Here is a 55,544-nt window from a genome sequence, read left to right as displayed (position 1 = left end):
ATGAGGAAACCAGTGGAAACCTGCTGGGAACTCTCCCCAGGTGGGGGACTTTGTGTGCTGGACAAATTATCGTTTTTTTATTAGACCTTTCAATTACTGCTAAGAATGAGCGGCCTAAGACGCTGGAATGGAGTAAGATCCAGGAGCGACACCTGAGTTCAGAGGGTTGGAAGGGGCCAAAGAAAGGAGCTGGAATGCCAGGGTGGTAATGAACGTCTTTGGTAATTAAGACCTTTCTTTTTTTCCCATTAAGCAGAAAACAAGTGAAAACCCCTGCAGCAGCGATGGTTCAGGTGCCTGTCTGGTCAGCCCCCAGGGAGGTGCCCGTGAACCTGAGCAGCAGCACCCAACCCGTCTGGCACTTAGAGTGGCCCTAAAAGCTTCAGGTTTGTTCTCTAATGCCCTCCTGTTTGGGGATTACACAGGATCTGTGCCACAGCATCCTCCGAGCATCCCTGGGCTCAGCTGTGCCTCATGGCTCTGCCACCGCTCACCCTCATCTCTCATTTCCATTCGTTGGTCATAGTTGAGGTGCATTTGGGTTTTTAGGGTGGGTTTTGCTTTCTTTTGTTGTGTGGGTTTTGTGTTTTTGGGTTTTTTTTGTTTTTGTTTTTGTTTTGTTTTTTTTTGTTTGTTTGTTTGTTTTTGTTTTTTGTTTGGTTTTTTTTGCTTTTTTTGTTTTTTTGGGTTTTTTTCCCCTCTAGATAATCCTCTGCAGCATTTTACTGTGGGCATTTTGGCAAAACACCAATCTTGGCAAATCCTTCAGCCCTGCAGAGATGCCCAGGTGCCTGATGTGTGACATTCCTGGGGCTTTGAGTTATTCTATTTTCCCAGAATTCTGGCACATGGCAAGCCTAATGCTTTGGAATGCAGCAGTGAATTAAGGCCAAAAATGTTCAGAAGGGTTTGTGAACCTTCATTTTCCAACCTTTACAGATCAAGAATGGTTCTTGGACATCTATAATGCATGAAATACTGTGTGACCCCAAGTGATACAAAACTGTACCTCCATGGTCTTGGCAACACCCAAAGAATAGGTGTATTTGTATTTTCTGCTCTGTCTAAACACTCAGTTTATGTTATATCAAACTAATCCACTTTGTTAATCACAGAATCACAGAATCACAGAAGTTCAAGACTGGAAGAGACCTATAAGATCATCAAGTCCAGCCGATGTTCTAACTGTTCAACTAGATCATGGCAGCAAGTGCCACATCCAGTCTTTTTTTGAATTCTTCAAGGGATGATGCCTCTACCACCTCACTGAGTAAATGATTCCAGTATCTGACCACTCTTTCTGTGAAATATTTCCTTCTTAATTCTAACTTACATCTCGCTTGACGCAGCTTGAGACTGTGTCCTCTTGTTCTATCCGTTGTCGCCTGGAGAAAGAGGCCGACCCCCAGCTCACTACAGCCACCCTTCAGGAAGTTGTAGAGAGCGATGAGGTCGCCCCTGAGTCTCCTTTTCTCCAGGCTGAACAACCCCAGCTCCCTCAGTCGCTCTTCCTATGGCTTGTGCTCCAAGCCCCTTATTAGTCTCGTTGCCCTCCTCTGGACACGCTCAAGTAACTCGATGTCCCTCCTAAAGTGAGGGGCCCAGAATCCCCAACTGAAACCTTTTTGGGGGTGAAAAGGGGCAGGTGGAGGAGCAGAACTAGGAGCAGTCTGTCACAGCACAGCTAGTCTGTGGCTGAACAAGGTAAATCTGGCCATAACAAATCCAATTCGTCTGGCCGGGCTCATTCTAGAAAAGAGGTAACAAAGGCCTCAGCCAACCCTGTTCAAGCTCAGATGCAGATATACCCTATTGGAATAAGGCTCCCAATATTCCCAGTTAGATTGTGCCTGGGCCAGTCTGACCCTCGCTGCCGGGCCAAAGGCAGCAACTGCAGTGTATCACCCCAGAGATACCTTGGCTTGCTGGTGGTTGCAGCTGGGCACTGAACAAGTCCAGGCTTGTTAGGAACCCCGTTTACCTCAGGAGGAATAGCTTCAGGCGATGGTGAAGAGAAAAAGGAGAGGATTCTGCTGGAGGGTTTAATGTCCAGAGGTTTATTCCATGGTTACAGAGGTCTGAACGTGAGCAACTGCTCCAACAGAATCCCGGCCGCATGGTCTGATGACCTTTTTAAGCTCAGGGACGGGGAGGGGAGGTACAGGTGAGCCACCAACCAGGTGAGAGGGGCAGGGTCTCAGGGGAAGATGACACCCAGACAGGCCAATGACCCCCAGGCCTGAGGGGCATCCTTTGAACTTGACCAACCACACGACGCCTTGCTGGAATGTTCAGCCTGATTGACAGGACTCACTCAGCATGGGGGCAAGGGGGAAGGGAGAGAGGCATAGGCACACCTAGGGAAGGAAGTTTACAACACACTGCAACAATACCCCTGGCCAGAGAGCTGGGGGAGAGGTGCCATCCAGTCAGCTCTCCAAGCCGGGAGGTTCAGACACCCCACAGAAGGGGCAGCGCATTCAGCTCAGTGCTCAATGACTCTGCGCTGTGTCGTGCGTCTGTCTCCCACCCACGACTCCACATAACAGTGGTCCAATGATTAAGCTCCTTTCCCGGGGTAATGACAGTGAAAATCGGATCTTGGGTTTGCAAAAAAAATTTCAGCTTGTCAAAACGATGAGGTTTGTCGCAACCACGTGTTAAAAACGTGCTGGCAAGACCCAAACCTTGAACTTCAGCAAATATTTTACTAAAAAAACCTGCTGTGGCTGGAAGGGGGAAAAAAAAGAAAGATGTTTTCTGAGATGGGATGATCTCAGAGGACTAGAGAGGACTCAGCAGATGTTGTAGGGGCAGGACAGTGAATAAGAATTATTAAAATCACCACCAAATTCAAACAACCATGTCCTAGATGTGTGAGAAAAGCCCTTCTGCATGCCTATGTGTGGGGGTAATTTTCCCTTTTCCCTCATTTCTGCCTATTTTAAAAATGACTAAAATTTAAAAATTATTTCACAGGGCTTTGGCTTAAAGCAAGAGGTATGACCCAAAACCTCAATACTACTCATTAATCGGGTGTGTTTGTTTGAAAGACAGGTGTCTGCCAGGGAAGGCAGGAGCCTCCCTTGGAACGGAGAATGTAAACCCCCGACCCCTGGATTATTATAATTTTGAAATCAAGGGGCTCTCAGGCAGATATGAGGACAGGAATAACAATTCTTTACTAGTATGTATAACAAGGCAAACAAAACAATAACATTAACAACAAACAGAACCAGGGACGCAGCAAAAGCCTTCTGGGCTGCTGGCACTTTCCACTTTGGTGCAGTTACCGTCACAGCTGGCAGAAATGAGCAAAAATAATCCGGGGGTGGTGGACTAGATGTATTAGGAGTTCCACAGCGGCAGCTGGAACTCAGGGACGGCCACAGCGTGGAGAAACCGAAAAAGCAGCGGGGCCAGGGCAGCGGGGCCCAGAGGCGAGGCTCGGGACTGCCAGGGCACACGGGCAGATGGTGACCGGGCCTTCGGTGCCGGCAATTCTCTCTTGCAGGAAGGGAGAGCCCGGCTGTCCTCCTCCGATGCCAATGAGCGAGAGCACCCAGCTGCCTCCAGCCCCGTCTGTTTTACCTGGCCCCGTTCTCTCCCCCGGAGAGAAACTCCCCGAGGGAAAAAAGCTATACCCAGATGCTCCACTCCTCTCCCGACTTCAGACACGGTTTTTGTCTTTCTTAAGCACCCCTAAGTATCCATAAGTCCCCAGTAGTTAGTTTCCTAGCAATTAATGGGAAAAAGAAAAATCTGTAAGTAAAAGAAAAAGGAAAAAAATCCCAACTCCCAACAACTGGTTTAATGACTAAGTGCGTTGGAGGGGGGGAAAGCGTTTCAGCCTGCCTGTGCTGTGAGCAAAGGCAGATCCCCCTCTCTGATGTGCTTCCAGCCTGGGTGTCCATCCCCAGGAAGCCTTCAGGTGACTACTGGAGATGTCGCAGCAGCCACCAAGGACAGCAAATCCCTGGGTCTGAGGTGGGATGGGATGTATTTCTGGACTAGACGCAGGAGGCAAGACGAGGATGCTAAGACGACACAGCAGCCATGCAAAAACCTGGATGGAAAACATGTCCTCTAAAGAAAAACATGCACAGCAGGGGCCACGTCCCACATAGGGGAATAAAAATCGGCTTAAATTAGTAAATACCCAATTAGGCACAAGTCAGCTCTGAATTAATGGCAAAAGGGAGAAAACAGGAAGACTTCAGCTATGAGGGTTCCTAAGAGGGCCTATAAGTGGAAGATGCTGGTGGCATTTCAGCCTTGGGAAGAGACTTGTGGAGGGGTCAAGCTGGATTCCCAAGGATTTAATCTGAAGAAATTTGTAAGAACACATCCCCACCTTTGAGAGCAACACGTGGCAAAAGATGCAATATATTTAGCCAGGAGGGCAAGAACTATTGAGGATGGGGGAAAGGCTCCTGCCACGCTGCAGAAGTGGCTCTGAACCAGCACTGGAGGGGACTGGTCCAGATGGGGAGTGAGGGGAGGTCAAAGAGACAGTTCCAGAAAGATGCTCATGATTTAAAATATTGTAATACCACCAAGTCACAATTTTAAGTACAAAAAAATCCAAGGCCATGCATCCCAAGGGAAAGTTAATGAAATTTATATTAATAGAATAAAAAACATTCTTTACACTGAAATATAAAAAGGCCTTTTCAGTGTGTGGGGTTGTTTGTTTTTGCTTTTGGTTTTTTTTTGGGGGGGGTGTGTTTTTGTTTGTTTCTTTTAAAGCATAAGATTCCTTTTCAATCCTTACTGCAGTGGCTTTGGTTGTTGTTTTTCGAACCCCAAAATCTGGGTTCAGCACCTGATGGGTGATGCCAGCCTAGAAGCACTGCTCTCCCATGAGGTGTGCAGGACAGCTTTGCAGGGGGACTGCAACTTAAAAGAGACAAAGGCAGTTCATGCCAGGGAGAAAGAGAGAAATCACGCGCCCCCTCGGGGAAAAAACAGCATTGTTTCTCCTCCAGCACAGCCAGGGACCCAGACCCGAGCGTGGGCATAACATCAAATAGAGGGAAAGGAAATAAAACAGGAGGAAAGAAAATAAAAATGAGAAAAGCAGAATAAAACAAAATAGAGCAAAATAAAATAAACAAAATAAAATAGAGCAACCCAAAATTTTTTAAAAATCAGCTTTCTCTTCATATTTGGGTTTAAAGATAAAATTTAAAAATAGATTATGAAGCTGTTTGGATAATTTTCAGTGTCGTTCCCTGTGGGTTGGTGGGCACAACACCTGCAGCAGGGCTGGAGGGATGGAGTACAGAGAGTTTGAAGGATTTACAGATTAAATTGGAGCTTTGGCAGTTGCAAAACAATTAGTAGCAGTAGAATAGAGGTACAAACTGGTGGAGGCAATTAGCAGGTTGTATTTGGAACCTTCACTGTCTGCTCTAGGGGATCTTGGCAGGGGAAGAGGGATTTGGACCCAGCAGGGAGGCACCAAAATTCAGGGCTCTGTCCATCTGTAACCAAAAACAAGTAATTTATGTTCAGACCCTCTTTTTGCTGCTTTAATTTGCCCAAACCCATTCATTGTTTAACAAGGCACAGCCTGGTCCTGGACAGGAATGAGTCCAAGGCAGGTTTGGGCTGGCAGAGCTCAGCTGGAGCAACTGGCCTCCAGGAAGGAATCAATAATAATTAATAATAATTTTAAACTGTTGCTTTTCAGTAGCAATGAGGAAGGGCAATGCTGCATCCTAAAAGCATCCCTCTGCCAAGAACGGGGCTTAGGGATGCTTGAACCCCAAGTTGGGCTGGTGCTGTTAGAAGTAAAAACCTCATCCAAGGAAAACCAAACACTGGCTTTCCTCCCCACTTGCTCCTGAAAACAGGATGTGAGAAAGGGGTGGCCATGGTACAAACCCCTTCTGTGTGGCACACCCCTGTGGGATTGGCCAACTGGCTCTCTGCCCCTTTGCCACTGGCATCAGCCTCCCTGCAGCACCCCCAGAGAATCCCTGTGACAGACAGAGATGGTGTGGCCACAATGTGGGGCTGGGGGTAGCACCCCGCCCAGCTGAGAACACAGCAATGATGGATATGACAGGTGTGACACTTAAAACCTCTGCTTTGGAGGCTGGCACTGAAAATGGTGCTGAAACACGGAAGATAAGAAGGAGAAAGGTCTCACGGGACATTCAGGGTCCAGGCAGGGTGGGAACACCGGGGTCTTGCCTCTTTTTGGGAGGGAAGGGAGGCACTGGGCAGCAGGAGCGTAGGGCGAGGGCTCAGACATAGTCCTGGGCTGTGGAGGGCTGTGACTGCTGCTGGTACCGCTGTCCTCGGCGCTCCTTGGCAGGGCAGGAGCAGCACAGGAGGGACCCCCCCAGCATGGAGAGGCTGGCGGCCCCCCAGCCCACGAAGAGAGCAGAGCCAAACTCGTACCTGTGACGAAAGGGGTAAGGGCGCATCAGGGAGGGGCAGAGAGGCACAGGTGCACACTTGTTATGGTGTGCTGTAATGTCCCATTTTGGCCTTCCAGGTCACTTCCCCAGGTGTGCCTATACCTCTCTCCCTTCCCCCTTGCCCCCATGCTGAGTGAGTCCTGTCAATCAGGCTGAACATTCCAGCAAGGCGTCGTGTGGTTGGTCAAGTTCAAAGGATGCCCCTGTGCCCAGAGGTCATTGGCCTGTCTGGGTGTCATCTTCCCCTGAGACCCTGCCCCTCTCACCTGGTTGGTGGCTCACCTGTACCTCCCCTCCCCCTGTCCCTGAGCTTAAAAGGTGATCAGACCATGCGGCCGATATTCTGTTGGAGCAGTTGCTCACGTTCAGACCTCTGTAACCATGGAATAAACCTCTGGACATTAAACCCTCCAGCAGAATCCTCTCCTTTTCTCTTCACCATTGCCTGAAGCCATTCCTCCTGAGGTAAACGGGGTTCCTAACAAGCCTGGACTTGTTCAGTGCCCAGCTGCAACCACCAGCAAGCCAAGGTATCTCTGGGGTGATACACTGCAGCTGCTGCCTTTGGCCCAGCAGCGAGGGTCAGACTGGCCCAGGCACAATCTAACTGGGAATATTGGGAGCCGTATTCCAATACAAACTGAGATGGGCAACAGGATACTTGAAGCTCCGACGAGGTGATCAAGGTGATGTCAAGGCAGATTTTAGTTCTTCCCTCTCCATCCTCATCTTTCCTGTTGGCTGTATCCAGCTACCACATGTCCCCAGCTTATAATCCTCCCCTGGGCTGAAATTCCACACGTGCACCACTACCCAGTCCCAGCTGGTAACAGCTAAAGCTTTAGCATCAGCGACATCTTCTGCAAGGTGGCAGCCAGGGCTGGCAGAGGTCCCACCCGTGGGGCACACTGGGCCACAATGCTGTGCCCCACCAAAACCAGAAAGGAAAGGTCCAATGGGAAGTGCAGGGACAAGACAGGATTCAGAAGGGCACCTCCTGAGCCAGGGTCTTACCTGGTGTTGATGGGGATGGTGGTCTCTCTGAAGAACTCATAGGTCACCTGTGTTGCATACAACGACACGGCAGCCAGTGTGCACAGACCTGGGCACAGAATCGTGGAATCACAGGATGTTTTGGGTTGGAAGGGACCTTTAAAGATCACCTAGTCCAAAGCCCATGCAGTGAGATGGTTGCTTAGCTGTTCCACTAGACATCAAACGTTGGCTGTCAGTGACATCCAGCCCTCAGCAAACTGCTCCCCTTCCTCTATCAGCGTTGAAAGGTGTTTGAGGATTCCTGCACTAGTGATGTATGAAGGCTAGAGCTGCCTTACCAGAGAGAACGAAGAGAACACCTCCAGCAACAGCTATGCGGCTTTTGGTGACAGGATCCTCCTCCCCAACTTTAGTGCATTTCATGCCCACCACGCTCACGATGATGCCAAAGAAGCCCAGGAGGAGAGAAATGACCATGAGAGCCCGGCATGTCTGGATGTGAACTGCAAGGGGGGAAGAAAAACTGCTCCCAGCAGGTGCCTTTGACCACAGCCGGGCACTGGAAGCAAGGTCACTGTGTTCCATGCTGGTGATGGATCTGTCCTTAACCCTGTCCTTGCTGTGTAGCTCCTGTGTCATATCCTCCCCACTTGGTAGATATGGGGACCTCAGCTCAGCTCAAGGCACTGCTCCCAATGCCTTCCCTGACTTTCCTCCCTTCCACCCTCATCCTGGTCATGACTGTGCTGGGCTAGGAAACTACCTTGCCAGGAGCAGCACCAGTCACCAAATGCCAAAAGGGTGATGCACGGTCATGGAGCAGGGGTGGGGGGGAGTGTTTGATGTCCCCATGGGGCACTGTTGGTATCTAAATTTGACGCCCACATTGGGGCTCAGACCTGCTGGAGCCAGGAGCATCCCAGCCACACAAATGGGCTCAAACCCACAGGGCCAAGAGAGGCTCAGTCCTGAGAGGGGGCCCAAGATTCACAGATGGAGAGGGAAGCTTGGACCCACATCAAGGCTCAGCTCAGTGGATGAGTGGACTCAGACCCTTCTGATGGGGGGTCAGATCTACAATAGGAGTGGGGGCAAGAAGGACTTGGACCTGAAGGTGACTCAGGCTCCAGGAAGAGCCAGGGGAGCTCAGATGCATAGGGGAAGGAGGCATCCAGACGTGAAGAGGGTACAGACCTGTTCGGGATGTGTGTTCAAACTCATACAGGTGGGTTCAAACACAGAGAAGGGCTCAGAGCCATACGGGGGAGGGTCAAGCCCACAGCGGGACTCAGACTTACAAAGGGGCAAGGGCATCTCAGGATCCCAGGGGAGCTCAGACCAAGGCAGAGTCGGGGAGCGGAGACTGCACCCAGGAAAGTAAGCGGGGCTCATCCTACGGGGCCCCGGGCCCCCGTACCCACCTTCGAGGGAGAGCAGCGAGTCGTGCAGGCGGCACTGCACCTGCCCGGTGCTCTGGGCGGCGCAACTCATCCACAGCCCCTCATGGAGACCCACGGCCGTGATGATGGCGTCCCCGGCGTACGAGCTCTGCCGCCACTGCGGCAGCACGGCGGCCGCCAGCCCCGCCACCCAGCCGGCCAGCGCCGCCAGGTACCCGGCCAGCTCCCGCGCCCCGCCGCCCATCGCCGCCGCCGCGCCCGGGCCCGCCCCGGCCGACGGAGAGCGGCCGTGGGAGGAGGGACAAGGCCCGAGGGGCGGCTCTGAGGGGGAACACGGGTCGGGGCGGGGGGAGGAGGGCAATGTCGGGGAGGATTTGAGGTGAAGGGAGGGACGTGGGTCTTGCGCGGGGAGATTTAGGTCCCAGAGGGGATTTTTTGAGTTTCGAGTGGGAGAGTTGGGGCCAAGGGGGTGGGTTACCTGGAGCTTCGGGGGAATTGGGTACCGGGAAGCGGGAATTAGAGGCCTGGAGGGGCACTGGGGCCCAGGGAAGAGCATTAGGTCTGAGGGGGAGAGATTTGAATCTGAGGAGAGTGATGTGGGGTTGGAGGCAAGGGATTTGAATCCTAGAGGGAAGAATGTGGTCTTAGGGGAAAGATTTGGGGCATGGAAGATATTTGGGTCCTACAAAAGAGATTTAGGTCTGGAGAGAGATGGAAACCACTCAATGACAGTGTTGGGACATGTGAAAATGGGGCTCCCTGACAGGAGGAGCAAGGGGGTGAGTGGGAAGTTACCATCCTTGACCCCCTGCTGAAGATGGGGAGCCCCCAGGGGTCACTCCAGGAATTCAGCAGGGAGCAGGGAAACAGTTCATTCAGTGAGGGAATTCAGGCACACCATGCCACCATGGCACCAACAAGAGAAGCCATTGTCAGTGGTGTATGCCTGCGGGGGTGTGGGGAACATGTGTCACCACCCTGGTGACACCAAGCCCATTGCAGCCCCAGGACCTGGCAATCGTTAACTGCCATGGCCTCATCAGCAGTCTGCTCACGAACTCAGGCAGCTGGGGGTGGACACTGGGACGGTGGGCAGCCTACACTGGGACTGTATGTTCATCCTGGAGAAAACATCCTCCAGATCCCCCCTTGCCCACCCCAATGCTGAATGGCCCTCCAAATGAAATAGGGGTGCTGGGTGGCTGCACATGGGGCAGGATTTTTTTGCCCACATTCCCGGGATGGTTATGGTAATGGCGAGACATCTGCAGGAACAATTGAATGCCCTGTCCGGGAGTGCCAGGGTGCTCAATGTCCTTCTTGTTCAAGGACGGTTCCCTCCTCACTGGAATGGTGGGTTCCTTCCCACGTTATGGGAGCGAGGTCCAGGGGATGCTCAGCCAGAGATTGCATTGCTACTACTGCCCCTGGGACACCTTGTCTCCCATAAACACCTTTGTGAGGCTTAGAGGGCTACAATGCTCCTGGGTAGATACTTGCCAGGAGGGAAGGTTGTACCCCAACACTGACAACAGCCAAAGGGTGACACCAGCCTTCAGTCCCCACCTGGAAAGCAACAGCTTAGAAAAAAAATACCTTTATTCACCCATTTTCTGCAGAAGGCACTTACATACCTCCAAGTTCAGGAAAGGCACACATCTGCACCCATTGGCACCAGGACCCCACCCCTAACAGAGCATCCCTCCCTTGTCCCCATGTCTCCCACCCTTGAGCCTCCGTCACACACCCCAGGTCAGCTCCACAGGGGAATACTGGATGCTGCAGGGGTAGTACACAGCACTCCCCAAAGCCCCACTCCAACTGGGTTGGGGGCAGAGGGGATCCCCTATGTTACCCTTGTGACTATGCAGCTTGAAGCCACAATGCTGACATGACTAGACCCAGCAAAGACGTCCTGGTCCCTGTAGGATGTCACAGCTCATCCTTCCCGACCGCAATGGCAGCTGGTGATTCCTTCTCTGGCTCCAAATCCCCCTCTTCCACACTGAAAAGCATCTTCACCAGGTCATCTGCCTGCACACGCTCCTGTGGGCAGACCCATAGTGGTAAGCACAGCCACCGTCCCAGCCAAAACCCCTACGCACTGCTGGCAGGGAGCTTACCCGCTCACTGTGCCGAGGGTCCAGGGTGAACCAGAGGGCAATAGCGCAGCGCTGACCCTTGGTCACAGCTTTCACCCCGTGGGGGTTCTCTGAGCCAGAGGAGAAGCCCACAGCACGGCCACACTGCGGCTGGACCTCTGCCTGTCAAGGGTGCGAGACCAGGAGACCCCAGTCAGGGGTGAGTTGGTTCCCCTCAACCCAAGCTCATCTTTTGCAGTGGCTCAGGGGATGTTCCCAGGGCACAGGGCCAACAGGCAGGGGCTAGATTTGGTGCTGCACATGGATCCTTGGAGCTGAGCTACTCACGGTCTCAGTCTTGGCATCCAGCTCGGTGAAGTAGAAAGCTCCTCCTTCAAAGTCCCCATTGAGGTAGAGGATTGCACTAAAGGGAGCAGGGGACAAGTGGAGGTGACAAGTAACCATCACCAGAGCTCTCCAGCACCATGGCAAGAGCCAGAGGCAAGAAAGCCCAGGTCTGGTGTACCTCCTACCTTGCTCCTCCCAACTCAGGTGCCACCAAATCATGGTACCCTTAGGTGGGGAAGGTGCAGCTGACAGCCACCACCAGTACCTGTAATCCCGGAAAGTGTAGGCTGGGGGTTCCTTCACGCACAACAGTGCCTCTGCATTGAGAATGCAGTTGTCCACATGCACCTCATGGCTGTTGTCACTCCGGCCTTCTTGCTTCTCTAGGGTAGAACAGGGCACGTCAGGAGCCCTCTGTGCAAGAACAGGGTCCATCCCCAAGTATCCCGTGCTTGTAGATGACAAGAAAGTCATGCGTTAGCCTAAAGCACTTCCACTTGCTGGAGCGTGGATCGTGCAAGGCCATTTGGGTGGCATAAAACACTGTTGACTTGTCCCATGGCACTTCCATGGCCCTCCAGGTACAACCTCTCTCAGCGCCCATCCCAAAATGCCTCAGAATGATGAAATCCTGTATAGCATGAGGCCATCTGCCCTGTTAGAGGCAACCAGCAGAGCTGCTGCTCATCTTCCCAGACTGGGCTTAGGGACAAGCTTCCTACACCCTCCTGGGAAGAAGAGTGGGTTAGGGAGCAGCAAGGAGGTCTCCAAAGAAAGGTCCAAGACTACACCACTCCAGCTGTTAGAGGAGATCCAGACAGGAAAAGACAAAAGACTTGTTCCTCTGGGCCACACTCACCATCAATGGCTGTGCGGCACACTAGGTGGGAGTAGGAGAAGTGGAGTGGGACCTCCAGGCGGAAGTAGGACGCAATCATGTGCCGCACCTTCTCTGTCACGTTGTAGTACAAGTAGGCACTGTGCAGGGGCACCTTCCCCTCCTGCCCCAGCTGTGGAGGACAGACAGGACAGGGACTCAGCCCCATATGGGCATGGGCAACCATCTCCCCCAAAACTACCCTACCTTGTCCCCACAGCCTGTTTCTCCACACAGCCACCCCAACCTTGAGGGCCTTGAGGACAGTCACGCCATAGAAGGTCTCGCTGGGAGTGTGAGGAGAGGTCTTCCCCCGATAGCCATCTCCAGCCGAGGCAGCTGCCTGTAAAACCCGATTTGTGTTACTGGTGTGATGTGTGAGCTGCAGGATGGGACCCCTTGATGGACAGATGGGATCCTCTATCCATCCCTGCCTTCTCTACCTGTTCTTGCACTCACGTTAGTGAGTCTCTGCAGTTCTCGGCACTCCTCAGCAGACAGGACTCCATCCACCACGACACGCTGGGAGCCATTCAGGGCCTTGGAGTTCATGGTGACACTGGCTCCTTCGTACACCAAAGGGCCACCTGTGGCACAAGTGGGATTGGTGGATGTGGGGAGAGATGCCACCAGCTCTGGTAGGGCTGGGGGAAGCTGTGGTCCCTCCACCTGCTCCTGCTGCCACCCATGTGTAGAGGGACTGTGAACTAGCAGCAGGGGTCACAAAGGTCTCCATCCCACCTCCCCTCCTGGCCTTCTCCACCTTCTCGGATGAACTTGCTCATGTCGGCAGACTCTTTGGCCTTCTCCTCCACCAGTGTCTCAATCTCCTTCATGAGGTTGCCGATTTCCTCAGAGATGCGTGCTGCAGTCTCCCGCTCCACCCTGGGCATGCGGCAGCCATCAGCACCACCACCCCACTGTCCCCACACCAGAAATGAGGGCCACTAAGACAAGGGCAGGACAAGCTGTCTCAGGTGCTCGTAACAAAGCTCACACCTAGACTGGAGAGTCACCTCAATGCATCCCTCACTCTGAGGTGTCTGGGGTGACCTACACATGCCCATCATCCCATGGGCTGATGGCAAATAAAGTTCTGCCCTCCAGCAGCCTCTTCCAGTCCCAGCATCAAAACATCCCCTGGCAGGAGCTCTATGCTATGTCCTTTGGCCCACAGCCCACACTGGAAGAAAGGTTTGTCCTGTCAGACCCCCATTGGGTGAGCTTGGCTGGGGACAGCACTCACTTCTGTTTCTCTCGCAGTCTTTTTGGTATCACCTCTTCAGGTGTCCATGTGTCCTGCCACCAGAAGAACAACATCAGGAGCTGGACAAAGATCTGGCCAGGACACAGATCCCTCATCTGCATTCCATCTGGCCACTGCGTCACCCTGGTCTCACATCACCCACCGGGTCCACAAAAGGGATGCCAAAGACGTCATAGCTGAAGAAGAGCAGCTCCTTCTCCATCAGACTCTGCTGGTAATATGCCTGGATCTCCTGTGGCAAGGGGCAGAGGGATGGGGTGAGGTAGAGCAGGATTCTGAAAAACCCCGAATGTGGGCAGGAAGATGCAGGTTTACACCATTCCTGTGGTCCTTGCTCCAGACCCGCAGCCTTGTTTCCTGCTCTATCTGGCAGCTGGGCAGCAAGTGGCATTCCCCATCCTGTCTGAACTTCCCTGTGGACAAGCCCTGGGGAGATGACAGTTGAGCAGAGGCACATGTGTGTCCCTTATGCAGGAAGCTCTTTAGGAGCAGTTTCCCTTCCCCTACTCCAACTGGTGTGGGGCAGATACTCCCATCCATGCCTATCACATCCCAGGCAGGACCTGGCCATCCAGATTTGGCCATTTTGAAGCCAAATCCTCTCCTTTTTAAGCAATTTCACTTCAGCTGTGGAAAAGTGCAACAGAGGTAGCCTCAGATCCTCCTAAAAAGATTGTCCACCTGCCTCTCACAGCCCCCTCTACCAAGAAAGGGTCCATGTGTGCCTGTCATCCAACTTCACTTGGCCTAAGACATTTTGCCAGTGATGTTTTTCAGCTACTTTCCAGGTTGTCTGACCTTAAATCCACCCATTCCTGTCCACCTTAGGTATCTGGTACGGAAGAGAACCTACAGCTTCTGCAAAGGTCCCCAGTGAGAGGAGAAGATGTCCCTGCAATCATTCCTCCTTCTGACTGCTCACCTTCCGCGGCTGGATGGGTCTGGCCAGGTTTTCCCCCAGGACAGCAGTGTAATAGGCCAAATTCTGGTTCATCACCTCATCATGTGGGAAGAAGAGCAAATAGGTCTTGGCGCATTCAATGGCTTTTTCATAATTTCCATCTGCAATAAGAAATGGGCTGTTAATGGCACGTCCAAGGACACTGGAGGCAGAACAAAGACAGATATGGAGGAGAGATGAAAGACATAGTCCTTGTGTTCCAAACTGTGTCACAAGTAGGGCAGATCCCCTGGGGCAAGGATAACTGCTGCCACAAAGGCAAAATTCAGACTCTGTGGTGCTCTCCTCTCTCCAGAAACCATCACAGCAGAAACCAGGGGTACTTGTACAGCTTGGGTACTTTTCTCACTTGGAAAACATGACAAAGCCTATTTAGAGGAGCCAGACCCAACCATTTACTGGCAAACCTGCAGTTTCCAGCCACTGAAACATCCTACCCCAATTTCATGTGGTCTTTCACAGCATCACAAAATCACAGAATGAGTCAGATTGGAAGGGACCACAGTGGGTCATCCAGCCCAACCTCCCTGAGCATACAGCACAGGACTGTGTCCAGATTGCCTGGAATATCCCCAGTGAGAGAGATGTAACACCCTCTCTGGACAAGCTCTTCAGTGCTCAGTCACTGCAAACATCCTCATATCCAGATGGAACTTCCTAGCCATGAGTTTCTGGCTCTTGTCCTATTGCTCAGCACCACGGAGCAGAGCCTGATCACATCCTCCAGCGTTACCCTGCAGATACTGACAAACATTGATGAGGTCCCCTCACAGCTGTCTCTTCTTGAGGATTTGTATTTTCTTGGACTTCGTATTTTTCCCCTCCTTTTGGAGAAATTCACACAGAAACATCTTATACTTTTCTAAAGAAGTATAAAATATGAAATATTTTATATTTCGTATATAAAAATGAATATATATGAAATAAAATGATATCAAATCAGGTGTATTTTCCTGGGTTGTAACTCTTCTGCAGTGGGAGTGTGCTGCTGTGATTTGAGGCAAGAGGTGGACAGCTGGCAAGGAGGAAAAAAAATGTTTCTCTCGGCTGTTGTTTCACTTGAAAAGTGAAGCTGCCCAGTAATAAAGCAACGTGGACAGGGACTGCAGCCAAGCACAGAGTGATCTAATCTCCTGGAGAATGTTTCAGGCAGGAGGAACATGCCTCTTGAACCTCATGAAGTACAAGGCCTAGTGGAAGGCTCTCCAGCAGTATCAGTGAAGATGGGGGGATGGATGGGATTAGAGCACCCAGAGGAGAAGGACATGGAGTTAATAGTGGATGAAAAATTGCACAGGACCCATCCATGTGCACTAGCAGCTCAGAAGCCCCCCCTCCCCAGGCTGATCCCTGGCAGCATGGGCAACAGGTGAGGGAAGGATTCTGCCCCTCTGCTCCACTCTGGTGACATGCCACTTGCAGTGCTGCGTCCAGCTCTGGGCTCCCCAGCATAAGGATATGGACTCATTAGTGCGGGTCCAGAGGAGGCCACCACAACGCTCAGAGGACTGGAGCCTCTCTGTGAAGAAAGGCTGAGAGAATTTGGCTTGTTGAACCTGCACATGAGAAGGCTCCTGAGAGATCCTGATGGCCTTCCCGTACCAAGAGTGGCCACAAGAGAGATGAAGACAACTTTTGTAGTTTATAAGGTTTATAGTGACTGGACAAGGGGAATTGTCTTAAACTGAACAAGGGCAGCATGAGGCTGGCCATAAAGAAGGAATTTTAGGTCTGGGCAGTCTGTGCCAGGGAAGGAATCAGGTTGGCCATAAGGAAGGAATTTTAGTCTGGGCAGTCTGTGCCCAGAGTGTTAGAGACTGGGTTGGATGGGGCTCTGGGAGATCTGAGTGACCAGTGCTAGATGTCCCTTCATCTTCAGTTGTTCTACTGATGAGATCATCTTTGAAGGCCCTTTCCCCACCAAACCACTCTAAGGATCTATGATTTCAGGCAGAGTGCTGAGTGCTGACAACCACAGAGGATGAGGTGAGGAGCTGCTTACTGTTGTAGTAGGCAAACTGCAGATAGTTGAAGTGCGAGGGCAGGAAATCCTCCAGAGGCTTTTCCTGGCCGGGCTGGGAGGCCAGCTCTGTGACACAGCCCTGCTTGCAGCTTAGCACTTGCATGGAGTGATCTGGAAGAGAAAAACACCATGCTCACAGTCACCCACGGGCTGATGGGCAGGACCCTGAGGGGTATTCAATCTCCTGCTCATACTGGGCCTCCTGCTCATACTGTTGCAAGCTTTTTGGTAGCGGAAAACCCTCAGGGATGGGGGTCGTCCACCTCAGAGTTGACCAGTGTGGGGTTGTGGTGCTCTCTCAGGACGGACTAGCCATCATCAGCCTCCCATCACATCCTGGTGACCCTCTACTGGTCTCTCTTCTGTCTTTCCATGTTCCTCTGGAATTAGGAGAATTCCTGGGCATCAGTCCCAGTGCTAAGTGCAGGTAAACACCTCCTGCCATTTACTAGCCACACCTTCCCTAGTGAAAGCTAGGATGGGGTTTCCACTCTTCAGGGACCCCCTACCCCCACCCCAGGTCTTTGTGGACCAACCTCCTGAGAATTGTACTCAACTCTTGTGACAGGACACAGAAGGCATGGCTCCCACCTGTAATGGCCTGGAAAAGGTCTGCATTGTACTCAAGGTAGTTGTAACCCTCGTAGTCATACGGTCCCTCGCAGAGAGCGCGGCATTCAGCGTCTGCCACAAAATACTCCTCCAGCGCCTTCTCCAGGTGCAGGATGGCAGCAGCTGGCTGCTCCTCTGTGTAAAACCGGACGCCCAGCTGAAATTCGCTCTGCGGAAGGATGAGAAACGATGAGGGGATCTCAGTGCTTCACCCCCCTGTGATGGGTCGTCTCATCCCCTCCACAGTGGCACCTCACGAGCTCTCTGAGCTAGCAGCTGTGGTGGGATTGCCCTGGGTTGCACAGCGGACAGGGACTTTGGGAAGGGAGGTTCTCACCAGGTGGGGTTTGGCCTCCAGGTCAGTGAAGTCATCCTCGTGGACTCCCACCATGGCCTGGTAGTACTCCAGGTTTTGCCTCATCTCCTGGTGTCCGGGGTTGGCCACGAAGAAAGTGTGAGCGGCCGCCGCCGCCTGCGCCGGCCGGTTCATCTGGGTGGGACGAGGGTGAGACAGCGCGGCTCCCGTGCAGAGCGGAGCGGACACCCGTTCCCGGGGCATCCCGGCAGCCGGGCCGGAGGGCGGTGACGGGGGCGGCTCCGGCGAGCTCCGACGTGGCACTGGTGGGGGGGCGCGAAGGCGGGGGGGCAAGGCCGAGACTGCCAGCCGGCAACCTCACTTCGCCGGGGCAGACACCGAACCCTCCCGGCGGCCTGGGACCGGGATCGCCACTGGCCGGTTCACCCGCTCCCACCCATCCATCCTCCCGCCCGATTCCGGGATCCTCCGCGCATCCCGTCCGTCCCAAAACCCGTCGTAGCGGGACACCCCTTTCCTTTCCTTCCCTTCCCCTCCCCCTTTCGCTTTCCTTCCCCGCCGCCGGTGCCGCACCTTGAAATAGGCGACCTGGAGGTAGTTGTAGGGGCTGCGCCGGCTGAACTCCCGGTCCAGCTCCTCGCTCAGGCGGTATCGGGAGGGCGCAGCGGGGCCGCAGTCCCGCAGGCAGGCGGCGCGGCGAAGCAGCGCACGAAAGAACCACAAGTCCCGGAGCACCGGGTCGGGCTGGGACTCGGTCGCCTCCGCCGGCCCCGCTGTGGCGTTGGCGCAGCGCAGGCGGCACCGCATCAGACGGGAGCGCACGGCGGCCCGCGCCCGCAGCGCCCGCTCCATCTGCAGCACCACGGTGGGCCAGTCCCCCCGCGCGTACGCCTCGGCACCGGCGGCGAACAGCGCGTCCGGGGACTGGGCGGGCAACGGCGGGTCGCCCGGTGCTAGGGTCGGCACCGGGACCAGGACCGGTTCCGGTGGCGTGGCCGCCCGCGCCAGCAGCACCATCAGCAGCGGCAGCAGCAGAAGCGGCGGCGACAGCGCCATGTCCGAACGCCGGCCGAACCGCGGCACCAGCCAGGCCGGGCGCCGGAGCGATCCTAACTCCGCCCCTCCGCCCCGCCGCCGGCCAGTCAGCGCCAGCAGAGCCCCGCCATGGTCGCGCCCCTCACGGTGCGTGCTGACGCCTCGGCGGAAGCCTCTCCACCGGGCGGAAGCGGTGGGTCGTGGCTGTGCATGGCGGAGGGTGGCTCGGAGCCTGGGGATGACGGCCCCGGCCCCGGCCCCGGCCCGGGTCCCGGCCCCGAGCTGGCCCTGGTCGAGGGCAGCGCAGGCCGCGCCGGCCGCGTCGGGGACCCCGGTGACCTAGTGGCCCTGGCCCAGCAGGTGCAGCAGGTGAGGGCCGGGTCCCAGCGACGGGGCTGCGGGGGCAGGGCTGGGCTCGCTGTCCGCTGCTTCCCGGACGTCTCCGGGCCTTCTCAGGCGGCGGCGGCCTTGGCGACTCCCAGCACGTCCCGCTGCTTTCCGGTGACCCCGGCGGCCTCCTGGTGTGTCCTGTGCTGATTCCCACAATCTCCCACTGTCCCCTCCCAGTATGCTGCAGTGCCCCGCCGGCATCGTCCTGACTTCCCACCTTGTTGGTGTCTCCAGAACCTCTCATTGCACTTCAGTGCTTCCCACTGTGCCTTGCTGCCCCACAGTGACTCAGAGCATCCCACTGAAGTCCCATTCCAGTATGCCCTGCTGCCTCCCAGTATGTCCCCCTATATATAGTTCACAGCAGCATGTACAGATGCCTCCCACTACCATGCTGCCAGTCCATCCTAGCACCCCTGATGTGTTCTATGACTGCTTCAGTGATTCTCAGTCCATCCTGCCTCTCAGTCCTCCCCAGGTTTTCCTGATATGTTCTACTGGTCCTCCCAGTGCGCTCCAGTATGTTACACTATTTCTCCAGTGCCTCATAGTACATCCTACTGATCTCTGGTGATGTTCCTCAGAGCTTCACCTTAAAGCTCAGTGGATGTCCTTCTGCCTGCTCCCTGTGTAGCCCACTACCTCCCAGTCCAACCCATTGCCTCCCAGTATGTCCTGCTGCTCCCTCTCACTGCCCCTCAGCCTATGCAGACAGCTCCTGGTCCTTGCTCCTGCCCAGGGGTGCCAGGACAGCTCCTGCACCCCCCAACTCTGTGGATGCCTTGAGCTTGACCACAGCTGGCTCAGCACAGTCCAGAGGGCTGTCGTTCTTCCTGTTCTCACCTGCCCAATTTTCTCTCCCAGGCTGATGACTTTGTCCGAGCAAATGCCTGCAGCAAGCTGACAGTCATCGCTGAGCAGATCCGGCACCTGCAGGAGCAGGCGCGGAAGGTGAGCAAGGATGGGCAGAAGGCTCATTGCCTTGGGAGATGAGCATCTGCTGCCGCTGCTGGGCGTTTGGGAAGGGCTGTGGCCTACATGTGAATTGGAGCTAGGAGCTGAGCAGAGAAGATTTAGTGGAAAAATAAGGAGATTTATTGTCCAGCGTCAAGGGGGATGGGGGAGGGTTGATTTTTGTGCTTCCCTGTGTCCTCACCAAACCAGGAAGGACTTTATGAATAAAGTAGGGGGGCAAGGGCAGGTGGTCCAAAACAGCTCGCGGGTATCAGGACAGAAAGAGATGAGTGGTTTTGGAACTGGTGATTTGTGTGTGCACTATGCTCTTGGAAGGATCTGCTGAAGTGATGATGTGGCCCTAGCTGGATCTGAGGCCCTGGGGTAAATTGTGCACTTCAGTGGATTCCTCTGTGAGCGACTAGCGCTTCCAGGGCCTGGAGCACGCTCGCTGTGAGAGCTGGCAACAGAGGCAAAGGACAGGTCTTTGTAAGGAAGTTCAGGGACAGTCTACGGAGTCTGAACGGGAATCCAGGGACAAGGATAAACTTGGACTGAGGGCACAGGGTTTCATACGGTGAAAAAGGGGTGGCTCTGAGGGTTAAGGTCCGATGGGAACAAGTGAAAATGGTGCAGAGGAGGGGCAGCCGACCAGGGGAACCAATAGGGTAACAGGGGTGGAACACTGAATCAAACTGAGACCAATGGGGATCAGGAGAGGGAAGAACTTTCTAGGGAACATACAAATATGGTGAATAGGGACTGAACTGGGGTGGAGCAACTGTATGAACCAATGGAACTTAAGATATTAACATGTGCCTGCGAAGGCTTATGGGAGTGAGGTACTTCTCACCCTAACCTCGGAGGGGTGTTTCTCCTTGCCTGCTTCTACCTCCCACCTGCTTCAAGGGTGATAGTTCTAGTGGTTTCTCAGGCCTCCCTACTGGGAAAGACGAGCTCTTTATCTAGTGATAAGCTTGGTTTCATGTTTATCTGGATGGGTTTGCTGGAGTGGGTGGTCCCAGGAGTACACAGCAGCACTTGGCTGTGTTCATCAGTCTAGCTTTCCATTCTTCGTAGTAAAATCAGGAGCCAGAATGGAGAAGGATCTGCCAGTCATTGCAACTGGCCCACTGCCATTGAGGCCATTGCATCATGTAATCATTAACCGGTGGAGCTGGAGCAGTCAGGTGGTGGAACTGGGGAGATGAATTCTCCTTTGTTTGCTGCCCCTTCCCTTTCGGGGCACAGCAGGAAGGCCTGTCTTTGGTTGCAAATGCAAGTTGTGGCTGGGGGTGTGTATTCTATTACCATCTGTTAGAGGTGGGGCACTTATCTTCTGTTAATTGGGCCACCTGTTAAAACCAGGTGGGGCAGTTTTCCTTATCTCTGCCATGACCCATCCTCCTTCCCGGGAGATATCTTCTGTCAATGGGCACTGAGTGTCACTGCATGACTGATAAAGTTATCATCATCCCATTGGGAGATACTCTGCCCAGGGGGAGGAGCCAAGCATTCCTACCTGAATATAATCTGAGATTTGGAACACCACAGTCAGCCTTTTCCCACTTGATCCCCAGAGGAGCAGCTTTCTTTTCCACTGGATTTCCAGAGAAATACCAGGCCCATTTACATCACCCCTGGACCTTCAGAGGAAAACTCCACCCTTCTACAGGATCACTGCTTCAACAGAACCACAGCTGGCACTGCAGGAGGACTGCAGCTATTATTTAATCAGACTGCTACCAACAGCCTGACCAACAGGGTGTGAGGTCATATTTCTGACTCTGTCAGTGTTGTTTTGTATTACTGCATTTTTGTTTTTATTTTTTTTCCTTAATAAAGAACTTTTATTCCTACTTCCCTATCTTTGCCTCAGAGCCCCCTTAATTTCAAAACTGTAACAGTTTGGAGGGAGGAGGTTTACATTTTCCATTTCAAGAGAGGCTCCTGCCTTCCTTAGCAGACACCTGTCTTTTCAAACCAAGACAAGGCCCCAGTCCAGCAGCTGTGTGTGGAGGTGAGGAATAAGCCCAACATGTGGTGGCATCAAGTACAGAGATGAATCTGGGGTGAGATGCAGAGGTATCCCCACCTCTGTGGAGATGTTCTCTGAAGTCCTACTGACAGGGAAGAATTGGAAAAAACTTTATCTCTGGAAAACGTCTCCTTCCTGTGTGGCAGGGAGATCAAGGCCTTGTGATGTGTCTTGGGCTATGGCTGGGAGGCAATGGCATGTTGTTATTTTATTTCAAGTGTAAAGATGTTTTGTTATTCCAGGTCTTAGATGAAGCTAACAGGGATGCTGATCTGCACCACGTAGCCTGCAACATTGTGAAGAAGCCGGGAAACGTTTACTACATGTACAGGCGGGAGAGTGGGCAGCGGTATTTCTCCATTCTGTCTCCTAAGGTGGGTGGTTACAGGCCATGAAAAAGTAGGGAGGGGAAAAAAGTAGTGTTTCTGGTGCTTGGGAACACATGAAGCTCAGGCAAAAGCAGCAGCTGGATGAGGGCATTTGTTTGTCCCTACTCAGGTTTGGTGTTTGCCGTTGCTCTGGGTTAGTCTGCTGGAGCCAGAGCCATCTTACAGAGTTCTCTGGCTCTTGATGAAGAATGGCAAGAAGCCCTTTGGAGCATGGATCTGAATTTTGTCTTTTGGTACCTGTGGTTCTTTGTGTGGGAGGAAAGGGCTGCCAATGTGCCCTGACCTTTGCTGGCTGGTGTGGCTGCCTGGTAGGACAGTCTCTTAGGAACTTCAGCCCAGGAACTGAGTTTGCCTGCAGCTGAGGTGATGCTCTTAGAGATCTCCTCCTTCCACACTACCCATATTCTTACATACAGGGTGAAGGCTTCAGGGCAGGTCAGGGGGATCTTGTGTCCACAAGCCTTCCTTTGTCAGTAGTGCTGGAGCTCAGCACTGATCTTGGACTTGGGGTAGCTGAGCTTATTTTTAGGTTAGGAAATGGTATGGTTGTGTAGCTGGGACTGCTTCAAAGGTAGTAGGGCTTAAGGACAGCACAGCCCACCTCCAAGGGAAACTGAACACTGATGGAATCTCTCTCTTCTCCACCAGGAATGGGGTACCACTCCCCATGAATTTCTTGGTGCCTATAAGCTCCAGCATGACATGTCCTGGACTCCGTTTGAGGACATAGAGAGACGAGATGCTGAAATAACTGTCCTGGAGAAGCTGTTGAACCAGCAGGCAGCACTGCCCCTGTGCACGGAGCCCAACTTCCAGGGCCTGACCAAGTCACACAAGTGACCCCACAGAGTCCCTGAGTGAGGGGACACAGTGCCTGTATGCTGCCAAAGGCGAGGTGCAAAGAGACCAAGAAACAAAAATGCTGATTGTTTTTGTGCTTTAAGGAGACTAATTCTGCATTCAGTCTTACGGGATTTTATAGTAATTGAATAATTTACTTTATTGACCTATGCCAATAATTTACTTTATTGATCTGTACCAGGAGTTGTCAGTTCCAAGAGTGCTTGGAGCAAAAAGCAGAAATGCTTGGGGTAGATGTGCTAATGCTGTAAAATAATATCTCCTATCTGCCTGGCTCTGGTGTACCTCACTGTGAGTGCGTCAGGTAACGATCTCAGGGCTGGATTTTCCCCCTTATTAAAATCCACATGTTTAAAGAGCTCTGTGGCCTGGGAAGAGTAGTCAAAAGCCTGTGCAAAGGGTCTGTTGTGGTGAGTCTTCTGGTCTCTGTCCTAGCTGGTCTGAATCCCTGAGCTGGGAACACAGGGTGACCCGAAGCTCTTTTCTCTGGAAAGAGCATTCTCAAAAGTGCCATGCAGGCTTCAGGTGCTCTTCAGATGATGTGTGTTTGACATCTGTGACCGTGTTCACAGGGGTTTTCAGGATGAGGGAAGAGACGTAGATCTGACTCTATATTTCAGAAGGCTTGATTTATTATTTTATGATATATATATTACATTATAACTATACTAAAGAATAGAAGGAAGTTTCTTCTCAGAAGGCTAGCTAAGCTAAGAATAGAAAGGAATGAATAACAAAAGTTTGTGGCTCAGACAGAGAGTCCAAGCTAACTGGTCTGTGGTTGGCCATTAATTGTAAACATTCAAGATGGGCCAATCACAGTCACACCTGATGCATTCCACAGCAGCAGATAACTGTTGTTTACATTTTGTTGCTGTAGCTTCTCAGCAGGAAAAAATCCTAAGAAAAGGATTTTCATAAAAAGATGTCTGCGACACACATCCTCATGCACTCCCCCTTGGATGTGAGTGCATGAGCTGCCAGGTAGAGGCAGGATACTGGATGATTTTATGCCAGAGCAGTGGGGAGAGTAAAATAAATAAACTGTTATCTCACATGTACCACCAAGACAGGCCCGGTGTTTTTCCTGCGTGGCAAAAATACCTTTAGCTTTGTCAGGAGGACTTAGTGGCACGTGGAGCTGGTAGGACACTTCCAGCATGTTTTGTCCACCTAGGAAAACCAAGGAGAAGTAAAGATCAGAGCTGCTGAGGAGATATCCTCTCTCTGCTCAGCCACACAGGGCTTCCTCGGGAAGTTGCCTGCTTTTCTGTGAGGAGCCAAAGTTGTAATTTACTGACAGAGAGGATGTCCAGGTTGGATCCTGGTATGTAACATTAGATCTGGTTGGATTCTCCCATGACTTGCTCACTTTCCTGACATTACAAGATGATCTTATATGCTGCTCCAGGCATTACATGTACACAACTGCCTTGCCATCTCCGTGGGCAACATGGGAGGGTTGGTGTCCACTTGTAGGAGCTGAATTCTGACCTTTGGGTCTGGGCTGGCTATGGATGGAGTTGGTGCTTCTTGGTGGAGCCCAGCTGTGAGGGCATCTGCACAAACGAGACCCTTGGGGACCAGCACAGTAACTGTGTTTTGTCACTGCTGGAGTTTATCCCCCTTTGCAGGACACAGCCGCACCTCAAGTGTCCCTCTGTCCTCATCCCACGCACTGGGAGATGCTCCAGGCTGCTGGCAGTGACAGTTCATCATGGGAAGAGCTGTTTCCTGCTGGTGTTACAGAGGATTGGGAGGTTTGGGGCAGCTCCCTAGCAGCCCAGGATTTTTTTTGTCCCAGATTTTCTTCTAGCTGTGTCCAGTGCAGTAGCTCACCTACATCCCACCATGGCAGAGCCTCTGTTTGACAGAAACCTGTTCCTTGGATTCAATATGGGACGTTTTTCTCAATATCTTTCCTCACTTGGAGCACAAGGGCATATTAACACCAATTTATTATTATTAGTAGTAGTAGTAGTATTAGACCAGGCTATAATTAATTCCTTATCAAGTTACAGGTGCCAAATTTGACAGGGTTTTTCTCTGCTTGTTTCATTGCCTTGAGTTTGATTTTACTGCATGCTATTATATCTTGATTTGGAAGGGAGAAAGTTAATTACTGCATGGACTTTGTGTGCTGCTAATTATAGCAACAGCAGATTTTCATGTGCGCTGATTTATGCTCCTCTGAGAAGTGGGGATTCCTGCCCCGGTCTCATCTGTTTCCATCATTAATATCTGTACCATGGCGTGCACAAGAGGACGGGGGTGGTGGTTGTGGGCCTCTGTGGCCTTTGGTGGGATGTCCTGTGTGTCCAGCACACACGCTGGCCCTCCACACCCCACAGCTCACCCCTGGTCTGCAGTTTCTCTCGGCACTGTCAAGTCTTTCTCGTGGATTTGTTCCCAAAAAGCAAAACCACTGTGGCTTTGTATGAAAAGACAAAGGAGGGCTTAAGAGACAGCACGTGGAGGTGATGAGCCCATGGTGCTGCTCAGTGTTCCTGGCACTGTGGGGAGTGGGGAATGAGGCTGGTGCAGGGAGGGGTTGATGGAAAGGGGGAACCATTCCCCCAATATTGCTCATGCATTGTTGGGATCTAATTAAAGCCAAAGAACTGAGGCATCATCAGAAATACTGGAAGGTGCTGTAAAGCCAAAGCAACACATAATCTGGAACACAGACAAGGATGAAGCTGATTGAGGTGGAGCCTCCTGTGATGCTTGTGGCAAGGATGAGTTTCTGGTGGAATGATGAGATGGTACCCTGTGGGAGACTCCAGGGTCTCTCCAGCTTCTTGATCTCATCCACTTGGCTCAGCCTCTACCCAGCTGGTGCCTTTGTGCTTGACAGGGCAGGGATTTCATTGAAATTCATCTGGAAGAGACAGTGAGACACTGATACCTATTCATGATTTCATCTTGAAAATTCTTTTGAAAAGATTCCTCTTCCTTTGCTCTTTTGTGAGTGCTCAGGGCAGCAATGAGCATATTCAGAAGGAATGGCTCTTTCCAAAATCCCCAGTGATGTCCCATATTTGCAGAAGGCACAGATGTGCTTCTGACACCATTACATTGGGCAGAGTGGGTTTTGTTTTGTTTTTGGCCATGCAGATGAACCAGGGCTCATTTAAGAGGTCCACCACAAAGATGCTCTGAGGGTTTGACCCATTCCAGGTGATTCTCAGAGCCAATGTTTGGTAACTTGAGGCTGCCGGCACTGGTACTTGCAGCTCTTCCCAGCTTTTAAAATTTGAATTAGCCTGGAGTTTTCTGTTTCAGGCCAGATTTTTGCTTTGCTTCTGAAAGTAGCCATGCCTGGAGATTTTCTTTCTAGCCTCTTATTCCTGAACGATGTGGGTGCTTAGGGGGATTGAACCTGCCATGAGTGCCCTCTGCTCTGGGGTGTCATCTCTCAGCCACCAAGTGTCCCAGCAGGAGGAATTGTGGGTCTCTGGCCCTTCTTATGTCAGCCTCGGGTCCAGGGAGAAAAGACAAAAATAAAAAACAAACCCAAACAAAACAAAACGACAAACCAAACAAAACAACGACAACAAAACTAAAAAACCACAAAAAAACAAACAAAAAAAAACCCTCATGGGGCAGGCCGTGCCCGCGCGCGCCCCCTGGCGGTGCGGGCAGCGCCCTGCGAGCGGCGGCGCGTGGCCGCCAGGGGGCGCTGTAGCCGGCACGCCCCTCGCCAGCGCGCTGCGCGGTGACGTCAATCGGCTGCCCCTGTGCCTTCGCCGAGGAGACCCCGCAGCGAGCTGCCAACGCCCGGCGGAGCGTCCGAGGTGAGAGTGGGGGGGGGAGGGGGGCGGAGACGGGACCGGGACCCCCGGCCGAGCGCGGGGACCCCCGGCACCACCGACTGCTCCTGATCCCCGCGCAGCACCCGCCGGCGCGGCCCCGGCCTTCACCTCGGGCGGAGCGCCCGCTGTGCGGGAGCCGCCCTGCCGGGCCCGCTGTGTGTGCGGAACCTCCCCGGCAGCCGCCTGCCGGGGGGAAGGGCGGCCTCGTCCCGGCGGGTCTCGGTGGCTGCTGGCGGGCGCTTGCCTTTGTGGGCCTGGTCTGCTGAGACGGTGGGCATGGCCGCCGCTTCTCCTGCCCACCCCCCCCTCCTGGCGGCGGACGGGCTGGACCCTCGGAGCGGCGCAGGAAGCGTTTCCGCGGCCATGGCGGGGCCCGCCCGTGCTCCCTTGGCCCTGCCCGTCCCGGCCCCGCCCTGCCCGTCCCGGCTTCAGCCGCGGCCCTCCGCGCTTGGTGCCGCCCGGCTGCGCCCGGGGCTGTGGGAGAAGCCCCAGGGGGCTGCGGGTTGAGCGAGGTGTGCCGTGCCGCAGGAGCCCTGAACCGCAGCAGGGTGCGGGCATGGTGAGGGATTGAGCTCCAGCTACGTGCCCTGCACAGACAGCGCTCAGGCGAGAAGTCGCAGACTCTTCTGGGCATCTGCCTCACGAGCTCCGGTGCTGTGGGTTACCCAGAGCCGTCCCACAGCTCGTTACAGCGTGATGCCCCTGGCTGTAGCTAGGGCAGCAGCTAACACTGCTTCGAGGGTTCGTGTTGTCATGTGTTCTTCATTCTCCTTGGGAATCTCATAAAATGTATGTACTGCAGCAACATAACACTTGCCTGTGTTTTAAAGGTCTGTTTTAGTGATCTAGACTTCAGTTGTGTGTTTGTAAGTAGATAGAACTTGCCGCTGGTGACAGCAGTAGGAGACAGTCACAGGTAGCTGTGAACGCAACAGCCAGCCTTGGAAACCTGTGCTTAACAAAGAACATTCTCGTGCTCACGATTCCTGGTGTCCTTTCTATGTGGATGCTGTGGCCAGGGCAGCCAGAGATCCCATCTTGACAGCAGCATGAGGAAGAAAAGCTCTGGCGAAGAGGCCATGTTAGATGGCAACCGGGCGATCAGAAGTGGATTGCTTGGTCTGGCCATCTGTGATTGTCTTTGTCTCGTATTCATCTGTGCTTCTCTCCCAGGAAGGAGGTGTGGGTTGCTCAAAGTATTGAGTTGCAGTGCCCCAAACACTCTTTTTTTTTTTTTTTTTTTTTTTGGAAGGGGGCATTTAAAACCTGGATCAAGCTCTTTGTATTGCTGATTGGGGTAACTCAGTAAAGCATTACAGCTTCTCTTTTTCAGTAAGCAAATTATATTCAGCTGGTTGTATGTGGGGAAGCTGTTGTAAACTTCCCTTCTGTTGTAAACTTCTGCTTTGTAAACTCTTGTTGTTAATGTAAGGTTCTGAGGAAGATAGTATAGGCAAGTGTGTATTTGAGTCGGGTCTTAGACATGCATGTAAGGTTTGAATGAGTATATTGCTGACTGTAAAAATGATTTGGTGTTTAAACAGTTCTCATTTATGCTTCAGTAACAAAAAAAAAAGTCTTGGCAAGGAATAAAAAATTACTGGGGTGCAAGATAAAACATGTTTTCACTTCGGTAACATATCCTAGGCAGAAATTTTAATCACTAGATTTGCATACTTTGAACTTGGTTATTCATGACCTGCAACTGATGCTCTGAATTCATTAACTGCTCTGCTTTAGAATTGTTTGTTTGCCCGAAACTGATGGTCGGGCTGGGGAGTTCGTGATGTTTTTACTGTTTAAATAGAAAAGCTCTGGAAGCTCTAGAGCGTGAAGTACCTAAAAGGGAAATTGTCGGAAACTGTCGTTCTGCTTAAAACCAACAGTAAACAGAAATGAGCCCCTGTGAAACTCCCAGGGATTTCTCTTATAAGTGTGCAGTGGGTTTTCCTTGCTCTAAACCCTGCGTGTGGCTGATGGAAGGTGTAGCATGAAGCTGGCCACTAATCTTGATGTAAAGTTTGACTTATTGGTTAAAATGGTGCTGTAGTACTAAAATAATTTTCTGTGTCTTGCGAGCATAAATAGCTGGACCTTACAATTAAAACCTTTCCAGCCACTCTTGTTACCAGGGAGGGGTTGGTGTAGCTGGGTTCCAGCTCTGCTGTTAGCTCCAGAAGACTTGGACAATGAACAAACGTGCAGCACTGCAGCTGGGGTTCATGTAAGGTGTTGCAGGTGAGGTGTGTGTGTAATCTGCTCGGTGCCCGTGTGAGGCTCTCAGCTTTGGAAGTTGTCTGTGGGCCTGTGTGTGCTCATTCCTCTGCCTGCCCTTTGTGGCCAGCCGAGCTCTCCTGCTGGCCTTTGACACCTTTTTGACATCTTTTTAATTTCAGAAGATGAAAGTTCTGTCAAATCAAATGGAGGTAAAATTGGTTTCTGGTGCTTCAGGTAGCAAGAAGCCCTCTTTAACCACTTAGTCTTCTTCCTTGGCTCCTTTCACTCCCTTACATTAAATGTAGGTGAAAGCACCTTTGTTAATATATGACAAATAAAGCAACTTATTGACCAGATAAGCTTTTATGCAAAATTTTAAAAGAAATTCTAAGTATCTTTGCATTTCTGCAGCCTGTCACCATTTAATTATCTGGCTTCCCCCAGACCCTACACTTTACACTTTATTACACTGTACAAACTAAGTGTGTATCCATCAGGAAGGACTGCCATTGGGAGTGGGAGGTAAAGAAATCCCTTTCTCCAGAGTTTCTGCAGGGGTTGAAGGCTGGCACAAACGCTCTCCCTCCCTGAGGGTGCTGGACCACCCCAGCACAGTGTATGTCAGTGCTTGAGGTGAGTGACAGGAATGGCATCAAGGCAGGTAGTTTCCAGCTTCTTGGGGGGGATCCTTCAGGTTGCTTTTGAGTGGATGAACTGGGTTTGGTTACCTGGTCCTGGGTGTGCAGAAAACTGCAAACAGTGAGAACAAGAAGCAGAGTTTGTGTAATTAATCTTTGTAATCTCCCCTTGGAGTTTCAGAGAATGACTCTGACCTAAAGAGTTGTAAAACTTCAAAATACTAATTGGCCTGCTTTCAGTAGAGCAGCTGTTCTTTCCTTGAAAATGTTGATTTCTCTTCCAAACAAGTGATATTTTATAAAGAGAAAACAAAGAATTTATTTTGAAAAGCTTTTAAAAGCTGTTATTATGTTTTAAGCTCTTGTGCTGCCAGTTCACCCCATTACTTTAGAGTGTTATGGCATAATTCCTACCAGGAGAGTTGGTCCATGCACCATTTTCTTGTCTCATGAAAAAATACAGAAGCTTTTTTAGTAAAGTAACATGGGGCCTTTGCCTGGCGAGATACTACCTGTCTCTTGTAGGTGCTTCCAGCTACATTTTTGCCAAGTTGTCCATGGCTGTGATGAGGTTGCATGGGAAGACACATCCGCATGTGTTTTCCAGCATAGACCAGACTCTGGCAGGTGAAGGTTTTCTCCAAGGTGAGGTGGTGTTAGAGGAAGCCTTAGGCTGCTGTGGACTGGGACCAGCAGAGACCCTGGGGAGCTGCAGAAGATTGCTGTGGCGTGTGTTGCCAGACTCACAGCAGTAGCTGAGACTGCCAGAACTGTCTTGCTTTGGAGCAAGCTGGTTTGAGTTGCTCAGCTCGTCACAAGTTGAAGGATGCTGTGCTGTGTTTCTGGCCAATGATGAGTGCTCAGTTTGGGGAAATAATGACAAAAATGCTCCTGCAGCTTTGCATGCAAGTCAGGAAGGCCTCTGCCACTCCATGAGCTGGCTGACTGTGTGCACCAAAGAGCAGCTGGGGAACAGCTGAATGCTGAGGGGCTTGTGTGGGGCCTGGATCTGACTGCATCAGTGTGGTGGAGCAGTTACCTTGAGTTCAGTGGTACTTTGGGGTTTAGTGGTGTGAATGTTGCTGAGTCTCCCGTGTCTGGAGCGCTGTTACTTTGAGCCGCTTGTGTGTCTGGCCATAGCTGAATAAGTGCCAGCTGCCCAGCAGGTCCTGAGTGAGGACAGGGCTGCTGGGGCTCATCTTGGTGAAGTGGGGTGGTTCCAGCTGCTCTGGTTCCTTCTGTTGGTTAGGTGAAGGAAGGGCTGCTCCCCTGCTGCTGTCATGGTGTTGGTGAGCCTTCCAGCTACTTTATTTTAACAGCCATCCAGGATAGCTCAGTATCTGGATAAAGTTGCTTTTGCAGTGTTTTTTAACCAGGCTTTATCTTTGGAGTCTTCAAACAGCATGTTGGTACACAGCCTGAGCTGTTCTCCCTGAACACAGTGTGTCTTCCTGGGAACTTTCTGTTTGTGTGCATGGAGGAGCTGCAGCTGTCCTGTTCCCTGATCTGCTGCAGTGTGCAAGCAGGGCGCTTCTCATGAAGGAAAACGTGCCTCAAAATACAGCAACTTCTCCCAGTATCTTTTCCAACTCTGTTGAATGTAGCTGGCCACGGGAAAGTGGGGAGAACCATCAGGGCCATGTGGGCCTTGGTTGGATGCTGTGTTCAAAGAAGAGTGTAGGTGCAGTTTGTGTTTTTAAATAGTATCAGTATGCAACAAAGTTAGTGAAAATAGGGGTTTTTAAGTGGTAATAAAATATTGAACGGGATTTTGTTGCATGGTTGATGAATACAGCTTCCTGTAGAGTGTGAGAGTAATAAGATAAGATTAAAATGCCTTTGGCAGAAAAGGACTTAATGTAACCCCACACACATCCCAGTGCTTAATCTGGGGCAGGTTTTTCCTGTGGTGATGCTGCTTTTGACAGCGTAACCTTAACCAGAGTGATAATGGGAAAGGTGTCACTTTTTTTCTGTGGAGTTTATGTTGAGTTGAAGGTGGTTGCTTGGAGCCTTGAAGTGGGATAGTGGGCAGAACCTGTGGCTGAGGAGGTGCAGGCACAGCTGCGCTGCAGTGTAACTGATACGGCAGCAGAGCCTGCTGAGTCACACTATCTAGCTGGTCAGCTTTCTGGTTTTGAATTTAGGGCTAAAATGGGATTACATGTTTTTCCTCTTCTTTTTTTTTGAAGTTGCAAAACTTGGAATGTGTGTTACAGTGCTGCTGGTAGTTTGGGCTCAGGCTATTCAAATTCCCCTGCCCAACTGTCTTCACTTCCTGTTTTGTGTGTGTGTACCAGGCGGTTGGGAGGAGTCTTTAGGAAGATGTGCAAAGTAGCTCTCAAATATTGCAGAATTAGAGAGAGAAAATTGCATTAAGTATAGAAAATATCAGTTGACCTCAAACAGTGAGGTCCCTTCCAACTCAGCATATTCTGTTCTATTCTATGATAGCTCTATGATAGTTGCCTTTTGAGAAGAGATCTCTTATTGCTTCTTTGGCAATTCACAGTAATTTGTCCAGAAAGGGGACTTCGAACCTGCAGAGGTGCTGGGGTATTCAGGCTCTGTTGAGTCCATTAATCTGCAGATGAAGGGATGCTCGAGGACCTCAGACACATGATTTATCTTGCAACAGGGATTCCTGTGATGATAGCAAGCTTTGTGGGTTTCAAGAGCACCAGGAACCTGTGAGATAAACCAGGGCTGTCATGGTATTGATCCAGCTCTGTTGGTGATGGTGATCCTGTGGCTCTTCCCACTGCTTGTTTTTGTGTGCCTGCCCACAAATTTCTCATGCTGACATCCAACACCAGGTTGAGACTGTTGATGTGAGCAGGCATGTAGATGGAGCCATGCAGTATGCTCTGCTGCTGCTGTTCTCTTCAGCTTCAGATAAAAACCCACCCGCTGCAGATCCAGGTCTTTACCTGAATTCTTGTGTTTATCTTGACAAAGCTTCTAGTGCAACTGAACTTTTGTGCCTCTGTCTTGTAATTAGACACACTTATAAGGTAAACAGCAGCACTGGTTTTTGGAGACAGAATTTGTACTCTGCAGGGAGAACGGGTAGTATTTAAAGGATTGTGTCTGATCTGTTAGCGATAGTTAATCCCAAAACAGTGCTTAAAGCAGGATAGCCTTTTCAAGATCCTGCAGTAATGGAGTACAAGATTGTGTCTCAAGTCCATCCCTTGTGCTTTTGCAGGTTTTAGCTTGGATTTCATGATTGCCTTGTTCTAGAGGAGTGGAACTCCAGTTCTGTGCTGGTTTGTAGTTCAACAGCTGCCTTAAGCCTCACCTAAGAAACTAAAGACCCAGGTGATAGGCTTGACTTGGAACCTCTGGTAACAAGTGTGTTTGTGTATAGAGATTGTGTGCAGCAGCCTAAGCTCTGGGCAGGATGGGCAGTTGAGCTTGGGCACCAGGTAGTTTAGAACCTAATATATTCCTTTATGTGTCATTTTACTAGCATTTACCACTTTACGAGCATAGAAGTGGCAGATGTGTTTAGTTCTGGGGTGAGATCTTCATGAAGAAGATGATTCCTAGCAAGCTGGAAGGGGTGGGCTTTGGGTTGGAGGATTTTCATTGTGTCTGTAGATACATGTTGCTGCACATGTGCAGAGGAGAATTCTGGCCATGGTGATACTACTCTTAAAACTGCCAGTTCGTCCTTCTATAGTTAACTCTTGAACAGAGTGTGGCTTTGGTTTGTGTTTTACATCACAGGTTTGTGACTGTACCAAGAGGTCCAAGGTCTTCTCCCTGTGTGGTTGGCAGCTGAGCTCATGTGGTCCCTTCGTTAATGGCTTGGGATCTCTGCAGGGAAGCAGTGTGTTGTGCATGGCAACCTTTGTCATGTAGTGTTTGTGATATAGGCATAGAGTGCCTCTTCCGTGTCATGCTGGTAGGTATCTCTGGTGAGGCAAATCAGGTTGCTGGGATTGTAGCAGCCAAATATTGGAAAAAGGCTCCCAATATTACCAGTTAGATTGTGCCTGGGCCCGTCTGACCCTCGCTGCTGGGCCAAAGGCAGCAGCTGCAGTGTATCACCGCAGAGATACCTTGGCTTGCTGGTGGTTGCAGCTGGGCACTGAACAAGTCCAGGCTTGTTAGGAACCCCGTTTACCTCAGGAGGAATGGCTTCAGGCGATGGTGAAGAGAAAAAGGAGAGGATTCTGCTGGAGGGTTTAATGTCCAGAGGTTTATTCCATGGTTACAGAGGTCTGAACGTGAGCAACTGCTCCAACAGAATCCCGGCCGCATGGTCTGATCACCCTTTTAAGCTCAGGGACAGGGGAGGGGAGGTACAGGTGAGCCACCAACCAGGTGAGAGGGGCAGGGTCTCAGGGGAAGATGACACCCAGACAGGCCAATGACCTCTGGGCACAGGGGCATCCTTTGAACTTGACCAACCACACGACGCCTTGCTGGAATGTTCAACCTGATTGACAGGACTCACTCAGCATGGGGGCAAGGGGGAAGGGAGAGAGGTATAGGCACACCTGGGGGGATGACCTGGAAGGCCAAAATGGGACATTACAGCACACCACAACAGCCAAGTACCTCTCCTTGGTGCCCCTGTGACTGCAGAGATTTGTCACTTTGAAAAGCAAAAGTGTTTGTAGTAGTGCTAGAAGAAGTGGCTGAGGGTAAGGACCTTGAAATGGATTAGATTAATTTGGGAAGAAATTATCAAGTACAAAGGAGGACTTTGTTTAGAACTGTGTGGTTTTACAGGATATGAAATGAAACTACCATGGAAGGGCAAAAGTAGTTACCTGAGATCATGAATAAAATCCTGTGAATATTGTTCCTGTCATTGTGAACTCCCTGAGTGCTTTGAGTTGGATGAATAAACTGTTAACTGTAAAATGACATTGGATGGGGAAAAAAAAAATCTTAGTTTTCAGAAATGGCTGCTTGTTTTCTTTGAATGAGGAGCGGGTGCTCAAACAGGATCTGGAAGCTGTGATTGACTGGTTAAGGTTCAACTCTTATGCTAATGGTGTATCCCAGAGGGCACCACAGATTGGTTCTTAGTTGGCAGCAGCTTGCAGTGAGCCAAGGTAGCCAGTCCTAGTGGTGAAATGGCAGCAGTTTCAGTCCTGCCCGAGAGAGGAAGTGGTGGTGCTGCCCAGGCAGGAAGTAAGTTCAGTGTCAGGTCTGACAGCACAGTTTCCTTTAGCTGGGAGAATGTGCACATTTTAACCTGAGAACAAACTTCAGCAGCTTAAAAGTTAGAGAAATTTTAACACGCTTGAAGGCTTGTGATTTCTTCTTCAGATTACATGGGAAGCAAGAGTGAAGGTGAGATCGTGGGAATTCTGAGTTTAGTAGGGAACACGGATTGTGTACAAAACCGCACAAAACTTCACTTAATTCTCCAGTTAATAGTGCACATAGGTGCTGGAACAGATTGGAGCTACTCTTAAGTTACAGAAAGTTTGTGAAAGCCAAGTGCTCCCATAGTACCGCCATGTTTCGTATGCTTGCCTTTAGGATGGGAAAGTCAGGCTTGCACAGGAGATGCAGGTGTGTTTGGGATGGTATGGCTAGTGCTCAGTCAGTGGGAACCTGCCTTAGGTACCCTGGATTACTTCAGCCTCTTGTGATCGGTCAGTGTCTTGGTGCTTGAAGCCCTGTGTGACCAAAGTGCGTCCCTCCTGAATTTCCTTTGCTCCAGGAAGGATTACCGAGCTCCAGAATGTCCCCCTGGAGACTTCCGTTCCTTGTTTGCTGTATTACTCACATCTCTGTGAACACTTCTGGAATTAATCCTAAATGCAGATCAGCTGTCTTCCACAAAAGTGTAATTGAGCTTTAAAGCAAAATTGTGTAAAACGTGCCTATGAATTTGACAGAGTTTACATGGCTGTGTAATCCACAGTTTCCAGATGCCAGTTCTCCGTTCTCTAGGACGGTGTTGAGTTCTCTGAAATCCTGCTGTTGTGGTCACATGCTGAGCAGGTTAAAATCCAGCAAATACTGCAAGTGTCATTAGTTAACATGTACTTTACTGAATTGCTGAAGGTTTTGATTACACTACAGAGAGATCAAATCAGTGCAATGCTCTGTTTCTTTTTTTAAAATATTTTTTATGTTTTTAAGAAGTCTTTAGAGCTCCTTGAACAGAACTAAGTCATATTGACCTGCATTGCATTCCTGGTCTTTATCAGCTCTTCTGTCTGGGCTTGACCAGATGGCACACAATTACATGGCTCAAAATCCACTCACTGCCCTCAGGCTGGGATGACTTCAGTGCTTTCCAGTCTCTTTCAATTCTTTCAGATATTTAAAACTGCTTGGAGTGCTCTCTCTGCTGGGTGTTGTACATACAGACTGTGGTGACTTCTGGGGGGCAGCAAGCCCAAAGCCTCTGTAACTTCTTTGTTTCTATTGCCCTTGTCGTTGCACTCTGGGGATGAGTTATTCTGTGGTTAATCTTAAATTGGATTAAATTACTTTTATACCACAAGTCAATGATGTATGTATCCTTAAAGCTATTCCTATGGAAGAGGAGGTCCCAGGATTGTGAATCTAAGATCCTTAGAAATGAGCTTGTTTTCAGCTGTGGACTTGTTACAAGTGCAAAACATTAGCTCATCCAGCTACTTTGCCACTGCTAAGACTTTGGAGGCCTGTGCTGAACACTCTAAATCTATTTAAAACTTACACCATTCTATTTCAGTATTTAAGCATAAAGTTATGCATCCATTTAAAAAATGTAGGGGGATCTCTTTACCTAAGGGATGTGCCCAAATTTTTGTTTCTTTTAATGTGTAATTTTGAAGTGTCTTATTGTGGTGGGGGCAATCAGAATTGAACAACTTGTGTGAGAGCAGTGGTACTTGCTTGTTTCATAGAGAATTTCCAATGATCCAGTTCAATTGTTTTCATGGTAAATGCTATTAGTTTTGTGTTTTAGAAAGGAGGAAAAAACAAAAAAAGAAAGAAAACAGCCCTGCCTGGGCTTTTGCAGACCCCTGTTGTGCCATTCAGAGTCTACTTTAGGCTCCAGAGCAAGGCTTTGGGTTATAAGGATCAGGTCACCTGGCAGAAAGCAGCAGTGCGTGCTGCCTCACCCCGTGCAGTGGCTTGTGTGTTTGAGTGGTTGATGTGCACCACACCAGTGCTGTGCTTCAGGAGGGCGCTGGAGGTGCAGAGAGAATGAATGAGCAGCTCCTGCAGATGCTTTTGATTTGCAGTGCTGGTGTTTGTTGGAGAGGAGCTGTGTGGGATAGGGCTGACAGCTCGCTGCCGTATCGGAGCTGTGGGCATGATGTGAGATGCGTGCAGCTGGTGCTGTGTCAGCCCCAGACTGACCTGAGCCCTTGCCAGAGAACAGCATCTTCTCTCCCAGTGTCAGTGTGGGGGGACTTGCCTGTGTCCAAGGACGGGGAAGAAGCAAAGGCTTGCAGCACACTCTGTGACCTGAGACACTTTCTAGTACTGTGGCTTGCTTGATGCTCTCTGGAGTAATGAGCTGTAAAATGCTTTTTCTTTTTACAAAGGTGTATATGAGGTTTTTTGGTAATACACAAGATCTGAATTTATGGAGAGTCATGGATTGGTCTGTTGCAGTGAGCACAGGGAATGCTTCAGAGTCAGGATTTTACCTCTTGGGTGTTTTCTGGGCTCTGGACAGATGGTCTGAAGCAGATGTGTAACCCGCAAATTACAGGTAGAACAGGAAGGGAGGATTGCAGCATGGAGGAGTTCTGGTCTGCCAAGGAGAGAGCTGCTTGGAAAGAGTGCTTCTCTAGAGGTTTGACTGTAAGTGTTGTTTCGTGAGAGGGAAACAGAGAGAAACATCTCCTCTTGTGCCAGCCCTGGGGTGAGGAAGGACAGCTGGAGCAGGGGTTCCAGGGACTGGCTGGGCAGTGTAACAAATTCGAGTGGAAATTGGAAAAACATATGAGAAGTGGCTGGGAAACCCAGTCTGGAGATTTGTTTTGTACTTCATTTACTAACTCAGAGAGGAATTCTTGGAGGCAGCAGCTTACCCGCATTGAGCAGCGGCAGAGCTGAATGCTTTGGGCTTTGCCCAAACCCAAAGGCGGATGGTAGAATTGTATTGCCTGTGTGAGCGGGCACACTGCTGCCTGTGTCTGGGATGGGCTGCAATGCACTTGGGTTCATTTGCTCTGCCTGAGTTTTGGCATGTTTTCCTTTTGAAATCACCTTAATGAGTGGCTCATCCCTTTGCACTTTTTCTCTGAGCATGAAAACTTTCTTAATACGGGCCTGAGCTGTGCTGCTCCACTGCCTGCTTTCTGTCTGGTTGTTTTTTTTTTTTTCTTCTGAAATGGGACTTTCTCTGGGGTCAGTCAGTGCTGACAGCATGGCAAGGCAGAACTGTGGGAGCCCTTCGCAACTGAGGCAATATTGAATAATAGTATTTGGGTGTAAACAGTTGGACTGGCCTGAACACAGAAGATGTCTTTTGAAATGTAAATAGTTGCTTTTTCCTTCTGAGTAAATATGGGCTTGCTTCAGGGCCAAATTGCAGAGCTTTTTGTTGTATTAATGAAGGGCCTGTTGATACGTCTGCACAGTGCATCCTTCTGGATGTCTGCTGGGAAACTGAGATCTGCATAAATCAATAGATTCTATTGATATTGAAATGGGCTACTGGTGGCAACACCTGATGCTTACACACATAATTTATTATCTCTGTGCTTGCTGAAAGAAGAATTATAGGTGAGGATGGCAATGTGAGTGCCTGGTGTACCAGGTGCTCGCTGATGGCCTGCCCTGAGAATCTTTGCTGCCATTTCCTAAAACTGCTTGTGGTTTTGTCCAGGTCTTGTGGGAGTGGCTGTAGCTAGTATTCCCCTACAAGTACTGTTCTTAGGAACTTTTGAGGATGTTTATTATGAAGGTAGCTGTCTCTCTTGAAATCTTAGAGCAACCCTGTGGTGTCTAAAGAAGAGCTGGGGGTGGTATTTTCTTTTGAGTCCCTAGCAATTTCCTTTCCTTGCAGGTACGATGGTATGATACACAGTATCAAATCGTGTTGCGGGCTGTGACTAAAGCCTCAAAAATTTGGATTTGCATATTTACATTACTGTAAGAAGTGAAATCTTCAGGAAGTGACCGAATGAATAGTTCAGGAGGGATTGATTCGGATTTTTTAATACAGTTACCCTGACTTGCAGTTACCCAGACCTGAGAACCGTGGCAACATCCTTGCTTGCTAAAGCTTTGCTGTTCCTGTGATGGCAAATTTGCTGCTTGCAACACCTCCTGCTCCCCTCAGGACTTTACAGAGACTTTGCGGCAAGTCTTTGTTGCTGTAAATAAAAGTGTTTTGGATGATATTATGCTGACAGTCAGTGAGAGCTTTGCCACTAATTTCCTGGGGTCAGGATTTCACACATCCATGTGAAGGCATGACCAGAGGCCTGGTACACCTCTAATTAAAGTAATACACAAATGAAAGACAGCTGTACAACACTGGAGATAGCCAGCAAGTGTTTGGAGGAGATATTGGTGATGCATACTGGTTTAGTTCATGTACTAAAGTTTTTGCTGAGACTGGGTTGGAGTAACTGGGTGCATTTAGATTTTGTGATGTCAGAAGTCCCCTTGGGATCTGAATGCCCTGCTGAGCTCTCAGCGCTGTAAACACTTCACAGTGGGCATAAAGGTATGTGTTAACTGGCAACTTTAACCAGAAAATTGTAAAATGATGCTTAGGTCCTAAAAAAGGCAGGGAGAGAAGAAAAGAATCATGTTTATTTCTGTCTGTACGTGTTAATTTCTATTCCACAAACACTTCTGGTGTGTCTCTACGCTGAGCTGCTCTCTGGAAGGCAGGTGTGTCCTGAGCAGCTCTCCAGACCAGAGCTTACGCTTCCACCTTCCACTGCATGTGAGGCTAGATACTTCCATGCATGGAAATTGAGTCTGGAAAAGCCAAAAGATGTTTTTGCCCATCTCTAGGTAACTAGGCAAAAATTCTTCTGCTTATGAATGTGAGCTGCTTTGTGTGTGTGGTGGAGGGAAAGGATCTGCCAACTCATTTAGGAATGTCATGTTTTCATATCTCACATGTGCTATAGTGGTTTGGGCTCATGTCAAAGGGGATATGCATGGCTATCTAGTGCATCTGGGAACCATCTAAATATATGTATCTTTTTTTTCTTCTAGGTTCTCTTTGGATTGATATTCTAGTAGATTTCAGCAATGCAGACGATCAAGTGTGTAGTAGTGGGTGATGGTGCTGTTGGTAAAACCTGTCTCTTAATTTCTTATACAACAAATAAATTCCCATCGGAATACGTACCAACGGTAAGTGTGAGAATGGCTCAAACTCTTCTTTGGGCTTGCTGGGGCGGGGTAGCATGAGTTCCTTTTTGAACTAACCTTGATGGCATGCATTCCCTGATACGTGTTCTTACAGCCTCTTGGAGACTGACTAATAGAGCCTGGAAGAGTGAGAATCAGTCTGACACCATGCTGTTCCCTTCCATGTCACCTGGTAGTGCTAGTCAGTTCACCTGTGTATGGTCAGTTCTTGCTACTTGACTGCTGTGCAGATTCTGTGTTTTCTTTGTGGATGGACTCTGTGAGTGAGATAAGCAGTGTGAACAACTGCAGATCAGTGGAGAGTAAGCAGTAGGAACACCTGGTTGTGCTCTCACTTCCTGCTACATCTTTTTTAGGGAAGGGAGTGTTTCATGTTGCTAGAATAGTCAGTGACAACAGTTAACATTTTCTGAAGCTCATTTTCTCACCCTCACTACGGAGGGTGATTTGTCAACTTCAGCTAAGTATGAGGAGCGTGTTTGGATGCAGACACATTCTTTTGGACTTCCAAATGTATGCATAGTCCTTAACTACATTGAAGTAACTGTTTTGAGTTTCACAGGCTCAGTTTTCTGAAATACTGCATCCCTTGACTTATCCAAAGTTCAAAGTGAGAGCGGTTTGCCTGCCTGTGAGGCATGTGCACAGTCTTCCTGTTAGAAAAGTGCTTTTCCACTTGATATTGTGTACGCAAGATCGCTGTACTGCCACTGAGGTGGGTCAGTTTTTAGTGAGGTTGCTGCAAGAGACTGGCAGCTGGATGTTGTAACCATATTGTTGTTATAATATTTCTGGAGTCCGTACCTTCTGGGTGGTTTCCTCACATGCAGCTCTTCTCAGCAGTGCCGTTCCTTGTGGCTTCATCAGGGCTCCTTCCAGGGCTCTCAACCCACCCCCTTTTATCCCAGTAACCTTCACGGGCCACAGCAGCTGCCCAGCTAAGGACTTGACAGCTGTGGCTCATTTAGAATAACTACAACTGGGGCAAGGCCACTTACACAGTACATAGATTTTACAGGGACTCCTACTACACTACTATAGCTGGATGCTCTTTTTACTAATTTTCTCTGTTATGGTCTGAAAAGGCTATCTTCTGTTAATATACAAGTTGAAGAGTTTATCTATGTATCCCAAACAAATTTGGATGTGGAAATGCATCCCAGAGAACATCTGCCAGTAAAAGCAGATGGTAATGTTCTCTGTGTTACAAAGTCATTCAGAAGACGAGGTAGCTCCTCTGAGATGGCCGGTGGCTCAGCCTGATAGCTCTTTTGGAATAGGACTTCATGAAAATGTCTTCTCTTTGTGGGAAAGAAGTTGCAGTAGACATCATCATGTCTCTTTGAGATACTGGCTTTATATGCTATCCAGAATTTTTCAACTTACCAGATACGAGGTTTGTCCTGGGTAGGACAGACTTCCACAAAATAAAAATGTTTGTCTTTAGTTGTAGATCAGGAGCTGATCATGAAAGGACTCCCAAACCTCCTAGTGTTCAGGGTAGAGGCAGTGGTCACTAGTGGGAACTTGTGGATTGTGCTGTAGGCACAAGAGACCCAGGATCAGCCTCTCTCATGGGCTCTGTTATGGATTGGTAGAGAAGTGGCATTTGAAACTGTTTCGCCATTCTTAAGTTTTTCAGTAGTGTCAGATATCCTGATGTGATGCTTGTAGGGCAGCTACATTCTGTGCTGAACCTGGGAAAGGCTGCTTGTCCTATTTAAGCTGTTCTTTATAGTCAAGGCAAAATGAAATTGATCGGTGAATTCAGCAGTGAGTGTTTCTATACATATCCCTTAAGGGAAGTGATAGAGCTGAAAAATGTTATAATCTTAAAATGTATGTTTTGAAAGCCTTCAAGTTGGTATCCTGTCCTGCACACAGTAGTGCTGCCTGTAAATCTGTGCTCGAAAGGAATGTGGAAAACATGTGAAAAGGTTAGTTGCCAGTGAATTGTGTTCAGGGTGTGCTAAGGCTTCTCTATAGTGCCTTTTAAATCTGCCTCATGTTTCCAAAATGTTATTTACCTCTGAACTTCATGGCTTGAGGAACTCACTGTTCTGGAGATACCAGAGGCCCATTCCTAATTGTGTGAACAGCCTAGAGGCATACTTCAGACTGGAAACTGGTACATCACCTCTGATATTCCACCTAATGCTTCTGATAATAAATGGACAGAGAAAGAGAACGGATACTTCAGTTCCTGTGCAGTGGCCTGGCTGCAGCATGGATGGAGAGCACACCATTTCAGTCCTGTAGATAGTTCTGTTCAGTTGGCGCTGTGTTTTGCGATCCTTTCTCTTCATGGAGGATGTTTCCCAGTGGAAGATGGATTTCATGGTGGTACTGCACATAGTTTGTTACCTGTATGTTTTTGATTTTGTTGCCATTCTCAAAAGTCAAGGCAGTGAAGGGCACGTCTTTGGCAAGGCACTGGCAATGTTTGGGTTGTGACAGCTCAAGTGAGAGCTCATGCCAGTTGCTGTAGTGGGCTGCCTGGCATTGGCAGGAACTGCTTTGGGCTCTGTTTTTTAGCCATTTTGGCACAACTGAGGATGAAATTGTCTGTGAATTGTACTATGAGACTATAGTTGCCTGGTTTCTGTGAAGGCCAGCCTCATAACCCTGGCCTTCTTAGGGCTCTACCCCAAACATTTCAATAGAAACTATACCTTAACACAAAAATTGAAATAAAAAAACCCCATTTTGCAGATAGGGAGCCTTAAAAACAAAAAACAAGATGAGAAAGGAGACATGCTAATTGCCCTGAAAGGGCAGCTGCAGGTGGTAGCTGAACAAAAATGGGGGGATATTGCTGGGGGGTTGAGCTGCCGACCATCTTCTGACATGTGGAAGAGGAAATGCTCTGACCTTCATCACTCTGGCTCCTTGTTCTGTTCCTAGGAACAGAGGAGTTTCATCCTGATAAGTCTTTTGGGGTCTTGAAGCAGTACAGTCATGGGATGTTGAATGTGCCCTGTGAAAATACTTTCAACCATCCCTCAGCCTCAAGGTGTGATTTGGAGCTAGACCCTTTCTTGTGTGTTCAGTAAGGTAAACCCAGTGCAGTGTTTGATGGATTGAGTTGCAGGTAGTGGGGACGAGTGGTGATGTCTCTTGCAGTGCTTTAAAATCTTGAATGTGCTAATTCAAAATAGTGTGAGAAGTGGATTTCTGCTTCTGGATGATGTTCTGGGGATATGCAGTGTGCAGTGGCCATAGTTGCTTTCTCAGTCATTGTAAGTTTTGAAAAGCTGAAAAAAATAGGATAGTGTTGGGTGTGTCTTTAACCAGGGCAGTCAGGTGGGAAGGAGACATTTGAGCTCTGGGGAGTACAGCTTTGAAGTGCAGTTTCACTGCTCTTCAATTTTTGTTTTTTTCTTTTTCCAAGGACCTAAGCTCTTACTGTATTGACAACAGATGCATGTGACTACTTGTTTCCCACATCCCTCCCTGCTCACTTCTGTGAAAAGCCTTTGAGGTGGCTGCTGACATCTTTCCTGTTGGGATTTGCTTCAGCTGTGAGAGCTGCTCAGGCTGCAGTTCTGTGAGGAAGCAGAATTTCCTCATCATTCTTTGCAGATCCTGACTTGCCCCAAGTGACCATGCAGCACCTTGCAGGGGCAGGTGGTGGGTTTTTGGTTTTCTTTTTGCAGTGGGGAGGATCTTTTGCCATAGGTTGTTTCTGCAGTATTGTCTGTTGTGGTTCTAAAGATAATATTGTTATTGAAATGAAGGATGCTGACCTCAGACAGTGCTCTCCTGAGTGGATGGATGGAGGAGTTGAGCTTTTGGCTAGGTTGTTGTGCTCAGTTGTACTGTAAGTCACTTTGTGGGTGAAACACTCGTGGGTAGTGCTGGTTTTGATCTGTGCAGCGTCCTGGAGGGCAGTACTGTTGTACCAGGTTCTGTTGTAGAGGCAGTCGAGCTTGGTATCTGGAACCAGACTCTCCTTTCAGATTGGATTTGACACAGATTGATTTTTTTTACCAGATACTGCTTCCTTCAAAGATGTAGGATAAATCTCTCTTGAAAGGATGGACTCTATAATAGAGTTCCCTAGATACTCAGAAATTTGGACTTGAGAGGATTTAGGTACTGTGAGATACAGCCCCATGCCCTTGAATGGCAGGGCTGACTTTACCTGTTCTGTCCTTGTGAGGATGTGTTTACTGTGTCTAAGACTAAAGTTGAAGTTTAGAATTTCTTTGGCAGCGTGGGAAACCTCCTTGCAGTAACAGGCAAACACTGTTGTAGGTGTTTTGCTCGGTGGTTTTTACTGTGTGTTACTCAGTGGTGTAGCTTGTATGCCTTTGCTTGACTGTGTTGTGGAAACAGTTGGAGTGTCACTATTACATGTGGAATTGTTCTGTTAATAGTATTAGTGGTAATAGCACTGTAAGCCTGATGGTTCTGTTTTCCTCTAGAGGTGTCTCTAATTCAAATTAGATGTGCTCTGGCAAGGTGGGTGAGATGATGGTTTGAGAATCATGTCTCCTTGAAACATGTCTCTTTTCTTGCCAGGTTTTCGATAACTATGCTGTAACAGTGATGATTGGAGGAGAGCCTTACACCCTTGGCCTCTTTGATACTGCAGGTGAGAAACCAAGTGCTTGTGTCATTGTACTTGACCAGGATTTACCTGAGGTGATGTTGAACATGAAGACATAGAGTTGGGTTTTTTTTGTTGAGATTTTCTTTAATAGAAGGGGAGAATCTCTCTTGATTCTGGCAAGACAGAATGACTAATATTAGAACCTCTTAAATGTGTTGTATGTCTCTGCATCCTTAATGTGGATGAAGTCAGGGTGTGGATTTCATAAGCTCTCTCACTGCTTGCTTTTAAAAATTAAAAATCTGCTGGCCTCTTGTTTAAGCTGCATCTCAGTTTTAGGCTGGAGAAATGTGCAGTGATGAAACAGCTAAACATGGCTTTGCATGTGTGAAAAGAAATGGTAGAAACTGGTTCAGCTGCTGGATACTCGTCCCTACCACCTAATAATACTGAAGTGATGTGGCAACAACTGGTGTTGTAAACTCTTCTTCAAAAGAGCCCTTCTGGAGAGCTTAGTCCATAAGCATTCATGTAAAATTGTCTGATAAAATTTAATCTGTTTCAAGCTGTGTTCTTACATGCATCATTAATGTCTAATTTTATTAATGAAACAATCTTAGGTTTCCAGTTAAACACTATAGCTGTTAAAGGAACTTTCCTTTTTGGCCATCCAGTCACACATCACCACCTGAGCTGGGACTGGAGCCTGTTCACAGTGGCAGCTCCAGTGGCGCAGTGGGGCCTCGCTTGATTCTCAGTGTGCCCCACACTCCACAGTCAGACAAGGTCTCCTTCCTGCCTCAGCCCCAGATTCCCCATAGATGTCTCAGGCAGCCAGGGCCTTCAAATTTAATTGTGGTGCAAAACCAGAATAACAGCTTGAGCTAGTGCCTCTGGGAAGAGATACTGAACAAAGCAAACCATGGGCTTTTATGTCCCTCACAGCATGCGTTTGAAAGTCTGGGAGCTTCCAGCTGAGTCCTTGGTTCCTGCTATATCTCTGAATGTGCATCAGCTGGCTGTGCCACAGGTCCCTGGGCCCTTCGTTGTGCAGAGGGTCAGTGCCAGCTCCTCTGGAGCTCCTGGACACCCAGAGCTCAACCTGCAGCTGGCACTGCATCTGTACCTTGAGCTGTCTGCACTGAATGTATTCTTCAGCGTGGCTTCACTTAGCTCTCCATGTTCTCCTCCCAAATGTGATTTGTGTTCCCATTATTGTAAGCTCCCTAGTTCATGGATGAGGAGTTGGGTGAAGAGAGACTCTTTCCTGACCTATGTTGTGTGGTCTGCTGTAGGCATCTTGGTGGTCCTACAGCAGTTCTGGTATTGCATGGTCCCTGTGTGGGTGATTGTGTTGGTCCTTCTCTGCCTGTTTTCCGGCTGAGGGTTCAGAGAAGTGTTGTGTGTGTAGTTACGCACATTTTCTGTTATCAACATGAGCAGTGATCCAGCTAGTAATTTTGAGAAGTTACCAAATTACTTTAATGCATGTAGGTGACTCTGTGCACTTGTGAATGTAAAGGCTTTCTTTCCTGAGCAGGACTGCTGAGGGGAAAGTATGTGTTCTTAATGGTTGCCTGCTTTTTCTAAGTACTAGCCAGCACAGGTGACAAAATTTAACGATGCATGAAGCCTCTATTGCTGGTTCTCAGATTAAAACCCAAGTCTTTGTTTTGAGCGTGTACTTGGAAGATAGACTTTTGGAGTAGTTTGTTAATTGCAACATGTTATTTTAGATTTAGATTAGATGCTCGGAAGAAATTCTTCCCTATGAGGATGATGAGGCCCTGGCACAGGTTGCCCAGAGAAGCTGTGGCTGCCCCTGGATCTCTGGAAGTGTCCAAGGCCAGATTGACTGGGGCTTGGAGCAACCTGATCCTAGTGGAAGGTGTCCCTGCCCATGGCAGGTGGTTGGAATGAGCTTCAGGATTCTTTTCACTCCAAACCATGAGACTGATTCTGGTCAGTGCTCACTCCTCTCTGTCCAGCCAAGCACAGTAGACAGGACAAGATGTCTAGATTTCCATCTTCAAACTGTAGGTCTTCTCCATTGAGGTGTCCCAGCTGCTGTGTTGACTTCTTCAAGATCTTGTAGGTCTTTGTCCTGTAGGATGAGTGAGACAGCATTAGTTGGAATCTGAGACATCTTAAACAACTGTCTTGGATTTTGTTGCCAGTAAGTGCAGCAGCAGCTTCATTGCCAAATTGGGTTTCTGAAAGTAGTGCAGCTGAATTATGCAGGAGGAGGTTTAAGAATGAAATTTGACAGTCAGGCTGGTGGATCAGTGCTAGTGGTGCCTTGCAGAGGCTCCATGCACATAGGGACTCAAAGGGAGGAGGCTGGCTTCTTCCAAAGCACAGCCCATGCTGGGACTTCGGTGAGGTTTTAGGGGAATGCTGCTGGGTGGCCTGGTTGCAGTCATGTGTACCAGCAACATTCTCCTCATGCCTGGAGACACTTCAGTGAGTCACAGCATAAGTCAGAACAAAACTAATTTTTTCTCCCTTCTTGAGAGGAGGGGATTTTTTGCAGGGTAATGAAATTTGATGGCATAATGCTTGTAATGAATGGTCACCTATAACTGGAGCGACGTTCTGCAACTGTCCTTCATAACTGAGGAGAGTGTTCTGCAGTCTGAGGGTGTTTGATCTCAAAATGTATTGGAGGCTTCCCAGCTTTCCTGTGACTCTCAGCGGCTCACTGTTACATAGCAACTGAATGAATTCTGGATTTGAAACATAGATTTTTCAAATGTTTGAGTTCACTATGTGCTTGGCTATTTGCTTCAGAGTTAGGATTAATCACAGCCATGTTATTGTGATGAAATGTGAATTCTGACTCCCTGTAAAGGGCAGGATTTTGTCGTCTGGGTCTAATACAGTGTTAATTTCCTCCTTTCTAGGTCAGGAAGATTACGATAGATTACGACCCCTCAGCTATCCACAGACAGATGTATTTCTGGTCTGTTTCTCAGTGGTCTCTCCTTCTTCATTTGAAAATGTGAAAGAAAAGGTTGGTTGAACTCTGCATGAAAACGGAGCTGCTGAAGTATGTCAGGAGTTATCTTAGGTAGTAACAAATGCTGTGTCTCTTCTGTCTTTAGTGGGTACCTGAAATTACTCACCACTGTCCAAAGACTCCTTTTCTGCTTGTTGGGACCCAGATTGATTTAAGAGATGATCCCTCAACAATTGAGAAACTTGCCAAGAACAAGCAGAAGCCCATAACTCCAGAGACTGCTGAAAAGCTGGCCCGGGACCTGAAGGCTGTAAAATACGTGGAATGCTCTGCACTTACGCAGGTAAGGGTTGGTCTTTGACCATTTTTGCTTGCTTTTATTCCATGCTTTTTTTCAGTTCCAGGGAAAAACAACTTAGTGTGGATGTGAAGGGGTGTAAGCTCTGGGTCTGCTATTTACAGTGTAGCTTTCTCTTTGTCATGTTGTTCTAAGGCGCAGAGAGTTGGCAGTGGTACAAAGAAAATCAGCCTGTGTGGTTTAGGCCTAATGTGGGTGATGGAGGAGGATGTGCTTACTGTGTTTACTTCTGTGCTGGAGAAAAGTAACCGTTGATAACTTAGAAGGTACATTTTGGACAATAATTGGGTTGGGACACAGTGTGCACGTCACTGCTGAAACAAGCAGGCAAACAAAAAAATGCCTCTCGATAAAGTCAATGCTGGTACTTTGAAGACTGGAAACTTTCATAGTTGATAGCTGCCTTCTCTTCCTGTGCAGCTGGTGGTCGGCTGTTTCCTGTGTCCTTCCTTCAGATAGAAGTTCTGTTAAAACAGAAAGTAACAGTTAAATAGTTCTTAAGACAGTTCTTACATCATGCTTATAACTTGTGAATGTGAATCAAATGCCAACTAAAGTAGCTGATTTGAGAGCAAGAAACTCAATTATCTTTTCCCTTTCAGTTAGGAATACTAGAGTGGGAGCCATTTTCTGGCTAGCTGACCTGTTGCCTTGACTTTGGATGGTCTGAGAACTTAATCCTAGGTTCTTACTCTTGCAGAATTGACTATTACACTTTGAACAGCTTCCTTAATGCTGGTCTGTAAAGAATTTGTTCATCTCTGATGTGCATGGAACCAGGGGTGCACAGTATCAAGCTCCTCACTCTTTCCAGTTATGTTGTTCATTGATCTCCTTGAGCACAAAGCTATTACCAAACTTCACAAATCCTGAAGTTCTACTTATCTTGCCCCTTTTTTCCAGATTGCATGTTTACTCTTCCATTTAAAATCCTCACGCTTTTTTTGTAACAAAGCTTTGCCTGGGTGTCTCCTGTGAAGGAACTTTGCTGGAGTTGTGCAGGACACTGACCCTGGAGGTGATGTGGTGAGGTGTGCTGCTGTTCATCCTGGGGATCCCTGACCAGAAGTGGTCTTGGCCATGCTTCGTAACTGCCCGCAGGCAAGCTGAGGGCTGTTTATGCTTGAGCTGTAGTTTTTTCTTGGGTCTGTTCAGCCCCAAAATATTGTTTTAGATGGTATCTGGCACAGCCTGAATGCTGCTGCTAACTAGGTTGTAGAACCTGCTAATTGGGTAAATACCTGCCAGGGCCTTTGTCCTGTGTTGCTCTCTGAGACCCTTTCCTCTGTAGCTTTGGACTTGCTTTGGACTTGAGCTTGTGTCTGCTCAAATTGCATGGAATCACTTAGAATTACTACAGCAAGAGTTGATATGACAAAAAATGTTGGTGTTTATCCATTCTTTCTATTTCCCGATGGACTAATCTGTATCTGTTGCAGTGAACAACTTTATGCACTTGGAAGCTCAGCCTGAATTTTCTTCCAGAGCGTTAGTGCTTGTATACCAAGTGATGATTTTAGTGGTCAGGAGTGACCTGGGAGGAGGATTCAGAAGCCTTCTCACCTGGACAACTAGTTGGTTTGCATCTGCTCCATTTTTCTCCCTTTGTTGTTGACTCACCAAACACTTTTTTCCTGGGTGTGTCATCAGTAGCTGGTGAACAGCATTGTAACTGATCTGCAAAGGGTTGTGTGGAGCTCCTGCAGTGATCTCACTGGCAGCTTGCTGAACACAGAAGGCAGCTTCCCTGGCCTGGAGGGTTATTTTCCTACCTGCAAGGTGATGCTGTAGTAGCTGATTTTAGCTGAAGTGAGACTCAGCTGGGTATTCAGTCTCTCTTTGCCTTGGATGCTGTCTGTGCGGTTCACTTCAGCAGTGCAGGGTGGTTTTTTTCTTCCCAACTAATCTACAAATTACTTTGACACCACAGTAGCTAATACTCATAGAATCATGGAGCTGGCATTATTTGTTTTTGTACTGTGTGAGTCATGAGAGGCTGAGTTTTGAGTTTTTTCTGTAAAGACAGAGTTTCTCCCCAAGTTTGGATAACTGCTCTATTGGAGAGCCAGTTCTATCCCCCTTTCCTCAGATTGTGGAATCCCTTTTTGTGATGAAGGCATTTTCAGTGTCTGTCTCGGGCCTTTCTTTACAAGATCACCCAGTGCTACTGTGACAAGTAGGTGAGGTTTTGCTGTTAGGAAAGGGTGACTGACAGATTGCAGCTACAGTGATTGTTACTTCTGTTACTCTTGGGTATGGATGTCTACACTTTCTGAAGCCCAATCTTAGTACCTCACATCAGAGAGAATGCTGAATTTGATTTCTTTTTCTCCTGATGGTGGGCTGCCAGTTTTGACACAGATATATAAAGTGCTTTAAGCTGTCCATAAACAGAGGAAGCCTGATCTCAGCCTGTTTCCAGTGTAACACAAAAGTCATGATTTTAACAGGCCTGTGTGTCTGTGGTATTGAACACAATTTCTTCCCTTCATGTTGTTACTCATGGTCATCCAAGCTTTTAACCCTGGTCCATTTTCACAACAATTTTGTTCCAGTCATTTTTTTTATCCTCTTCCCTTTTTTGCTAGGTCCTTCAAAACAAATCCCAAATTCTGCACTGCTGAACAAATTTCTTGCAGGTGATACAAAAACAAGAGGAATCCCTGAATAGGAGAATTTAAGTAAAATTGTTTTCTTGACTCTTGCCCTGCCTGGGTTCTTAATCTGTTTAACAGTACATAATTGATTTTATGTTGCAGCCTTATTCTCACAGAGAAATTAAATCTAATTACTATTTGGACTTCAGAGGCATTATTTATCGGAAGTATTTAGCTCTTTTGTGAGCATGAGTTGCAACTCACTCAAAGAAAAAGAAAAATTTCTGGGGAGGATGTACAGAATGGACATCGTAGTTTCCTTAAACTATTGTTCTTTCAAGTATAATCTTGCATGTTATGTGATGGCCTTAAATGCTTCCAGATGGCACTGCCTGAGAGGTCTCCTATGTATGTGCTTTAGTAAAATAAGATTAAAGACCTTCTAAAAGGGATATATCCAGTATAACCTGTAAGGGAAAAACCAGTTACATTTGAATGATCAGAAAAGAAATTAATTTTTGCACAGATTGCAGTTGTTTACAGGATGTAATTGAAGCCTTTCTGTTTGCTTTCAGCTATCATAAAGCAGTTCTCCTGAATTTTTGAAGGGTGCACTCATGACAGTAGATTTAGGCGAGTCCAGTTAGTCTAAACCGAGCCAGGTTTCCCTTGTGGTGTGGTGTGTGACCTGGCAGACGTGGGTGGGATGGAAACGCCCTGCCCTGTTCCTGTTGTGCTTACAGCAAATGCAGCGCGTACTTTGTGCTCCGGTGTGACCCCTGCAGAGTCCTGCAGCTCTGTGACTGCTTTTCTGCTGTTGGATCCCAATCGTTGCACTCATAAAGCTGTTCCTGTCTTTCTGTGGTTACACTTGCTTTGGCAACTAAACTGAATAACTGAAATGCACCATTTCCATGCTGGCTTCCAGTGTCAGAGTAGCACTGGTAAGGTATTGCATCACTTCTAAAGACTTGAGAGTTAGTGACTGCCAGTGATGATGGCTTACCAGGGTGGTCCTGCTTCCCTCCCAGAATGTGTGTTCCCAGCCATTTGGAGACCTTCAGTTATTCAGGGGCTGAATTCACAAAGCAGAGGAGTTGTTTGGAGCCTTTGCTCTGGACCTGGGGAGTTGGGAGAAATACTCTGTGCATCCGAGGTGTTCACTTACCCACAGTGGGTGTCGACAAAAGGTTTAACTGACCTTTTGGGTCTCCCTGCTGGGGCAAGCTGCTGTGTGCTTGATTTATTCCCCTGTAAGCTCCCTCAGTGTAGTACAGCAGTGGAGCGGAAACCGTCACCGTTTGTGTGGCCCCCTCCCCCATGTTCTTGCTGTGTTTGTGCCTCTGCCCTTCTGAGTGTTGATTTTGTTCCACTTGGCCTGTCACTTGTTCTGTCTCTGTCATTGACTTCTGGGTTATCTAAATGAGATTTTCTCCTGGGATCTACTTTGTTTTTTTTGCAAAGTAAATCTGTTTACTGCCTCTGTGAATTCAGCCTGCTCCTGAATGCTCTTTGTATCTGCTTGTTTTTCTCTAATCCTCTAACCTGGCTGCTGTTTTTTCTCCTCCCCTCTGTCTTGTAGAGAGGTCTGAAGAATGTGTTTGATGAGGCTATCCTAGCTGCCCTCGAGCCTCCGGAAACTCAGCCCAAAAGGAAGTGCTGTATATTCTAAACTTTCTTCTTCCCCTCTTGCTGCTGCTTCCTCTGTCCCACTACTGTAGAAACCCGGTTAAAAATGAATCAAACCATCTTGATTGAAAGCTGTTGTGCCTGCTTGCCATCTTAGAGCAACCTCTGTATTAGCTCTTGGACTGAAAACAGTACTTGAGATCTTTAGTAAAACATTGTGACTGTGGAACATGAACTGGACTCGCTTAACTCCCTGCTGCTTGGGTTGCCAGGTGTGGCTAGCTTTACAATTCAGGCTGTTGGGGGAAAGGATTTGGTTACACTGTTATTTAAAGAACGACCAAAAAAATGAGAGATGTTTGATCTTCCTGAATCCAACTGGAAGAAACATTGGGTGTGTTTTCCATTTCTGCTTGTGACTTAACTGTATTTGCATGACAAAAGTACCTGAACTGGTGATCTGCAAATGATGATGTAAAGTGAAGGGTTTTCTGGTTCTCCTGTGTGCAGTGAGATGTTTGCTGTTGCTTTGGCTGTCTGTGCTTTAGTGGAGTATCTGTCAGTCCTTGGGGGGAAGGAAATATCAATGTACTTGCTACTGCTTTATGAACTGTTAAAATTATTGCTTTCATTAACATGGTAGAGCTCTTCATTTCAATAATAGATTCTTAAAGCCTGTTACTGTAAGATGTAAAGCTGCTGCTTACTATCGTGCTTCTGATTTTTATTGTTTTAAGGAAAAAACATCGATTGTAGCTTGTCTTTAAATTTTGAAATTAAAAATTGCAGTTGTTTGTATAAATGACTGATGAAACTTTATTCAAGTTGCATTTCCTGGCTCCAGTTTAATCCTCAACAGAGTGTATGATACCCCTCTGTACTCCTCCCAGCTTGACTTCTCTGTTACCATGGCAGCTTTCTGGGCTCTGCCTGTCTGCTTCTAACCCTGAGGTGTTTAGGGCTGGATACCCGAGCAGAGCATGTACTGGATAAGGTTATAATTGCATCCTTACCTTGTCTCTGACACACGGGGATGTGTTGTCACAGGTGTGCTCCAGGTTAAGTTCTTCCATCTGAATGCAGCACTTTCTACTTTGTTATTAGCACGTGAAATATAAGTAGCCAGTTAGTCATAAAAGTTGCCTTAAGGAAATTACTTTGGTGCGCGTGTTTTGCTACTTGTGAAGCACACTGGTCCGTTCTCTGAGGATTAGTTTTCTTGTTCCTTAAATGAGATGCTCTGCTGAGAAACTGCCGAGAGCAGTGTACGGAGCTTCGCTGGGCAGGCAGGCTTTAGGGATGGCAAACCTCCATGTGTCCTTAGAGGGGTGTGGCTGCCACTTGGCTTTCTGGGGTTTTGTATGTGTGAAAAATCAAAAATGAAACTGCCCCTTTCTCTCTTTGCCCCTTTTCAGAAAGGCCTAAAGAATGTATTTGACGAAGCGATATTGGCTGCCCTGGAGCCCCCGGAGCCGAAGAAGACTCGCAGGTGTGTGCTGCTATGAACGTCCCTCCACAGCCCCTTCTGCAAAGCTGGTGTTTGATGTCATACTAAAAGCAATGTTAAAATCAAACTAAAGATAAAATTTTAAAATTTGTTTTTGCAATAATGACAAATTCCCTGCACTCCCATCTCCCCCACACGATACCTGTGTGAGATGAGAATGTTAGTGTTTATTCCCCAGTGCCCCCTCAATTCACTTAAACTAGTTAATTTTGAGTAATTATGTATTATCAGAAGACACTGATCATTACTAGTTTTTTTTATTTTGTTTATTGTTTCTAATTTTTTTTTTTTTTTTGTTTAACATCAAGGCATGCTCAATGACTTTTTCTATAACAGACTAATTTTAGGCTGTTTAACTGAAGTCTTGCCCCTTACGCTGGTGTGGCAAGACTTGGTTCTGGTTTCTAGACCTTGTAGGGCTGTTCTGCAGCCAGCCAGCAGCCTGGGTATGAGCAGACTTTAGTCAGGAAAGCAAAATGTCCCAAGCTGGTGCTCCTCTAAGAAGGATTGTAGAAAATACATCTTCTCTGAAGTTGCCTTGTATCTTTTTGCCCTGGCTTTTTAACTGTGCAGGTAATAAATTTGTACCCCATCCTCTAAGTTACGAAGCCTTAGGAACAGGAGAATGATTTTTCTCTCGATGCACCATCAGACTTGAGACTAACTTGCCGGTCTCTTCCTTAATCTTTGCCATCACATTCTTTTGGCTCGTGCTGAAGAAATAACTGCCCCATTGGAAGTACCCCTAGCTGGGTCAGTTGGCTTTTATTGAATCTACCTTCTGGCAATCCTTAATTATTAGAGAAATGCTTACAATGACCAGCACATACACGGCTGCTTGGACACCCTAAAGGGACCTGGGATGTGCTACAATGGGTTTTGGAGCTGGCTCTGATGGTGCATCTCTTGCTGGATGGCTTGGCATCCTTCAGGGAGAGGTGGAAAGATAGACAGACCTGTGTCAGTTGAAAAGAAGTGCAGGGAGGGGCTTCTGGTGTTTGGTGTGACACCATATTGGGACCAGTTGAGGGAACCCCTTTTTCTGCATTTTGCTCATGAGTAACCTTGAACCTGGAAGAGGGGCTCCAAGCCCTGAGGATCATGTGCAGTGTCTCTACATAGACCATCTGGAGTATCATAAGGATTTTACCAAAAATGTATTTTGGTTTGCAAATTCAAAAAATTTTAAAAGTTAGGGAATCTTCTTTATCTTCCACAATTTAAATTTCTTGTAGACTCATTAGTGTTGAACCAATGCTTTTTCATGTCTAAGTTCTTTGTATATGCATTCTTTTCAGATGTATTAAAGTATCTTCACAAGCCTGCCTGAGGGTAGTTATTTCCTTTGCCTTTCTTCTGAGTGTGAAGGACTTGTAAATATGGCTTTTATCCTTTGTGAGTCCCCCTTTCCTTCTTGTGAGCTAGCCTTTCCTTAATGTTTAATCCTTGTCAGTCTGCTTCTGGCCTCAGTCCTGTCAAAATCGCTCTGATCTTTAATGCAGCATCTTTCCTGTCAGACCCCATGAAGAAGAGGGTTTGGTAGTTCTCAAACAAAGAAATACTCAGTGTGCATGTTCCCAAATAGTAAAAGCTGTCTTCTGGGGCTTATTGGGTTTCAGAATCTCTTCTGTCAAGAAATTTCCTGTTGTTCCCTGCTCATGGGCAGATAGCAGAAAGCCTAAAGGGACAAATGATGTCATACCTATCCCAAAACTGCATGCACTTCATCACACCTTTTTGTTCCTGCTTGAGAAGAATAGCGAAGTCTTAACACTGTTGATAATAACTTGTATTTATTATTAAATCACATTAGAAAGAACCTCACTTTTCTTTTAAGAAGCTGATTTTTGGGCACTCTAATCCTGAATCTTAGTGCAAAATGTGTGGTTTTTCATTTTTCATAGTGATTAGTGCTGCTGTTCAACTTTGCAGTTCAGTTTTAATTGCTGCCTTCTGTGGGGAGATTTGGCTGG

At 48.6% G+C, this 55,544-nt stretch overlaps 4 protein-coding genes across 6 annotated transcripts; 2 read left to right on the top strand and 2 right to left on the bottom strand.

The window, feature by feature from the left end:
• Positions 1-3,159: 3,159 nt before the first annotated feature.
• CLDN19 (claudin 19) lies at positions 3,160-9,071 on the bottom strand. The gene is made up of 4 exons (XM_063176953.1): positions 8,849-9,071; positions 7,766-7,930; positions 7,446-7,533; positions 3,160-6,411 (listed from the first exon to the last, which is right to left on the bottom strand). Exons 1-4 carry the CDS (start codon positions 9,069-9,071, stop codon positions 6,255-6,257), a joined length of 633 nt encoding a protein of 210 aa, XP_063033023.1. The 3' UTR covers positions 3,160-6,254.
• Positions 9,072-10,408: 1,337 nt separating this feature from the next.
• P3H1 (prolyl 3-hydroxylase 1) lies at positions 10,409-18,368 on the bottom strand. Of its 2 annotated transcripts, XM_063177207.1 has the most exons (15): positions 17,886-18,368; positions 17,334-17,486; positions 16,976-17,165; positions 16,364-16,495; positions 14,323-14,462; positions 13,543-13,632; positions 13,380-13,432; positions 12,897-13,018; positions 12,593-12,720; positions 12,381-12,476; positions 12,116-12,266; positions 11,522-11,639; positions 11,257-11,332; positions 10,951-11,091; positions 10,409-10,873 (listed from the first exon to the last, which is right to left on the bottom strand). In XM_063177207.1, the coding sequence occupies exons 1-15, from the start codon at positions 18,366-18,368 to the stop codon at positions 10,760-10,762; spliced, it is 2,187 nt and encodes a 728-aa protein (XP_063033277.1). In that variant the 3' UTR covers positions 10,409-10,759. The 2 variants fall into 2 exon arrangements, 1 of the variants encoding a protein (XP_063033277.1); XR_010030654.1 differs by lacking the exons at positions 10,409-10,873; positions 10,951-11,091 and having other exon boundaries at positions 11,311-11,332; positions 12,577-12,720.
• On the top strand, positions 18,352-24,047 carry C26H1orf50 (chromosome 26 C1orf50 homolog). Its single transcript, XM_063177208.1, is given in 5 exon segments — positions 18,352-18,427; positions 18,430-18,716; positions 19,602-19,688; positions 21,972-22,103; positions 22,767-24,047. Coding segments are annotated over 5 exon segments (759 nt in total). The 5' UTR covers positions 18,352-18,366; the 3' UTR covers positions 22,959-24,047.
• Positions 24,048-26,688: 2,641 nt separating this feature from the next.
• Positions 26,689-54,896, top strand: CDC42 (cell division cycle 42). 2 transcript variants are annotated; one of them, XM_063176846.1, is made up of 6 exons: positions 26,689-26,776; positions 39,808-39,948; positions 44,491-44,563; positions 47,425-47,534; positions 47,626-47,823; positions 53,480-54,896. In XM_063176846.1, the coding sequence occupies exons 2-6, from the start codon at positions 39,844-39,846 to the stop codon at positions 53,567-53,569; spliced, it is 576 nt and encodes a 191-aa protein (XP_063032916.1). In that variant the 5' UTR covers positions 26,689-26,776; positions 39,808-39,843; the 3' UTR covers positions 53,570-54,896. The 2 variants fall into 2 exon arrangements, with proteins under 2 accessions (XP_063032916.1, XP_063032917.1); XM_063176847.1 differs by lacking the exon at positions 53,480-54,896 and adding an exon at positions 52,018-52,883.
• Positions 54,897-55,544: the final 648 nt, after the last annotated feature.

The sequence above is a fragment of the Melospiza melodia genome, chromosome 26 (assembly GCF_035770615.1).
Source record: "Melospiza melodia melodia isolate bMelMel2 chromosome 26, bMelMel2.pri, whole genome shotgun sequence".
In the NCBI taxonomy this organism is placed as follows: Eukaryota; Metazoa; Chordata; class Aves; order Passeriformes; family Passerellidae; genus Melospiza; species Melospiza melodia.
The sequence above is the reverse complement of the archived record's forward strand: the minus strand, read 5'-3'. Positions and strand labels throughout refer to the sequence as shown.

Bases quoted from the DNA above. Each gene is read 5' to 3' on its own strand.
- P3H1 (XM_063177207.1), bottom strand. From the start codon at position 18,368: ATGGCGCTGTCGCCGCCGCTTCTGCTGCTGCCGCTGCTGATGGTGCTG. The intron at 16,496-16,975 runs GTGGGAGCCATG...TTTCTCTTCCAG, and splicing joins CCTTTTCCAGGCCATTACAG to ATCACTCCATGCAAGTGCTA. The intron at 12,721-12,896 runs GTGGAGAAGGCC...CTTGTGCCACAG, and splicing joins GAGCAAGTTCATCCGAGAAG to GTGGCCCTTTGGTGTACGAA.
- CLDN19 (XM_063176953.1), bottom strand. From the start codon at position 9,071: ATGGGCGGCGGGGCGCGGGAGCTGGCCGGGTACCTGGCGGCGCTGGCC. The intron at 7,931-8,848 runs GTGGGTACGGGG...CCCCCCTTGCAG, and splicing joins CTCGCTGCTCTCCCTCGAAG to TTCACATCCAGACATGCCGG. The intron at 7,534-7,765 runs GTAAGGCAGCTC...TTCTGTGCCCAG, and splicing joins TGTTCTCTTCGTTCTCTCTG to GTCTGTGCACACTGGCTGCC.
- CDC42 (XM_063176846.1), top strand. From the start codon at position 39,844: ATGCAGACGATCAAGTGTGTAGTAGTGGGTGATGGTGCTGTTGGTAAA. The intron at 44,564-47,424 runs GTGAGAAACCAA...CCTCCTTTCTAG, and splicing joins TGGCCTCTTTGATACTGCAG to GTCAGGAAGATTACGATAGA. The intron at 47,535-47,625 runs GTTGGTTGAACT...TTCTGTCTTTAG, and splicing joins TTGAAAATGTGAAAGAAAAG to TGGGTACCTGAAATTACTCA.